This window comes from Archocentrus centrarchus, chromosome 22 (assembly GCF_007364275.1).
Source record: "Archocentrus centrarchus isolate MPI-CPG fArcCen1 chromosome 22, fArcCen1, whole genome shotgun sequence".
Classification (NCBI taxonomy): Eukaryota; Metazoa; Chordata; class Actinopteri; order Cichliformes; family Cichlidae; genus Archocentrus; species Archocentrus centrarchus.
The window spans coordinates 13,012,228-13,083,325 of record NC_044367.1 but is presented as its reverse complement, the minus strand read 5'-3'; the positions used below and the strand labels follow the sequence as shown (position 1 = coordinate 13,083,325).

The 71,098-nt window shown below is 42.0% G+C and overlaps 3 protein-coding genes across 5 annotated transcripts; 2 read left to right on the top strand and 1 right to left on the bottom strand.

Moving 5' to 3' along the window:
* Positions 1 to 25,399: 25,399 nt before the first annotated feature.
* On the bottom strand, positions 25,400 to 28,975 carry cmpk2 (cytidine monophosphate (UMP-CMP) kinase 2, mitochondrial). The gene is made up of 5 exons (XM_030718607.1): positions 28,379 to 28,975; positions 28,022 to 28,136; positions 27,424 to 27,625; positions 26,996 to 27,229; positions 25,400 to 26,099 (listed from the first exon to the last, which is right to left on the bottom strand). Exons 1-5 carry the CDS (start codon positions 28,973 to 28,975, stop codon positions 25,979 to 25,981), a joined length of 1,269 nt encoding a protein of 422 aa, XP_030574467.1. The 3' UTR covers positions 25,400 to 25,978.
* Positions 28,976 to 29,530: 555 nt separating this feature from the next.
* On the top strand, positions 29,531 to 32,055 carry rsad2 (radical S-adenosyl methionine domain containing 2). Its single transcript, XM_030718615.1, has 6 exons — positions 29,531 to 29,932; positions 30,015 to 30,176; positions 30,311 to 30,540; positions 30,630 to 30,779; positions 31,176 to 31,208; positions 31,444 to 32,055. The coding sequence occupies exons 1-6, from the start codon at positions 29,608 to 29,610 to the stop codon at positions 31,606 to 31,608; spliced, it is 1,065 nt and encodes a 354-aa protein (XP_030574475.1). The 5' UTR covers positions 29,531 to 29,607; the 3' UTR covers positions 31,609 to 32,055.
* Positions 32,056 to 32,754: 699 nt separating this feature from the next.
* Positions 32,755 to 63,544, top strand: rnf144aa (ring finger protein 144aa). 3 transcript variants are annotated; one of them, XM_030718620.1, is made up of 8 exons: positions 32,755 to 32,799; positions 50,320 to 50,464; positions 52,201 to 52,305; positions 53,228 to 53,288; positions 55,866 to 56,082; positions 57,414 to 57,561; positions 57,956 to 58,045; positions 60,284 to 63,544. In XM_030718620.1, the coding sequence occupies exons 2-8, from the start codon at positions 50,330 to 50,332 to the stop codon at positions 60,413 to 60,415; spliced, it is 888 nt and encodes a 295-aa protein (XP_030574480.1). In that variant the 5' UTR covers positions 32,755 to 32,799; positions 50,320 to 50,329; the 3' UTR covers positions 60,416 to 63,544. The 3 variants fall into 3 exon arrangements, with proteins under 3 accessions (XP_030574480.1, XP_030574479.1, XP_030574481.1); XM_030718619.1 differs by lacking the exon at positions 32,755 to 32,799 and adding an exon at positions 32,830 to 33,302 and having other exon boundaries at positions 50,314 to 50,464; XM_030718621.1 differs by lacking the exons at positions 32,755 to 32,799; positions 57,956 to 58,045 and adding an exon at positions 32,830 to 33,302 and having other exon boundaries at positions 50,314 to 50,464.
* The last annotated feature ends 7,554 nt before the right edge of the window (positions 63,545 to 71,098 follow it).

Here is a 71,098-nt window from a genome sequence, read left to right as displayed (position 1 = left end):
AGTAAAAGTATGAGGGCTGAAAATTGTGTTTAATCTGTTTTTTTCTGTCCTTTACACTTTTTTTTTTTTTTTGACTCTGTGAGTGTGTGTCTGTGTGTCCATATAAATATATCAGTGTACACTCACTGGCCACTTTTTTTGGGTACCCTTGTTCAGCTGCTCATTAATGCAAATATCTAATCAGCCAATTATGCGGTAGCAACTGGGATTTTCCTACACAAGCATGTCTAGAGTTTACAGGGAATGGTCTGAAAAAGAGAAAATATCCAGTGAGCGGGAGTTGTCAGAGTGAAAATGCCTTGTTGATGTCAGAGGTCAGAGAAGAAAGACCAGTTTACTTTGAGCTGATAGGAGAGCAACAGTAACTCAAATAACCAATTGTTACAACCAGGGTATGTAGGAAAGCATCTCTGAATGCACAGCACATCAAAACTTAAAGAAAACGAGCTACAGCATCAGAAGACCACATGGTGTGCCACTCCTGTCAGCAAAAAACAGAAAACTGAGACTACATTTGCACATACTCACCAAAATTAGCCAATAGAAGATTGATAAAAATGCCGCCTGGTCTGATGCAAACAACATGAAAGCATGGATTCATCCTGCCTCATAGCAGCAGCAAAGATGCTGGTGGTGGTGTAAGGGTGTAGTGCTGACTGTGACCTTTTGTGACCACATAGTACCCAACTTCTGATGGCTACTTCCAGCAAGATGACGTCATTTCACAAAGTTCAAATCATCTCAAACTGTTGTTTTGAACAAGAGAATGAGTTCATTGCACTCACACCATCGCCACAGTCACCAGATCTCCACCCAAGAGAGAGACATTTAGGATTGGGTGCAACAGGAGTTTTGCATCATTAATGTATGACAAATCTGCAAATCTGCAGCGACTGTATGATGCTATGAAAATCTCTGAGGAATGTTTCCAGCAACTTGTTGAATCTATGCCCTGAAAGAATTAAGGCAGTTCTGAAGGCAAAATCAGGTCCAATCTGGTACTTGTAAGAAAAATAGTGAGCATGCATTACAGTGTGTGTGTGTGTGTGTGTGTGTGTGTGTGTGTGTGTGTGTGTGTGTGTCTCTATATAGAGGATACACTTTTTGCCAAAAGGCATTTCCTAATTTACTACCTGGCAATCCTCAGTATGGAGGAAGCATGCCATCCAGGGCTACATAAATCTTTGTAACGTACAGGTTATTGCACTTTTTATGTTGAAATTCTGCTTGCCTTTGAATGTGACAAACAATGTTTCCTTTAACAGCACAATCTGTTCTACACAACTGCCATTTGTTTTATGGACTATATACATGGAGAGTTACACTCACAAGCAACAGACAGACACCAAGAGCTATTGCTGAGCACAATGAACTCTCTCCCTCCCCAATAATCTACAAAGTGACATCAGCACAATATTTAAGAGGAAAAAAAGTGAATCATGTAAAATGTCTGGTAGTATTTACCACCTCATATTGCTATAATAAATCATTAAAGATCATCATTGAAACTGCTGCGAGAAACAGGAATCTTCCATAAATCTGTGTATATAATTGTGTGTGTATATGTGCACATACCAGTGCATTTGCATTATTAGACTGCAGTGTAGTCTCAGAAACCTTCCTTAATGATGCTGATGTGTTTCCTTTTTCTTTTTTTTTTTCTTTTTTTGGGCACAGTCTCCCAATTTGTTCTACACATTATTCTACTCAAATATATATTTTTAATAAGTCATTAACAGTTTTCTGTGACCTTTTGTGTGTGTCCCAAAAGCAACCAACAATATCCTTCTGGACGCTTTGACTGAAGTATCTTCCAGTGGCTTTTCTTTGTTACATAAAGTGCATCCCAGAATGGACTGTAGAAATACTTAGAGTCAATTTAAAAAAAACACAAAAATCAAGAAAAAAACAAATACAAACACAACTTAAATGGACTGGTTCTTATATAGCACTTTTCTACTCAAGCACTCTATACAACATGCCTCATTCACACATTCACACAAGCACTCTTTTCTACATGTAACCCCGGGGTAAACCCCCCCCAGTGTTAAAGTTTTGGTGAAAATGTGAAATTTTGATTGAGATCCTAATAAATTGTGTTAAGATTTTTTCCCTTTTTCATAGTGGGTGTCAATGTATAAAAATAAGTTGTATTATGCATACTGTCTGCAAGTATTTACTTTGTGATGGATTAAGTTAATGTTTGTGAAGTGTTTGGTGTAAAGTTATACCTTGTGAACTCTGATTGGCTGGTGAGCGAAGCAAACGTGAGGGGGGAGGAGATTGAGAGAGCGAAGCAAACGTGAGGGCGAAGCGAGAAGCAGCCTGTGCTCTCCGGCGGACATTAAGTGTCATGTCAAATATCTACTGATAGCGATTAGCTAACAGTTTTGCAGAGAGACTGTTTCCAGTTGAGGACATCACATACAGTAGCCTCTCCTGTCAGTAAGAGGCTGGGGCTGTTGGTTTGTTCGACAAAGAGCTGGACTGTGTTTGTCGCCGACGCAGAGTTGGGATTTACTTTTTGCCGACGCAGAGTTGGATTAAGTTTTTGCCGCTGTGTACAGGACTGGACTTTTGTGGAGTTAAGGTTTTTTTTTACCACGAGGCTCCTACGTGGCCTGTGGGACTGCTAGCAGCAACAAGGGAGTATGGACTGCCGAGAGTGAGTAACCCTATCCGCACGCTCACATCGCGTACACTAGCTAAGACTGTGAACTCACTAACTCTGATCATCCGCCATTATCTGAGGATCAGGCCTGCAACGGGTTATTTTAGGGTATTGCCGGTTTTTTTTTTCTTTAATGTTTTCTTTTGTTTTTCACTTCATGTGGGCCCACACAGGTAAATGTGTTTGAAGTTTCACAAATATTTGCAGTTGTATGGAGTTTCACCCTCAGTTTGTTTAAGTGGGTGGGTTTCCTGTTAATGTGCCGCTGACGTTTGTAAATAAATACTGTACTTTGGGCACTATTTCCTTCGTTCATTTGTGGTATTAATAAGAGGTTTATTTGAGTGTGAGGGATTTACAGCGCGAGAACTTAAAGGTAAAAACACACAACAATTTGCTAAATAATTTTACGTTCAGTTGTCAGATCCAAGAGAGTGAAAATTTCCCTAGTTGTGTGTTATTAAAGGGAACGGACCCAGGGCGCTGTATCTCAGTTCAAGGGGTACATAGGAAGCGCTACATAAATGGAGGCACCGCTGGGATTTTAATGTTGAAAGTGTTTTATGTCATGATATTCTTTGCATGTAAACCCTTTAGTAACTGTGTGAGTTAATGGTTATTGTTTTCATGCCTTGCCATTGTTAAACGCCAACCCCATGTTTGCGGCTATTATTGTAATAACTTGTTAAGTAAGAAAAAACATGTCTCTATTGCAGAACTGGTGTAAAGGGGAAGGGGTAGACCTAAACCATTCCATTGTGGTTAAACGGGTCCCCATAGACACCACAGTAGAGCATATTGAAGAGACTGTCGGAGCTATTAAGGCCCTTGGGAGAGTGAAAGTTAAGGGGCGGATGTTTGACCCAGATTCACACTCGTTAATGGTATTGTGTGAGTGTAGTGAACGAGTGAACACTAAAACCATTCCCCTGGATGTACCTGCTGGGGAGGGAGGTGAGCTTTGGACCCTGCATGGCCCCAGTGAGGGGGAAGAGACCCCTGCCAGCGCTCCAAGGACAACCACTGAACCAGAACCAGAACTCTCAGATCTAGCCGGAGGGAACTCGGCGGAGTCCATTATACGAGCAGTAGGAGACTTGCTAGCCAAAACCATGAGGCCCACTTCCGAGAGTAGTGTTTTTCGACGGCTGAGGATATATTCTGGAATTACTCCCGCCCCTGCTGGGGAAGAGCACCTAGACGCCTGGTTAGAGCAGGCCCGATTGATGGTAGAAGAATGCGACTGCTCTGTTCGTGAAAAACGAAAGAGAATTGTGGAAAGCTTGAGGGGTCCTGCCCTAGACATAGCCCAAGCTGTGAGAGCTAATGACCCTGATGCAATGCCCGAGGAATACATTGAGGCCCTGGAAAGGGCTTTTGGGATCTCAGAGACCCCAGAGGACCTCTACTTTTCTTTCAGAGCATTGAGGCAAGGTCCTGGGGAACGACTGTCGGACTTCCTGAGGAGAGTGGAGCGATTATTAACTAAAGTGGTACACAGAGGAGGACTGTCCCCCAACCAGAGAGACAGTGCTCGTGTGGAACAACTCCTCAGAGGGGCTACCGAATCTGACATACTGCTTCTGCAGTTGAGATTACGAGAGAGAAAAAGCAACCCCCCTCCTTTCTTGACTCTGTTACATGAGATCAGAGAAGAGGAAAATCAACAGTTATTGAGACAGAAAGCTGGCCCCCACCAAGCTAAACCTGCCGTCAGGCAGGTGAGGGTGGAAGAAGAAGATAAACAAATGGAGTGTGATGTTGGAGACTTAAAGTCACACATTAATGAGCTGCGGTCCCAGATGTCTGAGTTCACAGCAGGGCCAAAACCCACGCAAGGGAATAAGCAGCCTAAAGTGTCTCAAAGGGAGAAAGGAGACAAAATGACCATCAGCGGTGAGGTTCAGGCCTTGAAAAAACAGGTAGAGGATCTGCAAAATCAATTCAGTGTAATGTCTGTGGCCTACGCAGACTCTAGGGTGTCCAAGGAGTTTGGGTGGAAGAAAGGCTTCAGAGATAGTAGGGACAGTAATACCAGTCTCACACGTTCAAGTAATCCAGGAAAACCACGATCCCGGGTGGAAGGAGAGGATTTCTTCTGTTACCACTGCGGTGGAGATGGTCACATAGCCACACACTGTACAGCCCCTGAAGACACTGCAACTGTCATACAGAAATTAATTCGCTCACTAAGGAGACAGAAAGGAAGCAAACAGGAGCCCAAAACTCGAGGTACAGAGCCACCCAACACCCATTGTTCTGTCAAGCGGAGCACTGTAGATACGGAAGAAGCCACAACCCTCCCTGAGGGGTTAGTGGGAGAAGCGTCACTGAGTGAGGTGATTATCGAGGGTCAACCAGTAACAGCACTGATGGATAGTGGCTCGAGTGTCACCTTAATATTCGAAAGCTGGTACTCAGCACACCTGTCACACTTGCCCATCCATCCCATTTCTAGCCTAGCCCTTTGGGGCCTGAGTGAGTCTAGTTATCCCTACAAAGGATATGTGGCAATGAATGTCATGTTCCCAGATGATGGGACTCATCATGATCCCAAGACTGTGTTAGCTTTGGTGTGCCCAGACCCAAAAGGGCCAGAGCAGGCCCCAGTGATTATTGGAACAAATGCAAGGAGTTTTCATCATGGACCCAAGCATGGCACCAGCAGAACTCAGAGTTGTGGGCCAGCTCAAGCTTGGCGGGTCTGTGCAGAGTCACCTGCACAAGTCAAAAAACCATTTTCCCCAGGGCCCATAGATGATGGTGTTGGACAAATAAGGTGGACTGGCCCCGGACCACTCCAAATCCCCCCTGGTGGGGCAGTATTTGCATCCTGTAAGGTGACTGCAAAGGAGTCATGGGACCAAGATGTGTTAATAATTGAGGCCCCCGTCAAAACCCCTCTCCCAGCCGGGGTTATGGTGCCCCCGTGTGTTCTCCTGCCTTCAGATATAAACAACAATGATTTTTCAGTGTTGTTTAGGAATGAGTCGCTGAAAGCCAAGTCAATTCCTAAGGGCACTGTCGTAGCCTGTGTCCATAAAGCCGAAATCGTGACTGCACTTAAGAGGAATGAGATCCCCTCTGAAGCTATAGATCCAGGATTATTCAACTTTGGAGATTCTCCAATCCCAAGTGCCTGGAAAGAGAGACTCATAAAAAAATTGTCTGAAAAAGCTGGAGTTTTTTCTCTGGGGGAATGGGATGTAGGGCTGGCAAAAGATGTAGAACACGCAATCCGCCTTAGCGACACACGACCGTTCAGAGAAAGATCCAGACGTCTTGCACCAGGAGATATAGATGATGTGAGGCGCCACCTGCAAAAACTACTGGCGGCTGGAATAATCAAGGAGTCACGCAGTCCATATGCGTCTCCCATTGTCGTGGCGAGAAAAAAGAATGGCACAATCAGGATGTGTATTGATTACCGGACCCTCAATGCCCGGACAATCCCAGATCAGTACACCGTCCCTAGAATAGATGAGGCCTTAGACTCCATGACTGGGAGTCGATGGTTTTCTGTGTTGGACCTGAGAAACGGCTACTATCAGATTGCAATGGCAGAAGAAGACAAGGAGAAAACAGCTTTCCTATGCCCACTTGGATTTTCCCAATTTGAGCGTATGCCTCAGGGCATAACCGGAGCTCCTGCCACCTTCCAGCGACTGATGGAAAAGGCCGTGGGAGACATGAACCTGCTCCAGTGCTTGGTGTATCTCGATGACCTGATAGTGTTCGGTAGGACACTGGAGGAACACGAGGAACGCCTCCTCAAAGTGCTTGACCGCCTGCAGGAATATGGCCTGAAAGTATCCATTGACAAGTGCCAATTTTGCCAGCCTCAGGTCAAGTACATTGGCCACATTGTGTCTGCTGATGGGATAGCTACCGACCCGGAGAAAATACAAGCAGTCACTCACTGGCAGCAGCCTACTGATCTCAAAACCCTACAATCCTTCCTGGGGTTCTGCGGATATTATCGACGCTTCATCGCCAACTACTCAGCTATTGTAAAGCCTCTGACTGATCTGACAAAAGGTTACCAACCAACCAACCGGGGCAAGCAAGCTGTAGCACAAGGGACCACCTATTTTAAGAAGTCGCAGCCTTTTGGAGACCGATGGACACCAACCTGCACCGCTGCTTTTCAGAAAGTAATCCACTGTCTTACACATGCTCCAGTGCTAGCATTCGCTGACCCAATCAAGCCTTACATATTGCATGTGGATGCCAGTTTTGAGGGCTTAGGTGCAGTTCTCTACCAAGCGTACCCGGAGGGTTTGCGCCCGGTGGCCTTTGCCAGCCGAAAGCTGAGGAACTCTGAAAGAAACTATCCAGTCCATCAGCTTGAGTTCTTGGCGCTAAAATGGGCTGTGGTGGATAAATTCCACGACTACCTATATGGCGTTAAGTTCACCGTGAGAACTGACAACAACCCACTCACCTACGTTCTCACTACAGCCAAGCTCAGTGCCACAGGGCATAGATGGCTAGCTGCCCTGTCTACTTATGATTTTGGCATACAGTATAGGCCAGGCCGAGAAAATGTAGATGCGGATCTGTTGTCCAGGAAGGCAAACCCTGAAGATGAGGGGTGGATACCCCCTTCTGGAGTGAAGGCTCTCTGCAAAACTGTGAGGGTCAGTGAGCCTTTTGACATCCCAAGTGGATGTGTTCTTCAACTTGGTGCATCACCCTCAGTCATTCCAGACCTATATGTGTATCCAGTCCAACTGGGTGAACCCCCGATGGAATTGCTGAGTAATCTAGACCTACAACAGGACCAGGATTTGGACGGAGCCATTGGAAAAGTGAAACAGGAAATGAGAGCCAGAAAGTGGCCCTGCACTATTTCGAGCAGCCACCCAGAGATAGCCCTTCTTCAGCGAGAAGGGGAAAAGCTCCAGCTGCGGAATGGGCTCTTGTACAGGAAGACTGTGAAGCCCAATGGTATGGAAATGCTCCAGTTGGTTCTTCCCGAAAAACACCGGCCACTTGTACTGCGGTCTCTGCATGATAATTTTGGACATTTAGGTGTTGAGAAGACCATGGAGCTGGTTCGAGAGAGATTTTATTGGCCCAAAATGGCTGCTCATATTGAGCAGTACATCAAAAGCTGTGGGAGATGTGTGGTTCAGAAGACTTTGCCCCAAAAGGCTTCTCCACTGCATCAGATAACCAGTAGCGGTCCTCTGGACCTGGTGTGTATTGATTTTCTGTCAGTTGAACCAGACTCACGAGGAGTCTGTAACATCCTAGTGGTCACTGACCATTTCACTCGGTACGCCCAAGCTTTTCCCACAGCAAACCAACGGGCCGCAACAGTAGCCAAGGTGCTGCTGGAGAAATTCTTTGTCCATTATGGCCTGCCAGCCCGCATACATTCTGACCAAGGGCGGGATTTTGAGAGTCTGTTGATAAAAGAACTCTTGACCATGTTGGGGATAAGGAAATCCCGAACCACTCCTTACCACCCACAGGGAGACCCCCAGCCAGAGCGTTTCAATCGTACTCTCTTATCCATGCTTGGGACTCTTGACCCAATGCGAAAGCAGAGCTGGAGCCAACATGTAGCTAGTATGGTGCATGCCTATAACTGCACCCGTAACGCAGTGACAGGCTATTCGCCATATTTCTTAATGTTTGGCAGAGAGGCCCGTCTGCCCATTGATGTGTGTTTCGACATATCCAAGGATGGCAGAGAGGTAAAAGACTACCACCAGTATGTGGGCAGGTTAAGAGAGAAGTTACGTCATGCCTACCAACTAGCATCTGAAGCTTCGCAAAAGAATCATCAGAAAAACAAGCGAGGCTATGATATGAGGGTCAGAGTGCACGACCTGCAAGAAGGAGACAGAGTGCTGGTTCGAGCCCTCGGGATTCCAGGAAAACACAAGTTACGAGAAAAGTGGAATCCTCAACCATATATAGTCATGGGGAAACTTCCAAATCTCCCAGTTTACCGAGTAAAGCCTGAAAGGGGGAGAGGGATAGTAAAGACTCTTCACCGAAACCATCTTTTACCCATAGGATTCTGGGTTAGGATGCCAGAAAATCGAGACGAGAAGTATACACCTCAGAGAACATGCACTAGAGCAGCTAATGCGTTGAGTCAAAGGAGGGAGCAACAAAATGCAAAGCAAAGAACTGATGAGAAAGAGCACAGTGATCCAGAGAGCGAGGAGGAGGATCTTCACTGTTCCCTCAGAAGAACTATGAATACTGATTGGTCTGATCTGTCCCCTTTATTATGTCCCTTGAACCGGGCTAGAAGTAAGCCGGAGGTGGTGGACCTGGAAGGAGGTGATGTCCAAGGTGATGTCCAAGGTGCCGTTGGCAGCGATGAAAGGATTGCTGACCCAGTTTTAGTGGCTGGAGGGAGAACTGATAGTTTCATACCACCATCAGAGGACCCTGTGGTGGACACAGGACTGGATATGGGAGACGTCCCAATGCCTAGTGAGCCCAATGATGGAGTGGATGCTGACAGTGGTCCAGTTGCTAAACGGGTTGTAAGGCCAGTCATTCGTCTAAGTTATGATGAACCAGGAGAACCTATGGACAAACCTCTGGTCATAGTCCAGAGAGGGATGAGACTATGCATCGCCAGCGAGACAGAGAACGAAATTGCTAAGGTACCTGTGCCTTTGTACAGTTTCACAGTTTGGTGTCCCACCTGCAGCGGGGACAACCTCGAGAAGGTCACCTGATGACCATTGTTTCTCCCTGAAAGGGAGAACTGACTGGCTGGGACAGCCAGACTTTTAGAAGGGGGAGGATGTAACCCCGGGGTAAACCCCCCCCAGTGTTAAAGTTTTGGTGAAAATGTGAAATTTTGATTGAGATCCTAATAAATTGTGTTAAGATTTTTTCCCTTTTTCATAGTGGGTGTCAATGTATAAAAATAAGTTGTATTATGCATACTGTCTGCAAGTATTTACTTTGTGATGGATTAAGTTAATGTTTGTGAAGTGTTTGGTGTAAAGTTATACCTTGTGAACTCTGATTGGCTGGTGAGCGAAGCAAACGTGAGGGGGGAGGAGATTGAGAGAGCGAAGCAAACGTGAGGGCGAAGCGAGAAGCAGCCTGTGCTCTCCGGCGGACATTAAGTGTCATGTCAAATATCTACTGATAGCGATTAGCTAACAGTTTTGCAGAGAGACTGTTTCCAGTTGAGGACATCACATACAGTAGCCTCTCCTGTCAGTAAGAGGCTGGGGCTGTTGGTTTGTTCGACAAAGAGCTGGACTGTGTTTGTCGCCGACGCAGAGTTGGGATTTACTTTTTGCCGACGCAGAGTTGGATTAAGTTTTTGCCGCTGTGTACAGGACTGGACTTTTGTGGAGTTAAGGTTTTTTTTTACCACGAGGCTCCTACGTGGCCTGTGGGACTGCTAGCAGCAACAAGGGAGTATGGACTGCCGAGAGTGAGTAACCCTATCCGCACGCTCACATCGCGTACACTAGCTAAGACTGTGAACTCACTAACTCTGATCATCCGCCATTATCTGAGGATCAGGCCTGCAACGGGTTATTTTAGGGTATTGCCGGTTTTTTTTTTCTTTAATGTTTTCTTTTGTTTTTCACTTCATGTGGGCCCACACAGGTAAATGTGTTTGAAGTTTCACAAATATTTGCAGTTGTATGGAGTTTCACCCTCAGTTTGTTTAAGTGGGTGGGTTTCCTGTTAATGTGCCGCTGACGTTTGTAAATAAATACTGTACTTTGGGCACTATTTCCTTCGTTCATTTGTGGTATTAATAAGAGGTTTATTTGAGTGTGAGGGATTTACAGCGCGAGAACTTAAAGGTAAAAACACACAACAATTTGCTAAATAATTTTACGTTCAGTTGTCAGATCCAAGAGAGTGAAAATTTCCCTAGTTGTGTGTTATTAAAGGGAACGGACCCAGGGCGCTGTATCTCAGTTCAAGGGGTACATAGGAAGCGCTACATACAACAAAGTGCTTTCTATCTAACAGTCACACTCCAATGGCGAGCAGTTTGGGGTTCAGTATTTCACCCAAGGATACTGCAGACTGGAGCAGCCAGGAATCAAACCACTGGCCTTCCGATTAGTAGATGACCTGCTCTACCTCCTGAGCCGCAGCAACTACACTCAGTGTCTTTCAGTGGAGACTGCAGGCCTTATCCAAACACTTCCTAGCACTTAAGTGAAACATCAGTGTGACGCACCTGTGTCTTTAACACCATTCTCACCTGGACAAAAATATGTAATGAGAACATAGCAAGGTGTAAGTCATAGTAAGTGGTATTCTTTAACACCTTTAGAAATAATGTTGGGGCATTTACAGCAGGATGCTTAAGGCCTCTTTGGTTAGCAGCCACCAGCAGCAGCTTTGCTTCCCTCCAACACTTCAACCTAATAGTTCATGTGTGTGTGCACTCATGTGGCGAGGGAACTGCTGTTGGTCACTGCTGTGTTTTTAGTGTGTGTGTGTGTGTGTGTGTGTGTGTGTGTGTGTGTGCGCGCGTGCACGTGTTGCACTGTAGAAGAGAAAAGAAGGAGAAAGGAGGCAGTAGAACAGAGGAACTAGAAGTGGTGAGCAAGCTGGAGGGAGGGTGAGGGGAAGGGCAGTAATGGGTTCAGCCCCAAAGGTGAGGGCTATAATCCATCAGTAACCTTTCCTCCCACATACACTCCATACTGCCATGTGCCTGTATGCATCTGCGCAAGTACACATGCACTCTATTCCATGACTTGCTCGTGCAACCCCGCCATTAAACTCCAGTCCACTGTTGGTTGTTTGATGAAAACCAGAATGCCCCACAAGATCACACAAATCCCCCTTTAACTTTCCAACAACTTTAGCTTTATAGACCAAACTCTGTCTGTGTTGACAATATTTAATGCCCAGGGATTATCCTTAGGGTTCAACAAAGATTTTTAGACCGCTGCTGTCTCACTGAGGGTTTACACAAGCTTTTGATAGATATCCCTGATTCTATTAAGCAGCTGTGTACTGTAGGTTTAGTTGTACCCTCTGGAACGCTGCATCACTTTTTAGTGTACTGTAGTTTTATGTTAATTGTAGCAGGCTTCATCTGGGTGCCAGCCAGAAAAAGACGGAATATCCCAAGCTGTCATCGGCACCTTGTTCCTAAGCCCTGAAACCCTGAGTGTTCATAATAGTCGTCATCCCTTTTTGAGGTAAAAATGTTTACTTCAGTCACCAAATGATATGTTCAAAAATTACAGCAGTAAGGCAGCTTACTACATTTTATAAACACTGCAAAATAGAAAGGAGGAAGCCAGAGAAAGTGGAAAACCGCATGCTTAATTATAACACACAGCTCAAGCAATCCATTTTCCTTTTACCAGTGAAGTAAGTAGAATAACCCAAGATTGCATGATTCTGTTGGAATAATTCATTTTTTGTGGTTGCCACATTGTTTAAAGGGTGTAGAGGCATTGAAACTTGGCTGGCCTTACAAGTGAGAGAAATGAGAGCTTTCAACCTCCGGCCAGGTTTTGCCTGGAACAAGGCAATCTTCTTCGCTCACAGAGCCTGCATTTTTAATGAGAACATCTGCTCCGGTGGCCCTCTGGTGGAACCGAGGCTTGCTTAATCACACAGTTGAGCCCCTCAAGTCTGTTGCAGTGGGATCTGCTCAGCCCAGTGATCAGACAGAGCTCGCCACTTTGCACTGGAGCAAAGTCCTTGCTGGTAGAGTGAATGGAGAAGGCGTTGGAGGGGGCCAGAGAAGAGGTACTATATTTGATGCAAACTTTATCCTTGGGAAGTGCAGCTGAGACAGTGAAAGATGCAGCCAGAGTAAAAGCCCAGTGCAGTGTGTGAGGTCTGTCTGCTATAAGTGGGCTTCTGACTCAGAGGACATCTATGTCTCCTATTTCTCTCATTTGCCTAATAATAACTTTTGAAAAGGTTGTTGTAATCTCATTGTATAGGCTTGGAAAATTAACATTAACAAATTATGTGTCACTAGTTAGCATTGTCACCTACAGCAAGAAGATCCCAGGTTCAAATCCTTCAGCTGGTTAGGGTCCTTCTATGTGGAGTTTGCATGTTTTTCCTGTGCCTGTGTGGGTGTTCTCTGGGTACTCAAGCTTCTTTCCATATTCCAAAGACCATCCATATCCTTTTCTGGGTCACAGGGGGGCTGGAGCCTATCCCAGCTGTTACAGGGTAAGAAGCGGGGTACACCCTGGACAGGTCGCCAGGTTGCTGCAGACAGACAACCATTCACACCTAGGGCTAATTTAGAATCACCAGTTAACCTAACCCCACTAATGGCTTGGGACTGTGTGAATACCCAGAGAGAATCCACACAAACTCCACACACTGACAGATCCCCAGGGTGGATTCAAACTTGGGACCTTCTTGCTGTGATGCAAAAATGCCAACCACCATGTTGCCCAGATTCCAAAGCCAATGTTATTTTACTTGTTGATTCTAAATAGGATGGGAAGTGGGAACTTGAGCAGGAATGGTTGTCTCTGTCCGTGTTAGTCGTGTGATGGACAGACGATCTGTTCAGGGTGGATCCTGTGTTCTAATTGGTGGTGGTGGAGGCAGAGGAGGGCCTCATTGGAGGTTCAACCAGAGGCTACAGGTCTCATACCATCTCAGCAGCTCACATTTCACTCTATTCAGTGCTCTAAGACGGTCGCACAGACATACACTCACACATTCAAAAAGCATGTTGTGAGTGCGTTTACTTGGCTACTTGGATACTCTGCCCTAAAAAACTTAGAAACATGCCTTAGCCTCCCGTAACAAGGAATCTTGGAGTCATTTGACCAGGATATGTTCTTCAATGGGCATATTGAACAAATATGTGGGACTGCCTTTATTCATTTGGACTCATAATTATTCTCATTCTCCTTGACACTATTTCACATTCCATCCTCCTTCATAGATTAGCTTCTATAGGTTTCACACAAACCCCCCTTTCCTGGTTCCAGTCATATCTCTCTGGTTGCACCCACTTTGTTCAGCTTAAAACCTCCAAATCTTGTCACCCCAGTCTTTTCTGGTGTTCCCCAGGGTTCTGTTCTTAGTCCTCTCCTTTTCGTCATCTACCTCCTACTCCTTGGACGTATTTTTAGGTGTCACACGATGACACCCAGTTCTGAATTTCATCTACACTAAGCCAACTGCAGTCCTCCACCACCCTTCAGTCTCCCGGAAATAAAAACCAGTTTTCTTAAATTAAACAGTGACAAAACAGAAATTCTGCTTGTTAGCAGAAAGTCCACTCTTCTCATACCCGTCAGCACCGTCATCCTTGTTCATGCCCTGGTCACTTCTCACATTGATTACTATACCTCACTTCTTTCCAGTTTACCAATCAAACTCTTCCATAAACTTCAAATGGTCCAGAATTCCACTGCCTGCATCATAATCCAAACCCCCTCCACTCATCACCCCCACCCTTCAGGAACTCCACTGGCTCCCTACAGTATAAACCGTGGAAGAAGCCGTGAAGACTTACTTTCTTCTTCACTCACCTCTTTTCACTGCCCATCTGTTTATACACCACTGCTGTGTTTAATCATTACCAATTAGGATTTAGTATGAGAGGTTCAAATCAAATCAATCACTAATGTCCAAAATATAAACATTAAATATGTTACAATTAAGTCAGAAAACTGTATTTGTTCCCTCATCTGGGATAAAAAATTAATATATTTCTAGTCATAATTAATATAATTGCATAATATGACTCAAAAAGTATCACACATGAGTGCATTACTAAAACCGTTGGGCTTTCGCCCTGAATGTGCCTTCTGAGATTTTTTTCAGCTGCTAATAGCAGTCTATTATCCTGTGTGTAGCCAGCATACAAGAGAATTCAGAAGAGAATTTCAACAGCCAAGTAAGGGTAATTTTAATTTTAACAATTACTTTACAACAATTACAGCAAATTAAATGCAAAACATGGTGAATCAAAACCATAACATTTCATGTTGACCTTTTTTTTCTTTCATTATAAATTTTACTAAACTAAAGAAACGTGATTAAAGAACACAATTAAAAGGGAGTTGTTGCACTAGATCGTTGGCGCACCTGCAGTTGAATGAATATGGGAGTTAAAAATTAAAGCAAATGAACTGTACATCTGTAAAAGCATACTTGTTGGTGTGACTATGATGTTGGGCATATTTGTCCCTGCATAACAATTATATAGAGAGAACACTTTTCTTTATTAATTTCAGTATGTCAAAGTTCAATTCATTTCAATTCAATGTTATTTATATAGCGTCAAATCACAACAATAGTTGCCTCAAGGCATTTTATATCGTAAAGGTAAAGATCGTACAATAATACATTGATAACCCCAACAATCAGGCAACAACTAAGGGAGGGTTCAGGGTCACCTGATCCAGTCCTAACTATAAGCTTTATTCAAAAAAGAAAGTTTTAAACCTAATCTTTAATGTAGAGAGGGTGTTGGTCTCCTGAATCCTAACTGGGTGCTGGTTCCACAACAGAGGGGCCTGATGACTGAAGGCTCTGCCTCCCATTCTACTTTTAAATACCCTAGGAACTACAAGTAAACCTTCTGGGGTGATACGGTACTATGAGGTCTTTAAGATAGGATGGGGCTTGATTATTCAAGACCTTGTATGTGAGGAGAAGGATTTTAAATTTGATTCTGGATTTAACAGGGAGCCAATGAAGGGACGCCAATATGGGAGAAATGTCTCTTTCTAGTCCCTGTCAGTACTCTTGCTGTCATGGTCCTGGCCTGGTGGCCCAGGGTTTGAGTTATTTTGGTGTAGTTCTGTTTTTGTTATCTTTGGTTGTGTTTATTAGTTATTGGTATTCAGTTCCTGATTCCATTGCTCTCGTCTTCCCCGTGTCTTCCCCATTTATCACATGTTTAGGTTCCCTCTGTCAGCCTTTGTCAAGTCTTCTGTGTTGTCTCGTTTATATTTCATGAGGTCACTTCCTGTTTTATTTTGCCAGTCTCCTGTTCTGTGTGTTGTCTTTAGTATTGCTTCCCTTTGTCTTGTTAGTATAAGTCACCTGGTCTACCCGGATGTTTCCACTCTCCTCTTGTTACCTGGTGTGTATATATTGTCTGTGTTTTCTCTTGCCCTTTGTTGCATCGTTGGTCAGTCAGTTAGTTAGTTAGTTAGTTAGTTAGTTTGTTTGTTTGTTTGTTTGTTTGTTTGTTAGTTAGTTAGTTAGTTAGTTAGTCAGTTTCTGTGTTTGTTTTCTGTTTATGCTGCTGGCCTGTTCCAGCTCGGCTTGTCATTTGTTCAAGCAATAAAACTAAAGCAAACCAAGTTCCGTCTGGAGTCCTGTATTTTGGATCCATCCCCCACCAGCTACACAGCAAATCTTGACACTTGCTGCAGCATTTTGGATCAACTGAAGGCTTTTCAGTGAGCCTTTAGGACAAGCTGATGATATCGAATTACAATAGTACAGCCTAGAAGGAATAAATGTGTGAACTAGTTTTTCAGCATCACTCTGAGACAGGATGCTTCTAATTTCAGAAATATTGCGCAAATGCAAGAAAGCAGTCCTATGTATTTGTTCAATACACACATTGAAGGGCATGTCCTGGACAAAATTACTCTAAGATTCCTCACAGTGTTACTGGAGGCTAAGGTGATGCCATCCAGACTAAGTTTCTGGTTAGGCACCATATTTCTAAGTTTTTTAGGGACAAGTACTCACATAGCCAAGTACACACACTCACAACATACTTTATGAATGTGTGACTGTATTTCTGTGTGACTCGGAGCACTGAATAGAGTGAAATACGAGCTGCTGAGATGGTATGAGACTTGTAGCCTCTGGTTGAACCTCCAATGAGGCCCACCTCTGCCTCCACCTCCACCAATTAGGACAGCACACATAATGCAACCTGAAAGATGCACTGAGCCTGGCAGCTTTATAAACATCCTCCCTTGTCTACGGCCAGTGCTCACAGTCCTGTCTTTTCTGCTCAACTTTATGCGTGGGTGTGGGCGTAAGTGTGTGCATCAGGCGTGACTGTGTATGTGAGTGCTGAGAGTGATAGATTCTCCCTCCCAGGGATGCACTCCCATCCTGACAGGGGGTGTTATAGTTATTGCTCCTTCTTTCTCTCTCACCCTCTCTCCCTCTCTCTTGACTACATTATCTTATCTGATTACTCTCTGAGCCAGGATGCGCAGACATACTGGAGACTGCAGTGTAATATAACATGCCTCTATATGACTTGTGGTTGCTACATGAGATATGCCACTGCACACATCATACTACCGGTAACATCAGACTTGTCTTCTTGCCTCTGAGACCTGACAGCTCCATTGTTATTAACCATGCGCAAGAACTGAAGCACAGACAGCCCAGTATGCCCGTGCTGCAACAAACCCGCGTAATTACACCATAAATCAAAGCAATCTCCGGCCACGCACTGGCCAATTTATCTGCAAACCTAGATTTAATGTGTACGGGGGGTTGTCTTGCACCTTGACTTGTGTACAACTCACTGCAGAGTACGGCGTTTGCGATGGTGTTTAATGCACAGCAGTGAATGAGGCCTCTTTCTCATGCATTCTCCATATTTTCAATTGAAAGATAGCTTTCCCAGCTTTAGATAATAAAGTGGCAGTGAAACTGTAGCCTACCATCAGTATACAGCACTATTAAATAATCCACGGTGTTTTTAGTGGCCTGTGGGAACAATGTAGAGGATGGTATAAACATTAGAGTCAGGAACAACCCTCCAGTAAGCCTTTTTACGGCATGCGAACAGGTGTGATCCCTGCCTCTCTGCTTTCACACAATTGTGGGAAGTAATAAGAGACATCAAGCATAGGATTATGCTACAGGGTGCAACAACACATTCTGCTTGAAGTATATCCAAATGATGGTCTTCTCAAAGCTGTATAACAGGCTACAAAAACTGTGTGAATATTAAATAAACCCAAAAACATTGAGTTTTGTTGCAAGCCTGCAGTTGACACACTGGCACACTGCAAGGCCCGGCATGTGATTGCATCAGACATACTATAAAGTAGAGGAGCTAACTTTAAATGGGCCACCATGTTGCACCGATCCATCATTCACAGAGCAGTCTCACTAGTTTGAGGTCAGGGGAAAAGATCAGTCGTTTAGGAGGGCAGAAAATCGAGGTCAGAGTGAAAAAGGAAGGAGGGTGTAAGATATAAGATTTAAAGTGATAGAAAGACTTGTATTTGCACTGACATAGACACAGAGCTAAGGTGGTCTTTGTAGAAGAGGAACACACCTCCTTCTCAGATTTCTCTGGATGCAGACGATCAAATTTTCCCAACTTCAGACCATAAGTGATAATGACGGCATAATGAAATTATGGCATATAAAATATCCCCTCTCTCCAGCTTAAAAAGTTCTTTATTCATTAACTTCTTTAAAAGGCTACAACATAGTGACAACATGCTAAATATTCTTTACTGTAAGATCCTTTTTCATGATTTGCTACTCACCATTTCTCTTTCACTTTCTTTCTCTCTCTTTTAGCACCAAAGTGAGCACTGAATCTTGATCTTTGATCCTTCTATGAAGTTTAACAGAAAGTAACCAGTAACTTCTCAAATTAAAACACTGCACTGTGCATTTTATCTGTGCCAAGATGGAGAAATATTACACATGCATTTCTCTGTTGCTGTTGAATATTCATTAGTTACTTTAGTGTAGGCGTGATTATCTTATATTACAAACACCTATGTCTTAGTTGTTTTAGTAGTTTAGCCTGCTTTGTTTTATACTGTTTTCCATTTCAACCAGTCTAGCTGTCACAAAGATTTCCTCCCATGTTATGAATGTGTGCCTTTGTTGATGTTAGAGTGTCTGTGTGCACCTGTGGAGTTCAGCACATGCATCTGTAAGATAGATTTAACCCTTGTAATAGTATCTCTGTCTTTTGTTGCTAGATTTCCTCCAGGGTAACCCAGAGGTCAGTCTTTGTCAGGTGGTTATGAGATTTAACATTTGCCTCAAGTGGGAAGATGATTTAATTGTTTTTTTGATCTAATGTAGTTCTTATGGAATTATGATACTATAAGCTTGATGAGCTTTAAGCACACTTTGAAGCTGACAACTTTAAAACTCTTACAATTGATGCCATACTCTAGATGTTAAATCCAAATACAGTTTGAAACCAAACAAAACTAAGTTAACAGCTGAACAGCAAAGCCAAGAGTTCAGTAATTACAGAAGAAAAGCCTTGGGGACATCAGAAGAAATCCCAGCTCCCTTGGCCAAATCATTCATTTCTCTAAATGCACCTATATGTGCAAATGGAGTAGAAGATGCAGAAGAAACAATGATGCACAGTACATACAAAGACATAAGATTTTTTCCTTCAGGCTAGACCTACACAATTTTAAATTACCCTGACTCCTCCACAGATCCCCTGGAAACATTTCAGAAAATGATTTTTTACAGACAACAACAAGTCATTAAAATGAAAGATCATTTAATATTCACTGTTTATTCTTTGGCATTGCTGTGCAGTGAGAATGCTTTAAATTAGATGGAGAAGTGAATACCTTTGGGTGCACTGCTGTGTGTGTGTGTGTGTGTGTGTGTGTGTGTGTGTGTGTGTGTGTGTGTGTGTGTGTGTGTGTGTGTGTGTGTGTGTGTGTGTGTGTGTGTGTGTGTGTGTGTGTGTTGCAAGACTGTCTGTCCCTTGCTCAAATGAGTGTCAATGATATCAGTCGAAACTCCTCCTCAGATTAACAGTATAGTGAATTTTAAACAGTGCATAGTGTTGTAACTATACATTATTAATATCATTATTACTATTGACACCAAGGGATAGTAGTTGTCTTTATGAGCAGTACACTTTATCTCTAGCAAGACAACTTCTTGCAAGAGCACAATACCCACCTCAGTCAGATAAAAACTGGCTACTTTAACTCAAACATGATGCTACACCGAATAGGCGGGATTAATCATCTCCCTGCAACAGAGCTGAAGCTGCTCCATCTTGGCCCGCAGGAGACATCAAACGTACTCTCCCTGCCCGCCTGCCTACTGTTTCCCCTGGAGAGACAGAGATGGGTTAGAGAGTAGAGACTGGCCTCTGGTAGTGCAACTCTCTGTGGAGTCTATATTGATTACACCTGCCACCAGCGGCTAGCTGGAGCTGTGTACTCTGACAGCTGGCAGCACAGGGCGAGATGGATAACTGCTCCAGCCGAGTTTTAGCCAGCTACATCATCACTTGGCTCTGTAAAGGTAGTTAGGAAGGCAAAAGTTTCTATTTTTTTTCCCTTTTTTTTTTGTTTTTAAGTTTACTTCTTTATAGTGTGTTTTACCTGAGCGGAGATGTTTCTTGGCTTTTCTGGTATGGCACATATTTAATCTCAGACATGAGGAATTCACTTTATACTGGATCTTTGAATGTCAGCTAATTAAGTAATGTCACAAAGCAGGATCAGGGCATGCCTCTTTCATCACAGCGTCCTTTCTCCATACCTTGTTATGCATGTAGTTGACTTCAGACCTTACCTGTTAAAGTTTTCCTTTCATTGATGGACAGCTTTAAAAGTGAGTAGGTCTGAGATTCATAAAATCACGTCTCCTGTTAAACCATCCCCTGAGGACAGCTCATTAAACTCTGTTTAGAAGTCAGAAGGATTGAGTTGTGGGAAGAGTTGGGAGGTGAATCCAGAGTAAATCCCTTTTTCCTGTTAGCTCACTGTCCCTTCAGCTGGCTGCTAGGTATGTGGTGTTGATTATGGAGATGAGAGCTATAAACTCAATATTTTCCATGCTGAAGTGAGAAGACTGTAAAGTAGGCAAATGCACACTCTCTCACGCAGGAGAACCAGAGAGTGAGCAAGCTAAATGGGTGTAGGGGGGATTCAGACGGCTTAGTCAGGATAGGAACTGGGATCTAATGGTATGTTTCTCTTATTTGTGTCTCTGCCTCTCTCCCTGTTTCTCTCTCTCTCTCTTTTTATCACTATGTGCTTTCTCACCCCAAAGGCCTTATTTACAATCCTTTACTTCTCACGCTGCAGTCTGTGACAACAGCACAGGTTGAAACATAAGCCTCACCAAAATCCCCGGTCATCTCATTTTAGAAAATATACTTTAACTTAAGCAAGCATTTCATACACCGCCTTAACACCATTATCATTTAAAAGCAAATCACTACGTAAAATTGCATAATGTGGCATGCTTTTGCAGAGGTTTCCTATTGACAATTAGCAAACATTTGCTCTGCTTAATGATTCATATTCTTTAGAATTATTCTGACTTTCTTTGTCAGTCTGTGCATTTGTAATTCCTCACTTCTCTGCAAGTGCAGCTTCCCCCAACCACCATGGATCTGTCTGTGGTAGTATTCATCAAAGACCAGTGACTCCCCATATACTGTTACAAGAATCCAGGATCATGTTGGTCTACTTTTATTTATGTGTAGTGCCGGGAGTTTAAATATCTTCTTGCAATGTGAGAGCTTGGTCTGTTTTGACCCAGCCATTATTTTTGTTGTGGGGACCACAAAACAACAAAAAAAAAAAAAAAGAAAGAAAGAAAGAAAGAAAGAAAGAAAAAAAAATAGACCTGCATGCCTCATGAGAGAGTGAATCAAAAAGTAAGACCAGAGATGTGGAGGAAGGGAGAGAGACAGGCAGTCAGTTTAGGTATTTCGAGAGTTAGTCATCCACTTGTCTGTCAAGCAAGCAGCTTCTCTGCTGTCTGTTGATGCCCGACGAAGCGGAAGACATGCCTAAACATTAATGGAACTAAAACAAAAATAAACCATTTTCATGTGTAAAAAGAGATGCACATACAAAGCTGCGTAGAACTTGGCAGTGCTACCTTTCATTTATTCCTCTGGGGAAGAAGGACGGTGTTTGTATGTTCGGGAGGGGGGGGGGGGGGGGGGGGCACGGCACACAAGGAACATTCCAAGTTTGCCACAGGAAATCAATTTATTTGAGAGGGCAACCAGGCTAAAAATAGGGGAGCCCCAAACAATAGTGTTGGAATTAATTGCCCAGATTTTGTGAGAAGGCAAGAAGACTCCAGAGAGCCAAAGTTTGTTCTCTGTCTTGTTTTCAAATGTGTGTTATGGAAATATTAGTCTGGTCTAGTTGTCATGTTATTTTGTTTTGGTATATTTCTGCTTGTCTGCAGCTGTCAAACAGAACTGAGTCTCAATCATTTTCTTCCCCGACTCACCACTCGTCAACACATCTGCCAGCTGCCTTATTTGACAGGATACGATGATTTATCACAAGTTCTCCACAGTAAATAGACAATAACTGTTTTGTCACACTCCACCGAGTTCTAACTGGGTTTTTGGGAGTGTGTGAGGGAGTGCTGTAGGGGCCTTATGGGGGCTGATGTGTCGTTTTTAATGAGATCTCACAGCAGTGTTTAAATATTTAACCGTTCCTGGTGAAGCCTCCCCAACAGCCGCCAGGCAAAACTGGTGAGGTTTCATGCGATCATCACCAACTATACCGAACCTATCCTCTGAAAAGATCAGAAAATAAGCACAACCTGAATATATAACGGCATTATGAATACACAGCCTGCTGTGCCTAATATCTGCACCTATCGACAGACATGCAGTCTTTGCCCCTGCAAATAAGCAACATGACAAAGGGAGAGCATGATGATGAAAAGCTGTTGAATTATACATCTGTTTTTTGATGGGATATTTTCACCCCCCCCCCCCTCCCCCCACCCCCAAACAAAGTAATTCCCCTGTCTCTGCTTTGCTTTCGTCTTTTCTACCTCATTTTGAGTTTTTTCTGTATGTTTTTGAGAAACATTTCACCAGTGATCAGTTCAACTCCTACACCCTTCATGTTTTTACATCCCACCGCCCGTCAGTCACAGAGAATGGTGCTGGGGTGTCTGCCACCACCCGCTGTTTACAGAGAGAAGTTTTGATGGTGTGCATGCATATGGTCTGTTTGTGTGCACAATAATGGAAGTGTGTGAAGGGCACGTTATGTTAGGATGAGTGACCCTAGAGGAGATTGGTCTGGATGGAGAAATAATTTTATTAAGAAATTTGGGGTCAAAGAAACAAGAGAAGGCTGAAGAAAATTGTGTTTGTATTCGACATCATCTAATTTTCGTCTGATAACACAAACTCAGTGATAAAATCTAAATACTTACTCTTAAACGTTTAAATATCTTTCAAATATGAGCTTACTTAAACATGCAATCGCAGTCTGATTTAAATTCCCTCGTAAACATCATTTTGAATTTTGTTTTAGCAGCATTTTGTTTAATTGCTTTTTGATTTGGTGTAATAAAAAACCAAGCCTGCCAGATGATATGGAAAAAGCAAGTGGCTGAATATTCAGCAGAGACGTTAGATGCCATTTGAAGCTGCTTGTGGAATGCTCCGTGCTGTATTTGGAGGTGAGAAAAGTATGAAGCAAGAGGAATCTGGAGGGACTTGAGCCCACAGATGGCAACATACGTGACATCTCCCATCACTCTCACCACTTCCACCCCCTTTTCCACCATCCTCTCCTTTTCCAGTCTTCCCCTAGGCTCCTCTTCCTTCTTTTATCCCTCCCCTCCCCCCCACTGTAGACAACCTATCCCTGCCAAACTTAGCTCTCCCAAAATCCACCATCGTTCCATCCGGTTGCTGCTCTGAGGTCTCACTGATTGAAAGGAGCATTATTACCTCCTGCTCTCCTGCCCATCCACTGTGTAAAATGTTGCTTATTTGACAGTGGATGCATACAAATGTTGCTGTAGAGGGCCTTTAGAGTTTGGCAGATACTTGGTGCCAAATCATATGCATGACTCCTCTTGCCATGCCGCTTCATGTGGTGGCTGCCAAATGAGGTTCACTGGGGTTTTTGTCAAGGGACCTAGACTACTATTCAACACCCCCCACCCCCACCTCCCTAACAAACCACACTCCTAACATCCCCATTCATACACACACACACGCGCGCGCTCACACACAAAATAAAAACCTGTGCTTCCTCAATGCTCGCTTTCCCTCTCCCAACCTGTACCAGCCCTATGTCCTCCCACTCCCCTCCTACCTATGCCTTCAGTCTCCATACCACACTCATTATTAATGATCTAAGGGACAGCTTTCATTTGATCTATTACTTAGGACGGGATGGCGGCTGCTGTGCTGCTGCATCCCTGCTGGATCTTTAATTATTTCATGGAGGGCTTTCCTCCTCTCCGCTGCTCCTTCTCTGTTGTGCAGATGAAATATTGAAGTTGAGGAGTGTAGTGCAAAGTGGCCCCATACAGAGTAAGGTGTGTGTGTGTGTGTGTGTGTGTGTGTGTGTGTGTGTGTGTGTGTGTGTGTGTGTGTGTGTGTGTGTGTGTGTGTGTGTGTCCTCTGCTCAGTGCATTTGTGTGTATGGACACATACTATGTTTAAGGCTGAGTATCTTCTGCCGCTCTCAGATGGATCTTAGTTTTTCATTATATGAGGCTTGGACTTTTATCTTGAAACTTCAGTAGTGAAGTCACAGATTGGAAGCAGATTGCGTTCGTTATTAACTTCTTCCTCAAACCGCAATTCAGCTTTGAAATATTTTTCAGTGGGTGAATATGCAAGTTCCTGTTGTTAAGACCTCAGAGTATATTCTGGCTATCTGACAAAACCAGCTGAAAATGTTTCCAAAAGGGAAAAAAAAAAAAAAAAAAACTGCTGCAACAAATGTGAACAGAATTATTTCATTGCATGTGTAATGCGATGTGATTGTGGGCCATAAATGTTGTATTACGGTTGTGTTGAGGAGCAGTAATGGCATGATATCACCACTCACTTTTTGTTGCCAAAAATATCAGTGCTTAACAACATCTGACAGGGGAAAGTGGCTGACACCGCTAGCGCACACAACTTTGCATTCAGGTATGAAATATGGCACAAAGCCTAATTGGCTTGCTCTCCGAACTTCATACATTTTGGACTCTCTGTGTTAATGGCAATCAAAATTCCACATTGGTCTATGCTACATTCATTTCGTGTCACACAGAACATCCACTGAGGCGCCAGGCAGCTGAGGGCTTATGAATTCAGCAAACTGTACACAGATGCCTCATGTAGGAAACCATACTCCATAAACATAATGACTTAATTTTAGTCTGTGTGCTTACATGCGATGGTAAGATTTGCATCCACAGCACCTCTCCACTCAGTAAAACATTGGATTGCTGTAACTGGTAGTAAGAGTAATTCCATGCACTTATGTGGGGGAGCAATGGAATGACATTGATATACAGCGCTCCATTAATTGCCATATGAATAGGGTCTGCATTGCTTGGCACTCTGCTGATGCATCACAGTAAAAGAGATGGGTCACTCTGTCTTCTCCACCCTGCAGCTTTGCCAAGCTCATAATTACTAAAACCCCCAATTAATCTTCCCATCACATAGGCCAAATATACACTTCCTCCCTATATAAATGAGTTACAGTATATGCTCTTAGTAAATGTGCATGATTATATGTGTGTGTGTGTTTTACACAAGAAAGCATGTGTACATTTATGTGTGCCCACTTGTAAGTACCAGTGCTTATGAAAACATCCAGTACAGATAGCAGCATGTGCACTCTGTAGCATCACTTGTGTCAGTATTGCACAGCTGAACTAAAGAGAATCGGCATCAGCAGCACATGCCAAAAAGCGAATGTTTTTACAAACATAGTAAAACATTATGTTCATGTAGTACATAAGCATGCTGATACATACAGTTAATATACTTGTCTGGCAAAGTTGTAGAAAAGAGAACACATACAGATGTTTAGTGTAATTTTCTTTTAATTTGAAAACTATTTTTTAACAAAGTGAAAATATGTTATCTGACAACAGATTGAGTTCTTTATTCCTTTGTAAGTTAACATTTTGGTGCATCTACAGTACATTTTACAATTTGGATTTTCTTGTTTGTACATTTTGATTAAATCCACAGCAACTCACTCATGCTTATTTAAATGTTCCCATCCACTTCCTCTGTGTCAGTCTGCAAAAAAAGTGCAGCTACAATGTAACTGGAGGCTACGCAGTGTCTAATTTCTGAGAGGTCACAACAGCCATTAGATGTTCACTTCTTCCTGACAATGCTTTAGTGTGTGTGTGTGTGTGTGTGTGTGTGTGTGTTTGTGTGTGTCTACATGAATATGTATTTCTGATTGTAGCATGCAGTTCTGGCCCCTGGCATTCAACCTTTACACGTTGTGAATAGAATCTCTTCTCCTCGCTCCAATCTGCCCACTATTCTGTCTGCCATCACATTTACAATGCCTTACTGGCACCTAGTGGTGAAGGGAAATACTGCATACACGTGATGCTTGACTGCCAGCAGGGGAGATGGAGAATTGTTTACAAGTGGCATTTGCCCCTAATTAAAAGCAGTACTTGTTGGAGCACTTGGTCTGCAGAAGGACTAGCATCCACAGTAACGCAAGCTGGGCCGCTGATCCTCCGATAAGCCTCCTCCACTCTGCATACACACACGCACACATACACAAACATTGGTCAACGACTGAGGAAAGCACGCAAACACAAGACAAATGCAAGTATTGTGATTGCTTACAGCTTTGCTGCACAGTAAGGTATACAGTATAGTACATCTGTGAGAAATAACACAGATGGCTCAGAGTTCTGCTATTCCTTTTAACAGTGAAGATTTGTCCTTTTGATAGTGATTGACCAAGTCCGCAGAATCTCTCACTCTTTCAAAGGCTGACTGTCAACTCCCTCCATTTTCTAATTCTGCTGGCCCAACATCTGGCTGTCCTGTGTGGAAAGGCCATTATGTCAAGACAGAAGACGAATGAAAGTAGCCATCGACCTGTCTGAGTAGCAACTAACTAGGCCGGCAGTGCCTGCCAGTTTTGACCAGCTTAATGGAGCACAGCAGCTCAGCAACTAATCACCTGCTCTTTCTCATCAGCTGCCTCTCCCATGGGACTGTAATTGATTGTTAAGTGTTTGATGGATCAGACGAAGACTGAGCTGACTTGACTGTGAATCTGCAGTACAGTTTGGAACCATCTTTGCTTTCATGCTCAGACTTTTTCCCTTTTCTTTTCTTTTTGTTTTTTATGTATAACACGGCAGACGTTTTCATTTTTGTCATTGCCAACTCTGGGTGCCTAGAATCATCATACTTCAGTCAAATTAAAAGAATGAAAGCAACATGTACAGAGAACTATTTTATAAGGGCTATACCAATGTTATCTCAATTAATTATTTAGGCTTTCAGTCTAAATGGGTTTATAATAAGCTGACATAACTTTCTGCTAGCATTTTCACTTGTTTGATGAGCACTCTAATTCAAGTATAATGCTAGCAGGATGAATAATACATTATGCATAAGCATTCCAACTACCTCACCTGAGTCTGAACAGCTGGTTGTGATCCAGCTCTTGCTCTTCATCAGTCTTTCCTTGGCCTCTGTTTCTCAGTCTCCTCTTCCTTTCCTCGGGGTCAAGGGTGAGTAAGATCACCAGGCTGGGCTGAAACAGGTCGCTGGGCCAACAGTACACCTCTGAACCTTCTCCTGGAAGGTTGCAAACTGGACCACTTACCGCTGTTGCGATGGCATAGGCCGCAGTGCTGTGCCAAAATCTGAAGACAGATAATCAATGGTGAATTGAAAGGTGAATGACGGGTGGAAGCCACATCAGGTGACTTGGTAGCCACTGAATATCGAGTTGTATAGATCTGGATCTCAGTGGGATCCACAACTTCTTACAGAAGCAAAAAAAAGGTCACAGAACAAGCAGAACTCACTCCACCCACAACATCGCTGCTGTCTTTACCTGTCTACAATGACAGGTGTCTTCATGCCCTCTTGGCCTATTTGTTCTGCTGTGATGTAGTTCCCCAGAGCATAGAAGGCCCTGCGGATGAGGGGTGGCTCCTGATCAAAGCGGGCCCTCCAGGGGGACAGGCACTCTGGTGGGGACCGTAGAAGAGTGGCCCCCAGTGTATCCCTTAGAGACTCAGTCAGCGTGGTCTTACCTGTGATGCCGAGAAGGAAAGGGAATAGATTCACCTCACAACCAAAGGAAAGAAAGATGTGAATATTTTCACATGGCAAAAGGAGGTATTTATCCTTTTTCTATATTAAATCTTAAAAAGAATTGTGGTGGCCCTTGAAAAGTTCAATTAAAACTCCCACTTGGCCTACACAGTTGAGCTTTCATGAAGGTTTGAAAATAGTATGAGAGGAGCGAGCTATGCAATGAACCATTTTCAAAGTGATGTAACTTTTCTGAGGTCATGATACACGATATTCCATTAAGTGAAGCTCACTGGCATTTAATGGCTTTAGCGGAGAACAACCAGCCATCGCTTTAGGAAGACATCTATGCATCAGACTGATCACATATTTATTTATGAGTTAATGGCATTAACCTGTGGCATCCAGGCCCTCTATGACAATAACAGGGAAGTCTGGTTTATTTCTGGCGTCTGCTTTGCTGGGCAGCAGCTCCAGCACACCCTTAGCCTCTGGGATGATGTCACCACACTGCAGAACAGACAAATCAGTTAAGCAGGCAAGAGTGAGTCATAGACGGCGCTGTGAATGAGCACACACAGTGGTGTGGGCCACCTGGCCCTGATAGATAGATGTTAGAAGCAAGCGCTTTGGGCCGCTTGGTATAAGCTGCTATCCCTTTATTCTCCACAGGAGTGCGCCCGTTTGCCAAATCTCGTGCAGTACACTAATAAAAATGTAAAACAGCCCTGCGCATATGAGCAAATACGCACCTTTTTCATCACGTCATAGGCTTCATCAAAGCTGTAGTAAACATCAGAATTGATAATGCTGAGAGTAGAAGGGTGACAGTCCGGCGCTTCTGAGGGCACCACATAGTATGCCTTTGGCATATCCATCAGCGTGTTTTCTGACTGTGACCACATGCGCTGAGTCCACTGTTGACCATCTTCGGCTGGACAGTAGGAACAAACTAACACTGGGTCGTGCTGTATCAAATGACTCAAAAGCCGCTCTATCGGGGAGGAAATGTCAGAATTCCCTTTTAAAAAGTAACCCTTGATGAGGGAATCCTTGACGTTTGGTAGAAATGAAGACATGGGAGAAAAGTGACACTCTGGAGGCAAGTCCCTCAACAATTTGTCTTTCAGCTCCCCGTAAAACTTGGCAGTTTTGATTCTGTCCCTGCTGCTGTAGACAAGGACAGAGTAGCACCTGTCATGATTCTCAAGTTCTTTGAACCCCCTCGGCCCGTCTCCTCCTCCCTGGTGCTTTTCTTTGACAGCAAAGTAGGAAGGCGCTCCATTTAGCTCCACTGAAAAAATACGAGAGCACCACCGCGGAAGAAGAGACTGTACGTGTCTTGCCATCTTTTATGCTAGACGCCTCAATCCGCTTCCAAAATACGGTCCCCTTATGTAAACAGCAGGGAAAACGAAAGTAACTGCGACAAACGGAGGAAACGAAACTTAAAGCCAACGCCTCCCAGGAGCAGCCCAGGAATTCTGTCCTTAAGTCCAGGTTACGTTTCTAGAAAATGTTTCTAGGAAAACGAGACACTGGACACGTAGCAGAGCTACAAAAACTACAATCAGACCCGAAACAGAAAATAACTTTCTTAGAAGCAGGTTTACAAATGTCCATTTATTTATCACTTAAAGTTTGAGCATCACAACTAAAGATTTATAAATAGTGTATTATCATATTTAATGACATATCTATGGAAGCTTGTTTCCGCCACTAATGATGTGTGGTGTTCCTGGTGAAACGAATGACAGCACTGAGAAGAAATTTAAAGAATGAGTTATCATTCTTTCAGTGGCTCAGCAGACTGCAGTCAGGCTGGGTTTCGTTTTCGTTGTTTGTAAACAGAAACTTGTGAGCCGCTCAGCTGACTCAGTTTCCGTAACCTCTATATAAGGTGCGCCCTGTGGCTTTTTTAGTTAAGAGGCACCAGCTTGCAAACGCACCAAGTGTGATAACCTACGTGTCGTTTAAAAAAATGCAATTTTCTTCGGCAATCGCGTCTCCGAAGCTGCTTCTGCAGCTCTTCATCAGCACCATCTACTGCATTTTTGAGAGCGCCTTTTCAAAACTTCATTACTGGACAACAGGAGCCTGCAAGGGGACAAAGTCGTTCGTTTCAGCTGCTGGCCATAAACTGAACGAAAATAACGAGGAAACTGCAACGATTCCAACGAGCGTCAACTATCACTTTACGCGCAAATGTAATTATAAATGTGGGTTTTGTTTCCACACTGCGAAAACATCCTTCGTCCTGCCCCTGGAGGAAGCCAAAAGGGGCCTTAAGCTTCTAAAGGAATCGGGTAATTTGACAAAATAATTGCATTGAGTTTTATTTTGTGTTAAAAAATGCCGTGCACGCTATTGAATGTATGTCTTTTTAAGGCATGGAAAAGATCAACTTCTCTGGAGGCGAGCCCTTCCTGCATGAGAGGGGAGAGTTTCTGGGGAAATTGGTGCAATACTGCAAGCAGGACCTCCAACTCCCAAGTGTCAGCATTGTCAGCAATGGAAGCATGATCAAAGAAAAATGGTTCCAGAAATATGGTAAGATAGCTAAGTCAGCTTTTTTTTAGAATCAATTTATTAGTACATTCAGCATGTGAGTTTTTTATAACCATAAACTAGTATAAAAAAATTTAGACATATGTGCTCTTTCATTTTCATTTCCGCTCTTCCAGGTGTCTATCTGGACATTCTAGCTGTCTCTTGTGACAGCTTCGATGAAGCGACCAACCAGCTGATTGGCAGGACTCAAGGCAGGAAGAGCCACCTTGACAATCTCTACAAGATTTGCAACTGGTGCCAGGAGTATAAAGTGGCATTCAAAATCAACTCAGTCATCAACACCTTCAACACTGACGAAGACATGACAGAGCACATCAATCAGCTTAACCCTGTCCGCTGGAAGGTAAAAAAAATAAAAACTGAGAGTGTGCAGGTTTGTGTGCACGTATGGCATAATCATGAATATATTCATCCCCTCGTTCTTGTTTTCAGGTGTTCCAGTGCCTGGTGATTGATGGGGAAAACGCAGGCGAGTCAGCCCTGAGAGAGGCGGAGAGGTTTGTCATCAGTGACCAGCAGTTTCAGGAGTTTCTGGATCGACACAGCAGCGTCTCCTGCCTTGTTCCCGAGTCTAATGAGAAGGTATCATTTTCAAACAGTGCAGTAAATATGGCTGAAATATTTAAATACATTTACCTTCATGTATTCTATGGGAAACGTGTTTTTTCATTCTGTTTTTTTTTAATATTTTGACATAGACTTTTGGTATAGTTTATAATGTTATGATAACTTCTGGACTGAAGCAGTGGTTATCACACTGTGACAGATTTCAGATCTCGAAAACATGATTTGAAGAATATGATTCTACTCTGTTCACCCAGATTAAGTTGAAACGTGAGATCAGTTCATCCTGCCTATAATAATACATTTTCTTTTGGCAGCCTTGTTGTAATGTAAATAATGGTGCAGTGCTGTGAATTAAAAGTCGAGCCTTGGACACAAAAAAACTTATATTTGCGGTCTTTGTTGTCTTACTAGATGAGGAACTCCTACCTGATCCTGGATGAATATGTAAGTACTTTGTGTCATAAACAACTGTTAGTGTTGTTTGTTTTACTACATGTTTGAGTTATATAAATGGGAATTTCTCAAAGGAATTTAAACTGCTTAAATTTGACAGAATTGTTTAAATTAGCAGCTATTTTGGGTGAGGGAAAATCTTAAGTGATTTTTTTTTTAAAGTACAGGTAACTTCCTTCATCTGGTGAGGATCTGACTGATTTTCTCTCCATTTTCTTTTCTTCAGATGCGTTTTCTGGACTGTCGAGAGGGACGGAAGGATCCATCCAAATCAATCCTTGATGTTGGGGTGGAGCAGGCGATTTGTTTCAGTGGCTTCGATGAAAAAATGTTTCTAAAGAGAGGAGGAAAATATGTGTGGAGCAAAGCTGATATGAAGCTGGAGTGGTAAAACCCTGAGCATCTGACATTGTGCAGCTCATTTTTGGTTCTCCTTTGCACTGATGTGCTGTACAGTGTGCACATTTTGTAGTAGCTCTGTAAATATTTGGGAGTATCCAGATTTATCTTGGCCGTTTTTTTTTAAAAATTAGCTTTGCAATGACAATAAGTTAGGGAGGGGCGCGTGTGGGTGTGTGGGTGTGTGTGTGTGTGGGGGAAGGCTGATATAGAAGGTGACTCTGAAGTATTGTTTTGATATAAATATATTATATTGTATAGTATTCATATTGCACTGATTATGACTGTTGGAAAAGTAATACATATTAAAAGTATAATTGTATAAAATAATTTTAGATTGAAGGACAACTTAGCACAGAAGTGTTATGATCATTTATTGTTTTTTTTATGTGGTTGTATTACAGAACACAATAAAGTTATTTTTTCCATGATAACTATTTTACAGTCTGAACTTATGGTCACTGTATATATATATATATATATATATATATATATATATATATATATATATATATATATATATATATATATATATATATATATATATATCACACATTGAGGACAAGCCTCTACTTGCTACCGCTGTTGTGCCAACCCATATCAGACTATAGTTCAAAAACAAAATCAATAGTCTTTTTCTACTTTCGATTTCCTGGTAAGTTGAAGTTTCATGTAGAAGTCTGAATCGTGTGAGTGGTTGCAGTATTTTGGTGACCCTCACCAAAATTCCAAGTAATTATCTCAAAATTAAGACTTAATAGCTGTAAAAAAAATTTTTTTTTTTAATTTAATTTCGAGTTATTTTTTCAGTATTTTGTGTTAGTAAGTCTCAGACCAACCCTAACCCTACTATTGAGTTACTAAGCTGAAATTGTGAGTTAATAACCCGAATTTTTGACTTACGGACGGCAAAAAAGAAATCAGTGGAAACAAAGCTCAAATTTGGGCTATTAATGTATTGGCGAACTAGGCTTCAGGGAAACTTCAGGGAGACAGTGAACAGAATCCAAAAAGGCGATTGCAGTGTTTTGACAGCAGGGGGAGCTGTTGTTTGGCGAGACGGCAGGTGCGGCGCTCTCCTCTAAGGGGCATCGTAGGACAGCAGACGGAAAACCTCTCACAAACAAATGGCGTCCCTCCGGTGCGAAGCAGCTGATTTCCTACCGAGCAACGTAGCAGTAACGGCGGTTAGATAGACACGCCGCCATCGGGTTTCTTTCCACCAAGGTTGTGTATTGCTTTTTGTACGATTGTGTGATATTGTGCACTCTTCTGTAACCGAGAGTAGACCGCTGTTCCGGTGTACAAACAGTCCTCCTGTTAAGCAAAACAGAAAGGAGAGTGTCAGCTGCAGCTTGTGCTTCCCACTGGTTTGCTTATTTATCTACGGCGTTTTTTTTTTTTGTTTTGCGTCGATGTTTTTTTTGGTGTCAGGGCTTCACCAGGGCTCGAACTCAGGCGCTGTCGGCGACAGTAGCGGGTCAAATGTGTCCACCCCGACGTTTCAGGGATACATAATGAATATGGGCATCACCCCTTCAGAGGTATCCTCCTTCTCCTCCTCCTCATCATCCTCCTCCTCCGCTTGACTGGTTGGCCGCCTGTACGTTAATCCAATTCAAGAGATCATCTCTTCAGCCCTTCCTGAGGTTACACTATCAAGACGGCGTTATCCCAGAAAGCCAGGTAAGGTTTTGCGGTTTTTCCTCAGTGTAACGCAGTGGGAGCTGCCTGAGCTCATGATTTGTCAGTGTCAGTTACGGCTACACACGACTGTCGCATATTTCCGACATTCTCTTTTTTTTCTTTTTACTGCAAGGTATGCTGTAGCTACTTGGCTTACAGCCATCTGACCGATAGCGATGCCTGTTGAGACTTCTCGTGTCTAAAGCTTTTTTTCACTCTTTGCTGGCTCATTTTTAAAATAAACAGCTGTACTTAGTTGACAGAGCGGTGGCTGCAAAGTAGCTGTTGCTGGCACTTGCTTAGAGTTGGTGCAATTAGGTTGTTTCCCCACATCCTTCTATCATGTGTCTCCTATACCACAGCTGCAGGGTGTTGCGTCTGAAAACACCAAGTATAACATGCTCGGAGGTGACTGCTTCACTCGGCCCTGAAAGGTCACTCACTGCCTGCTATTTCCATTTTAAGCAGTTGGTCCCTTTCAGGATTACATGCATTGCTGTGAAACCAGGCTAGTAGACAAACAAAGGATTCCTGCAGTGCGCACTGACCAAGGCTCTGAGGTGTGTGCATGTGTTAAATGAATCCTTTTCTAATTTCTTTGCTACTTGTACACCGCTCACATGGTGTTATTTCCCCCTCCGATGACTGTCAAATTAGGGGGAATTTTTTTTTCTTCTTAAACAACCCTTTTCAGTAACAGAAGTCAAAAATATTGCCTGTATTTTGTAAAGACATTTCTGTCCATTAAATCTGACACATCAGTACGAGGACGGATTGTTGTGGTGTCACGTGTGGAAGTACCTGCTTTTGTATTAATGAATTCCAGGTGGGATGCCAACCCTGCCATAAACAGGACTTGCTCTTTTGTAGGGGATGGCTCACTTGGATTTCACAGACATGCAGGCGATGATACGAAGCACTTTCTTCATTCTTCTCACATACTGCTTGCTGCCATCAGGGAATAAATACATCAGGCCGCTGCTGCCTTCTGCTGCAGATTTGTACAAAACAAGCTATACTGTAGATGTACAAAACAGTAACACACTCCTCAGAATGGCCAGCAGCAGTCAACCCGTTCCCGGAGGAAAGTAGTGCTGAGTTGACTTAAGAGCAGGAAGGAATGAGGTCATAATGCCCAGAACTCAGACTGCCATTGAAGTCAACACACTGTCACAAACACACACCCATGAATGCACATGGAAGCACATACATAACAGACATGTATGAGGGGCACTTGGTGCTTTTATATAGACAAGGAGGAGTTACGATTGTTATGTTGTGCTGCATGGGCTTCACATAGCATAAACCCTTTCTTAGTAACAGTTTCATGTTTGTCTAAGCTTTTCAGTGGTCTGTTTGACCTTGGCATTTGCTATGTACTGAAAAATATGCAGTGCTTTGGCAGATGAGCTTTGCAGAATACATCATTGTGGTGCTGCAAATAAGGCCAACTTAGGAAAGCCCTGGGCTGGGCATTTATGCATTCTTAACACAGCACGTCTGTGACAAAGCATGTTGGATCATTTGCAGTATGTTGAAGGCGATCATATACTAAGGGTCATGATTGCAGTATGATTTGTAGGGTGTAACTTCTGGCATAATCACAGAAGTGTGTCTGGGGAATAAACAAGGAGGGTCCTTGGCTTTTTGAAACAGTGCTAGGCAATAATCCACATGCTGGAGAGGCTGTTTGTCAGTGCTCTGCCCACCTCTAGGTCACTATGAAAGCACCTAATGTTAAGAAGATTAATTACCCTGACTTGATCTTGGTCTAGAGGGGTGCCATTCAGTTTAAATACCCCTAACCAGTGATCAAACCTCACTTACTGTCAGTGCTTCATGGTCAGGAAAGTCTTTCTAGATGAATAAAGCAAAATTTAATTTGACACTGAATGTCAAATTACTGTGCTTAACTGGACTTTCTAAAGCCTTAGCTGTCTCACAAATACACTTCATTACTGCAATGTAGTTTTGTTAAATCGCTCCTTTTATTCCGGTAACACTTAAACTTCCAGAGCAAAAGTCATTTTGGAGTAATCTGATTTCAGGGGTCGTATTCTGCCATTGTGCTGTCAGTTCTCCAAAGATTATGCAACAGCTTAAATTCCATTTCAGCAGGGTGTTTTGTGTGTGTGTGTGTGTGTTCAGGGTAGTGGTGCTGATTTCCAGGTGTGTGTGTGTGTGTGTGTGTAGGGCTGGGGACTGAGTGGAGGATAGTGTACACACTAAACAGGCAACGCTGCCATCAGTTGAGCCCTAAATAGCTCCCGAAAATGATGTTCTGTGCTCAGAGAGCACTTTAGCTCTGTGTGTTATGGCTTGTATCCAGCCAGTTAGGATTATGTTTGGATGAGACGGGGATTGTTATGAGAGTATTATTTGCTGCTTGTGTGCCGTGCTTCTTCCAGACAGCCACTTGGCATTTTGAACTGGTCTCACACGCTCCATTTTTCTCAGACAGGTAGGGCTTGGGAATTGAGACGCTGTTATGTAATGCGCCACAGAATCTGCTGACCCTCTGACACTTTCTAAGATGGAGCATTTCAGTCGTCGTCGTCTTCTTTCAGCCGCTCCCTTTAGGGGTCGCCGCGGCGGATCATCTGCTTCCATCTCACAATATCCCTAGCATCCTCCTCCTGTCACACCAAGCCTCTGCACGCCCTGCTTCACTACATCCGTGAATCTTCTCTGTGGTCTGCCTCTTTTCATTTCAGTAATGTGTACGTTTCATTCAGCCCTTGGGGTTAAGAGAGCTCTACACAAACAAACAGGAGGAATAAAGAGAGTTTTAGATGGGGAGGAAGTGAACTCCATCTGCATCTCTTTCTTGAATATTAGTTTTCCAGAGCTCAGATAATTTTGTTGTTGTTTGGTTGTGCATTTTACTGACTTATACAGAAAATGGTTTGAATATTTGTCATCATTATGTTGAGATATTTCCAACACAGCTACATGAACAGGGTTAAAACCGGCTTCGTGGAGCATTTATAAAGAGAAGAATTTGGTGTCTCGCATTCACACAACACGGGCCTCTTAAGTTAATAATATGGAAAAGAGTCAGGAAGAAACATTTTGTAGGAGGAGATGGTAGTTTTTCCACCTACAGTACTCTCAGCAGACTATAGTTCAACAACAAATTACGTTTTATGTTCATTAACGGGCTGCAGCTCACACTTGAGCTACTGGGAATAAGCCAACACTTTGCTCTTACTATGACTGTTTCCATCACTGATGCTCTCCACCTACAGATGAAGGCAGCAAATGGAACATGTTTAGGCTTATACTCAACAGAGAATTATTCTCAGAAATGCTGAAAACCGCTAAGTGAAGTAGATGAGCCAAGTGCTAGGGTGGGATCTCAAGGCTACCGAACCAAAATGTGTTGCAACCTGGCATTTCATAAAGCATAATCGAATGCCGATGGGAATTACAGGAGAAAAATTACAGTGACAATGCGAAAAATCCCCTCGTTAGACGCGATGTGATCGCATTGCAACTTGGCACGTTAGGCATGTGCTAATAAAATCGAAGCTTTTTCCTGCACTGTTCCTGTTTTGGAATGAATAAGGCTTGGCAAGCTGGAATCATTAAAGGTGCAATAACCACTCGATGTGCTTATTGCTCTGCGCTTAAATCCCCTAGGACGCCATCGCTGTTGGTCACAGTGAAAACTTGTTTCGATACAAGACCCTTGAAATTTAGGCCTGTTTAGTGATGCCTGCAGCTACTTCGTCAGGAATCCAGCTAAAGAATCATGAATAATATTGAAAAGATTCTAACTCTAAGTGGTTGTTTTGGAAGCTGTGGTAAGTGCAAGTGTTTTTTTTTTCCCAGTTTGCCTTTTATTGCTTCTTTTCTCTGAGAAAATAATGTGAAAATGGTGGAGATTATCAGTAATTCTGACAACAGTTTCCTCCTTTGATTTCTACTGTCTAATATCTCAGTATTATCACAGTAGTATTTGGATCCATTATAACCCATAGCAGACAGTCATTGCTTGACACATATCCCATCTATTAACAGACTGAACTGAAGCCCAAACTTACTTGATGCATTTCTACACATTAAAATGGTGGATTGACAGAGAATGCATCTAAATATTGGCTGTAGTTGTAAAAAATGCTCATAAGACCCTTTCATAAGACTCAGTGTGCCACCATTGTGTTGTCATTTTTTTCCCCCTCATAGATATTTTGAAGGGCTTTCCTACCTTTTAGTGAGATGGTATCCTTTATGTATCTAGAACAAACCCAACAACAGGATACCAGAGCATTTCCTAACATGGATTTTTGGGCTTCCTCCTTCCCGTTCTACTGGGAGCGGTAGGCTGGGTTTTCTGTGCAGGGTAGCATCCCACTTACAGCAAGGCAGGAAAGGGCTGGAGGGCAGAAAAGAAAGTGAGAGACAAAATATGCTGTTGCGGTGAGTTTTAAATGATACAAGAAAGCACTCTGTAGTGGATGATATGCTGTGATGTCGTGCCACGGCAAGACTAGAGGGAGCAGGGAGGGTCAGACTGGGGCATGAGATCTTGGGGGATCTGACTCTGTACACATTTCTGTTTTGTCTGCTTTGCAGACTCAGCGATTAGCAAAAATTGCTTGTGAATTGTTTAGCCCACTGCTGCTGGTGAGAGTGCCACTGTATCCCACAGATGAGACTCTGAGTGCCTCTCTGTTGGAGTGGTTCTCACTCCTGTTTTGACCATGAAAACACTATTGTCCGGCGGAGTGACGGCAGCGCTCACCATGCAAGAGTCGCGCTTTTTAGCTCTTGTTGTGTATGTTTTCCTCAGTAAAATGATTTCGGTGAAAGAATAAAGTTGTTGACATGACCTGAATCCACTTAAGTATGTCGGTCGGTGCTATTTAGTAAGCTGTGGTGAAAAAGCACATGCAGTTGTTATTTCTTACTTCTCTTCATGTCATGTGTTTTAGCTTTTTTGCAGATCTTGACATAATCTGCTCACTTCCTCTAAACTTTTATGTGTCAAGCAACATTTAGCACAGTGCAATGTTAGAGTGAATTTGTCCCCAGGGTGTTTGCGATAAGGCACATGTAGACTGTACATCAGTGATATGCCAGTCACACACACTGAATGTTCAGCCTGACATGTAAAGGGTATCAGTGTCGTGTGCTAATCCGTGTTAACACGGTATTATTTGACCTTACCCAGTTTAGCTCCTTTGTCACTTCATGATACGAACACAAACCCTGTTACAATTTATTCATCTTAACTCGTCGAAGCGATAAAGCAGGGTGAAGACAGTCGTATCACCTGCAGTGACATTATTTATGTTGATCAAATTACTAAAGTCCAAATAAATTAGGAACTGTTCCTATGTTAAAGATTGCAAATCTATTACAGTTTTTTTCTCAGTTTCTATACAGTCAGTGTGAGGCAAGCAGCCAGGCATCTTCTCGTCTTCTCTTTGTTCAGAAACACAGCCAGAAGTGTGCGGTTCACAGCCATTCTACCAGTGTATAAATACAGGCCTTAATTGTCAGTTGTCAGCTGCTGGTCTCATGCTGTGTTCATAACAGTTAAGATTTTGTCCATTCAGTAAATCTATTTAGCAGCCATTAGTGTACCACGGTATTTTCTAACATTTTGTTTTGTGCTAAAATTCACAACGGATTCTAATGAGTCTGATTTCAAAGATAAAATATAAAAAAAATAAAATCAAGACCAACCTGGCAGGAAAAACCATAAAATGAAAGAGCTTTACGAAATTAAAGCCAAAAACGCTGAGCAACAAAACTTGAGTTTGAAAAGCAGAATTCCTGCCAGCTGATAGTTGTTGGATTGTGTTTTGGACAGAAGTACAAAGTGAGTTTTGGGTGCATTTGCATAACAAACTCAAACTAACTTTCTTTCATAAGACAAAACAGTTCACACAGTTTCGTGCCCAGCTGAGCAGCGTCACGGGATTAGATAAGTGTTCTTTCTCAGCTAAAGATGAGCGTATTTTAACTATTTTCTTCCATAGATACAGATATAAATAATTATATTAAAAATGTCAAAACCTCCAGAATCATGACCTAAGAGTTTTTGTATCAATATCCACTGTAATTTAGTTCTAGTCTGCATGGATCCATAATCACGGAAGTCGCAAAGCAGTGAATGACAAGAGAATGCCGGCAAAGTCGACCCTTTGCCCGGCCTCTCTGCATCTGTCAATAGAAATAGGCTCAGTGTGGCATGCCTGTCATCTTCACTCAGCTTGTGAGACAATAATGTGTGCCAACGTGTTTTTTTGGGGGAGGTGAAAGCAAGCTTACCATCTCTGCTTACAGCCTCATTTTTGTCACATGTCAAATCGGTAAGAAATTAGTGTCTGCTGCCACTGTCTCAGCACCATCCATATCTTGAGTATTCTTTGTGCTGTAGAGAACTGTATGCACTCTTTCCACAGACAATAAGACTCTGTAGGCAAGAACTGCCCCTCGCTTTAGCCCCCGTCTGAATGTTTTGCTCTGTCTGCCGCTCACCAGCATGCCACTGAGTTTTCAGTCTTTCCTTTTTGTGAGATCAGAACAGCATGGTTTGTTAATTGCTGTGTCCTCTCCTCTAGGTACTGAGGGAACATCTGGTTTGAAGGAATTGGTTTATTCAAGTAAAAAGGGAAAAAAAAAAAGATCAAATGGTTTAATGCTAACAAAAAGAAGAGCTTTGGGAACTTAAAAGTTGGTGAGTGCTGCCCAACATCAAGTCTACTGGGGGAATATTTCTTCAATGTAGGCTCTTTAAAACTTAAAGGAAAAAAAACAAAATGCTACAAAATCTCATGAATATTTACACTCAGTCATTAAGTACTGGCAAAGCTTCAGCTTGTTTGCCTAATGGTCTAGTTAGGAGGCATACAGGAAAAGAGTCCTCTTTATTCCAGCTATTTTCTTGCATTTCCTCTGGTCTTTTCTTTTTACTGTCACTCCTTCATTCTGTTTTTACTAATTTCCCTCTTTTTCATGATCACTAATGTTTTCATCTACATCTTCTTTCCTTCCTTTTTCTTTTGTTTTTTCTGCCCCGTCTTGGTACTCTGCTTCATTCTAGTTTACTTCTGTCTTTTCTCTGAAGGCAACTCGACTGGGCGGCATTAACACTGAATGTGTTTCTCGCCAAATGTGGTATTGCTTTGTTGTGTTCCCCAAATTTCCTCTAGCTGTTGACACATTAATGGTAGGTGATGAGGATAATGGCAGCCATTAAGCCATTGTCACCTCTGAATGGGCTGCACTCTTTGCCTTTTTTTGCCATATTTGTTAAGTTTCTTTCCTTCGCATCGAGAAGGACGAGGATTGATTTTCATTAGATCAAAGAAGCAAATTTAACATCACTGAGGAAAACAGACTTACCCACCTGTTCTTCTGCCTGCTTATAATTATTTCCTATGTCAACAATTGAACTGGCAAATAATACCACACCAAATAACAGCATAAACAGACAAATCAATTCTTTCAGTGGCTATGTACACTGCATAGAGCAATTACACACACTTACAGGTACACCTTTCTAGTACAAGTTTGCCCCCCTTTTTTTTGCCTCCAGAACTGAATTAATTCTTTGTGGCATTGATTTAACAAGGTGCTGGAAACGTTCCTCAGAGATTTTAGTCCATATTGGCACATCAGCATCTGTACTTGTTGCAGATTTGTCAGGTGCACATCCGTGACGTGAAAATCTCGTTCCACTAAATCCGAAAGGTGCGCTACTGGATTGAGATCTAATGACTGTGGAGGCCATTTGACAACAGTGAGCTCATTGTCATGTTCAAGAAAGTAGTTTGAGATGACCTGAGCCTTGTGATATGCCGCATTATCCTGCTGGGAGCAGCCATCAGAAGATGGGTGCATTGTGGTCATAAAGGGATGGACACGATCAGCAACAATAGTCAGACAGGCTGTGGCATTTACACAATGCTCAATTGGTACTAAGGGGCACAAAGCATGCCAACAAAGCATCCCCCAAAACATTACACTAGCAGCAGCAGCCTGAACCATTGATACAAGGAAGGATGGATCCACGCTTTCATGTTGTTTACACCAAATTCTGACCCTACCACCTGAATATCACAGCAAAAATTGAGTCACCAGACCAGGCAACATTTTTCCAGTCTTCTGTTGTCCAACTTCAGTGAGCCAGTGCAAATTTTGGTCTCAGTTTCCTTTTCTTAGATGTCAGGAGTGGCACCCAGTGTGGTCTTCTGCTGCTGTAGCCCATCTGCTTCAAGGCTCATTCAGAGATTCATTCAGCCTTCAGAGCTGCCCTTCTACATAGTGTACTTTGATTGTAAAATCATTTCAGTTACTATAGTCTTCTTATCAGCAGCAACAAGGCATTTTCACCCAGACAACTGCCGCTCACTTGATGTGTTCTCTTTTTTTGTACCATCCTCTGTAAACCCCAGAGATGGTTGTGTGGGAAAATCCCAGTAGATCAACTGTGTCTGAAATATTCAGACCAGCCCGTCTGGCACCAACAACCAAGACGCATTCAGAGTCACTTAAATAACCTTTCTTCCCATTCTGATGCTGAGGCTGAGCTTCGGGAGGTCGTCCTGACCATGTCTACATGCCTAAATGCAGTGAGTTGCTGTCAAGTGACTGGCTGATTAGATAGTTAACAAGTAGTTGAACAAGTGTTGGGTGAGAGTATATTTTAGCTTGTAAAGCAGCATAAAAATCGACAGAGACAAAGTAGACATTAAACTACAGACCCCCCCCCCAGCCCCATCATTTCACTGTCAGTGTGTGTCTGGGCCAAACTGCAAGATGGAATTTGACTTTCTAGGCCCAGTGACACACACACACATACATACAGCACTCTCAATGCCAAAATACATTTGGGTGACTGTGTAACTCATCGGGGCATGTAAAAACTAGGCCTATCACAACCCTTGGCTACACTCTTAGCATTCCCCCCCCTCCCCGTGTCAAGGACAGACGGCGACTGTCCCCAACCGCTGTCTGTCAACAAAAGCAAGTCACCTTTCACTTTCAGCAATAGAGCCATCAAAAATAGTCTGTGTGTGTGTGTGTGTGTGTGTGTGTGTGTGTGTGTGTGTGTGTGTGTGTGTGTGTGTGTGTGTGTGTGTGTGTGTGTGTGTGTGTGTGTGTGAGCTCTTTGAGTTATGAAATGTAGGTTAGTTGTTCAAAAGAATAATCTACACTTTCATTATACAGTAGGGCATTGCTGTATTAAATTCAATAATTACATTAGAGCTACTAATCAACTATGCTATTACTTGTTACATAGCTTGTTCAATTGTCTGCATGAGTGTAAAGAAAAACATTTGATCCAGTGTGCCTTTGCATTTGCAAAAGCAATCCCTTGCCGTTCGTAGGTCACTCCTCCAAAATTGGAACAGTGAAATACATGTTTTATTGCAGAAGGGAACTGGAGTGTGATGGTAAAGAGCAAACTGTGTTCAGTCCAGAAGCAAACACAATATCAATATCAAGCACCTGCAGAAGCAACATACTTACTTCTTTTATAGACCTTCTATGATGCCAACACAAAGCTAGCTGCAAGAGGACCCTTGGATGCAGAGCCGTGTTCAAGCAGAGTTTGTGCTGACCCCAACAAAACAATTTGACTTTCAGAAAGTAACAAAAGCAGTGATCAGCAGGCTTGTAGGGTTGCACATTTTGAAAGCATACCTTCTACAAATAGGAATTTTACTGTAATTAAGCAGTGGTTAATGATGGAGCTGTGCTTAAATAAGAGTCAACTGACAGAACCCTCTCCTCTGGGCATCTATGTGGTAATGAGCCAGGTGCTCAGTATTTTGATAGAAGATAGCAAAGAATCAGATATGTAACTGGTTAAGATGTGTCAGCCTGCATCTTTCGGTTATGAATAAAGTAACGTGAAGCACATGCTGTTGGTCTGCGAATCCACATTGTGCATTTATGTTAAATTAAACCTGAGAGGATTTATCGTGAAATCTGACTTCCCCCTTGAAGCATCTGTGTTGCCCTTTTCCCCAGTCTCTGAAATGTTGGTGCATATGGAGCACAGCTCCTTTACAGGATGCTCATCCTCAAGAAGTTTGTTTTGGTATACCTATCTTATTAGTTCAGTTTTGTGCGTAGGCAGTGCTTATAAATAAAGTCCCCCGATGTGCCTGTTTGTTTGGTTGCCTAGGACAGACAGTAAAAGCCATAAGCTTGCACCATGAGGTGACAAGAAGAAATATCGGGCAGTAAAGGTGAGCCAAGTTAGGTTGGAAAAAGGCAAAATTGGCAGATTGCCCGTCTGTCTCTCTCGCTTCTCTGCCTCTTTTTCCTCACAGAGATAATATGGCATAAACTTAAAGGCCTCACTAATTGGCCACAACAAGCAGGGCTGGGCTTTTGACGGAGGAAAGGAAGGAAGGAAGGAAATGGGGGAAGGGAGGAGCAGAGAGCAGAATCACTATGTGGTTATTTCAGATATATGATCTCCCGTAGATCACTGCGCAGACATCTCAGTCTGCAATGTTTTTTATTTTTTAATTATTCTGTAATAAACAAGCAAACTACATCTTGCTAATTGCACTTAAATTTCAGACGATTCAATAACCATTTGTTTGTATGGATCCTGCATTGAAACGAATCACGCTTTGTGAACATTGATGCATTCCGGTGAAATGCAATTAAAGGACTGAGTCCAGTGGGACGACGGGGAAAAGATTGTAGCTGTTTACCAGACAGAAATATTATTCAGCAAACTTGAGAAAGATCTGGTTTCACTGATCGAGCCAGTCCGAACGAAAACTGTTCATGACAGCTGGTGTTATATCATTCCTCTCTTAATATTCATTTCTCTGTGGCAAAGAATCACACAGGCCAACATTTTACTGCATTGTGCCGTTCCCATCATTTAGATGGAACAATATCAGCTGTTTTCTCTAGCTGAACACAGTTTACTGCATGTCCTTCATCACACTGTCTCTGGCTGGTCTGATTGGGTGAGAGCAGACTGAAAGACATTTTTGTGTATGTCCATATGTATGAGATGAAAATATGTGGTCTGTCTAAACTTACAAAACAGTTGATGGCTGCTGTCTTTCTTTAATGTCAGCCATAGCTGAGCTGCATATAGGAGCCTAATGCAACACTGTGATGTGACATGACACTGTGCCCAGTTGAGAATAAAGAGCTGATGTAGTGATTTTTTTTTTTTTTCTTCCTTTTTTCAGTGCTTGCCTATCTGCACAAAAGCAAATGGCACGATAGATATTGTACACGCTGGTGCATTATAACCTCTTAGCTGAGTTTGATTCCTAATGGATGTAAAGGCTGCATTATTATTCAGTGTGAGGCTGCTTTCTGAAGCATGTGAAAATGTGCTCTCACTTCTAAACTCCGTATGAGGGTGTTCAGGTGAGAATTAGAATTTGATTATGTTCTGTACAGCCTAGGAAGCAGCATTTATATGGGTGCAGATGCTGATCAGAAGATGGCACTGGGAGTGCTGTGTTGACATTGGTCTGGCTTTTTTAAGGGTGTCAAAGGGTTTCTTTGCTGTTTTGTTTTTTTATCAATTTTGGAGTAAATGTCACAAATGACTGACACACTCCAGATGCGTTGTTTGGTTTCAGAACTAAAACTAAAGTTTTCAACAAGCAATAATATGTAAATAAAAAAACAAATCAAAGTTTCACAATTCAGCAGGACTTTGACTGGAAAAACACTCTAACTGTTGCTGATTTGTACAAACATTTCCAAGAAAGGAATTTGCAATCCTGCTACTCATCAAAAACATGTTGGCATGTAGTTATTCACCATTTCTCATTACTACTACTATGTAAATTTGCATATATGTTAATTCAAGCTACTAGTACTAGGTTGGACCCCCTTTTTCCTCCCAGAGCTGCCTCAATTCTTCATGGCAGAGACTGAGCAAAGCACTGAAAACATTCCTTAGATTTTGGTCCATGTTAACACAATAGCATCATTTCAGCAGTTCATTTAGGCATTTCTTTATGACTAAATGCTTTAGTTGCTGCCATGTGTTTGGCTGATTAGATATTTGTACAAACCAGTAGTTGAACGGGTGTGCATGTAAGCCAATATACATAAATTCCCTAATAATTAAGAGACGTAATGCTTCTATGCTGATCATGTGTGAGTCTGTGTTTGGTCTTGCATCATGGTCCTTGTAGGTTGCATGAAAACCTTGAAATCATTGAAGTGAGGGCAGCTTGTGATGTGAGGCTTCAGGCAGTATGCTTTGTAGTTTAGAATTAACCTCGGGTGAACTGCTAAAGCCAGGTTCTGCTGTTACTTGCATGCTTTTGTGTGCTTGTTTGACTGTGTTTGGGTTTGTGCACTGTAGTTGACCTTTGCTTAACATAGCATGTCAAAGATTAAAAATCTTTAATGGAGGGCATCATATGCCTTCTACTGCGGCAAGAAATCCCATTTACTTGTTGTTCCCTGGAGAAGTCAGTCACTCCTCCATGACTATTTCCACCCCTGTTATGCAATTGTGTGTGTGTGTGTGTGTGTGTGTGTGTGTGTGTGTGTGTGTGTGTGTGTGTGTGTGTGTGTGTGTGTGTGTGTGTGTGTGTGTGTGTGTGTGTGTTTGTCTCCTGGACATGGAGTCATTATGGCATGTGTGCTGCTTTAGCCAGTTAAGCTATGAGTAAGTGCTTTTTAGACTGATGACTGACACATGATGGCCACTGCTCAGAAAGGATATTTGATTCCTTGGTCTCACTTTATTAATCTTTAACTCTCTGACCTGACCTTTTCCGACTTATCGCACTCGGGAAGGCTATATTTGAAACGATAGCACAAGTAGTCCATTGCTTTGAATATTCTGTGCATCTGTGTGCGCGTGTTTTTCTCAGTGATAATGGACCGTCTAGTTAATAATGCAGCAGAGGGGATCGCACTGCACCACCTTTTCTCATGAAAACTCATTTTTTCTTTGTCATTCTATCTCGCTCTTTGCTCCTCGGGCCATGTCGGGGTTTTACGAAACCACTTCATTTGTCCCCATCGACCCAGTCTGTCAGTATTTGCACAGCTAATATAAAGCCTGGGATTAGAGAAAAAGGTTCAAGTATAAAAGTACCCAGTGTATTAGAAAATCCTGCTCTCTAGAATATAAATTACATCAGTTAGTATCAATGAGTAACTTAGACAAAGAGCCAAAAAAAGAGACTCATTTCAGTCCTAGTCCTAGTGTTAAGCATCTGTCCTGTGAAGTGTCAGTCCAGTCCTGTGAATGGGTTTCAACTCTGCAATCATATCATATATTCATTGATGCAGTTTGTTGGTGTTGCATGAAATAGTGTTGTCCAGGTTTGTGAGGCTGCTTCTGCAGCTGCATCAAATGTTTTTTATGACTCAAGTTTCTGTAACAGTTACTATACGTTTGCCTCTTTAGAGTTGTGTTTAATGTTTTGCACATTGACGATCCAGGCTGCCTTAATGTGTTTACATTCTTTCTGGCTTTCTGTAAGCATTATATGTACTTTCAAAGTATCTGCCTTGTATAATTTTTAAGCCAGTAAAAAGGGCCGTTACACACCATTACACTAAGAACAGCTAAATTGTCTGGCTGCATTTGCAGTTGAGATGTCATTAATTTAGTGCTAAAGTTTCTTTTGATTTTTTTTTTTTTTTTTTTTTTCCCCGTTTTGGCCTCCACGCACTCCCCCAAGGGTCATATTTGTGAGTTGGCACATCCTGATAACAAATTGCCATTTAACACCTACCTACATAAAGGAACTTCCTCACCACTCAGTGCTGGTCAGCATGATGGATGGATGAATGCCAGGCATTTTGAGTGAGTCAGACATGAGTTGCATCTCATTTTTTGTCTCATTTGTCCTCTGTTTTTCTCACTTTGCAATTTCCTCCTGGGTCCTCCTACCTAAAACACGACAAAGAGATACAAAGCAGGAAGAACTGAAGAAATCCAGTTTTGATAAATAAGACATTTGCCCCAGTCAAGCAGCTGATGAATTAACATCATTTTCTAGTAATAGTTGCCCAACTGGAGAGTTTGAGTTGACAAAGCGAGTAATGACACATTTTATATATTATGATGTAAACCTGTTCTTTTTTACAAGCAATTTTCCATGTTAATTTACATTTGCATTTAATTATCATTATCATTGTTGTTATTATTATTATTATTATTATTATTATTATTATTATTATTATTATTATTATAATAGGATGGATGGGGAGGCTGTGTCACTATGTGCTGAAATAGTTTGGAAATATTTTTAGTCTAAAGAGAGAACCATTTTTGCAAACAATCCAAATACACTCACAGACCACTTTATTAGGGACACCTATTCAACTGATCATTAATGCAAATATCTGATCTAGGGCTGCAACGATTCATCGATTAACTCGATTAAATCGATTCTAAAAATTTATCGACACAAATTTACTGTGTCGATGCTTCGTTTAAACTCTGCAGCGCTCAGCTGTCTCGGTGTAAGCGGCGCTCCTCACTAGCATTAGCAGCATTAGTGCTGACGTTTTTTTGTGGGTTTATTGGGGGCTGGCAAACCAACATAGAACTGTATTACCGCCACCTACTGGACTGGAGTGTGAATCACTCACGTATACACAAGCACACATTCTAAAAAGCTCTCCGTCGCTGCGATGGATTTCATTTAACACAGAGTGGATCATCACTAGAGTTGCCACCTGTCTCGTAAAATACAGAACCCCGTATGTTACGGGACTCCGTGGAATACGGCTCCGTAACATGCCGTGTTCCGTACTTTACGGGACGGGTGGCAACTGTCGCTGACATGCATTTCCACGCCTCCACTGCTCTCTGTGTGTCTGTGTGTGTTGTGCTCGCTGAGAATTTCAGCTGCTATTTTTGTCTTTACTTCAGCTGTAGCTACCAGAACTAGTTTGCTAGCGAGCGCGGGCCATTAGCACTAGCGATGGTTCGGTACCGGAAGGCCCGCCCCCCAGGACCGAGGGGCTCCTTCAAAATATTTTTTATACTTTAATCCCTTATCAGTGACTAAATATAGACCTGCAGTAGAAACGTATTTTCGAGAATGCTTGTGAATACAAAGCATTACACCATTACTCACACATGCGCCATGGCTCCCGCAGCCACTAGTTTTTCAAAACACTCATAGCAGGCAGCGGTTTTAACTGCGCAAGCGCAAAGAGGCGAAGCTGTGACGGTGAGCTCAAGTAGTGAAAAAGGAAACGTTTTTCCAGCGTCCAAAACAGCAGCTTTTTCTTTTAGTAACAATCATTAAATCTGTGAAACAGCTGGAGGTCCTTCATCAAGCACCTGATCAGCAAGTGTTAAGGTGAAGAAAAGAGAACTTTGTAGCTGCTCCATTCACCGCTGTTTCTTCACATGGCGAGAAACTGCATTACGGAAGTTAAAATATGCAGATAAACTGTTAATAAAAAAAAGTATTTCTTATCCGATTACTCGATTAATCGCTGGAATAATCGATAGAATACTCGATTACTAAAATAATCGTTTTATGCAGCCCTAATCTGATCACAATGTCAGCAACTTAATGAGAACTTAAGAACAGGAAACTGAGGCTACAGTTCACACACTGTTGCATAAACAACATGAAAGCATGGATCCATCCTGCCTTATATCAAAGGTTCAGGCTGGTGTTGGTGGTGTAATGGTGTGAGGGACGTTTTCTTGGCACATCTTTGGCTGCTTAATATCACCTGAGCATTGTTTAAACACCACAGCTGCCTACCTGAGTGCTGTTGCTGACCATGTCCATCTCTTTATGACCACACTTTCAATGGCTGCTTCCAGCTGTTGAACACGCCGTGTGCAGCCAACAAATCTGCAGCAACTGTGATGCTCTCAATCAGCGTGAACCAAAATCTCTTTGGAATCTTTCCAGCACCTTGTTGAATCTATGCCACAAAGAGTTAAGACACAAAAGTATACATAATAAAGTGGCCAGTGAGTGTATTTTGCTTTAAGACACCAGGCGTAAGTCTACAGAGATATTTACCACATTAACGGATTGTCGCTCGTATCATTTTGTTATCCTAGAATGTGTCATCTGTGGATTGCCTTTACCGCTAAATTTACAGCTTAATGAAGTCAATCTGTGGTGGATGCAACGACCTGCATTTCCCAATCTACTTAGAAGGTGTAATGTGTTGTTAAGAAGGGAGATGTGAAGTGTGCTGTCTCTCCCATCTCTGACTAGCACATTTAGACAGCACAAAAGTCCATGGATATGAACTCTTCAACCCGTCTCCTCCCACTTGCTTCCCTCATCCACAAACAAGCAGCTGCACATTGAAGCAGACTGTGACCAGTGAAAGCAAACTGCGAACTCTCCATGTCTCTTTCCCTCTGCCACACTCCCCCCCCCCTCCTATCAGCGCACCCTCCACCTCCAAAATCCTCCTTTAGCCAGTTGCTAAGCAGCACGGGGAGAGCTTGACAGCGTTGACGTTGTGTATGTGCGGGAGCACTTCCTGTAAACAGCCGAGTGGGTGCTCTCTGCTCTCAGCTATAGAGAGAAGGAGAGAGTGAGACGGCACGGCCTAAAATAACCCTTTCTGACTCTCACAAGAGAGATGGAATGACGTGCAGTGAAGGGAAAAAAAAAAGTGTAACTTCATTCCAAGTGAAAATTTCACAGGGAGCTGAGAAAGCTGTTGAAGATAACTACAGGAGCTTCAGGAGCTTTTGAACTGTGTTTTCTGTTATGCCAGAAAGCATGAGGCCTGAAATAAAAATGAACAGAGCTGACAACGGCCATTTAGGCAGCGAGCTTGTGTCATTCTGCATACAGCAAGTCTGTTTGTGTGTGTGCAGCCTCGCTGGACACAGGTCGTAAAGCATTGTGTCAGAGCAAATCTTGGATAGGGGATTTATTATGTAAATGGACAAAAAAAGCATTCTAAGCTACATAGATTCTCTCTTTGTACCCATTTGTTCCTCACTTTGCTGCACTGTTTCTCAGGATGCATTGAGTTTAACTAATTGTAGCTTTCTGTCCTCTTCCTCCTGTATCTTTTGATGTTTCAGCTCGGTGGCGGTGAAGATGACCACGGCGCGGTACCGTCCCACATGGGAGCTGGCCGTGGACCCTCTGGTGTCATGTAAGCTGTGCCTTGGAGAGTTCCCTCTGGAGCAGATGACCACCATCACACAGTGCCAATGTGTCTTCTGTACACTGGTGAGCTTCTTTTTTTTTTTCTTTTTTTTTTTGATGGCAGTACCATGGCCTTGGGTACTACTTTAAGGAACCCTGGAGTCATTTTTGAACCAGAAAAAAGAGATTATGCTACTCCCATATAAGATACTCTTAACTGACAGCCTGTTAAATTCAGAATTGAATTGAAACCTCTCTTTCTTATACACTAAATCCTTAGTGATAAGGTCCCATCATATCTTAAAGAAGTGAGATCGGCTCTTTCTCCTGTGGAACCAGTTTGAGTTTAGGAGTCAGACATCCTCTCTGTTTATAAGACTAAGTTTAAAACTCTCCTTTTTGATAAAGCTCATAGTTATGGGGGATCATTTGACCCCATCCCTTAGTTATCTTGCTATAGCCGCAGGCTGCTGGGTTCTTACTGTATTGCACTGAGCACTTCTCCTCCACTCGGCTCATTTCAGTCCCTGTGCATTTATATGCCACTATTGCATCACATTAACTTTTGACTACTCACGCTTATAGTTTGTTTTTTTCCTGTTTGTTGTTGCGGGTTTCTCCATGCGCCACTTTCCCCTCACCCCTCCTCACAGCAGAAGGCTGTCCCTCTGAGTCTCATTCTGAAGAAAGTTTCTACCTTTTAAAGGAGAATTCTTCTTTCCCACCAATACCAAGTGTTTGCTCGTAAGGCATGGTGCGATCAATGGGCTTCTCTGTTGTTGTGAACTAGCATTATATAAATCATTTTTTATTGAACTGAAATTGTACTACAAATGGCAAGAAGCTTCCTGATGATATTTAAAACTAGAGCAATGTTTTTTTTTTTTTGTTTTTTTTTTTTTAAATGCACTTCAAACAGCATAAATCTTTGGTATATTACAATCATAGTGTGGAGGATCTGCCTCTGCATTAAAGTAAATGGAACTTCTGCAGTAAACTTCGACCCAGTAAATGTCATACACAAAAATGGCTTCAGTATCTGTTATAAATCTCGCATCCTTCCAGTGTAACAGCTGAGACTGAGAAATGGTACCTCCCCAAACACACACACATACCCCCCCACCTCCCCACCCCCACTGGTTACCAGATGTAAACCAATCTTGTCCAAGGATGAGGAAACAATGCTCGTGAATGACAGCTAAAAATAACTGCCGCTTCCTAGAACTGGATCGCAGCAGCAATTGCCAAAGTTCCATAAGCACACTTTGATCCCCCCACCGTGTGGCTGAACTCGGGAGTAAACATTTTGTATTTAATAGTTATATTTACAATATGTTGCATATTTTTGCTGACATAGAAGAAACTTAACCATAACTGAACATGGAGTAGAAGGCTTTTTCTCTGTCTGTGTGGACTGGCTTCCCATAAATGAATCAGAGAAGATTCATTTATGGGAAGTGGTTTATTTAATAAGTTTTACATAAAAAGAACGATTGATGTTTTTGTTCCTAGCGATAGCAGAACAAGCTGAAAGCAGGAGGTCTATATTAACGTTGTAACATTAATAAATTGTTGTGGCAAACGTATCAGAGTTCATATGGAAAACTTTCACTCTCATTATTGTCTTTAGCTCTGCTAAATGGTCAGTTTATTCACAATATAGTTGCTAAATTTGTCTGCTGTTACTGGCCAGGCAGTTGGTTTGCTTGCTCTCCTGGTGCTGGATCTGTTTATCTTTATTTATATATATATGTTTTTTTTCATCTAGCTGACTGACTGGATATTTTAATGTGTCTGTATGTCTGTCTGTCTCTCCTCAGTGCCTGAAGCAGTATGTGGAACTCCTGATTAAAGATGGCCTTGAAACTGCAATTAGCTGTCCGGACTCTGCCTGTCCTAAAAGAGGACACTTGCAAGAAAATGAGGTGTGGTTGCCATTATTAGAACATCTTCTGCAGCCCATTGTGCTCATGAGCTTTTCTAATAATGTCCAGTACTCTAGTCTTAATTCTGTGTCGGCCTGAAATTGGACCTCTGATTCAAAGGACCAGTTTTCAATGAAGAGCAATTATTTTTTATTTCTACGCAGTGGTGTGCACGTATTTACATAGACCTTGAGCAGTAAGCTGCTGTGCAAATGTAGCTTTTCCCACATGGAAAAGGGCATATTAGTGAAACCTATATTTCTAACACATCAGTGTCAACTTAAAGCTCCAGCGCTCGTTGGGATGTGCATTTCACTGCAGCTTCGTGTGTGTGTGTGTGTGTGTGTGTGTGTGTGTGTGTGTGTGTGTGTGTGTGTGTGTGTGTGTGTGTGTGTGTGAGTGAGATGAGCATTCCTGCATGCCTTTTTTTTTTTTTTTTTTTTTTTTTTTTAAAGCAGAAGTCACATTGAGGGTAAACGCACTCTTTCACTTGGTCTCAAAGGCCCATAGACACAGCACAGTTTAGCACACAGTTGGCATTCAGTTTCTAATTAGTATCCCTGGCCCTTAATAGAACCATAGCTACGTCAGCCAGTCAGGCAGAGCATGCCTCATCCCTTCCTAATCTTGTAATTGTCAAAGCCTGAGTGTTTTTCATTCCCCGTTGAATGAGTAACCATGAGTGGGCCCATGTCTGCACTTTGGTTACATTTTGGCAATCAGTTTCTCTTCTACTGCAAGAGTGAGACTTAAGGTCCAAAGAATCGGTGGGTTCCGATCTTGTCTAATTTTGATTATGACATTGTTCTGGAAATGAAATTCACATGGTGAATTTTCAATTGCTTCTTGCAGCTTCTGTCTCTAAATGTGCACACTGACCTGCTTATTTCACTCCCACTTCTCATTTCCTCACTTCCTGCAGATTGAGTGCATGGTGGCCACAGAGATGATGCAGAGATACAAGAAACTTCAGTTTGAAAGGGGTGAGTAGGTGCAAGGCAGCTTTAGTACATCGGTGATCACTTCAGAGTTCTTCAGTAGGTGCTGTACGGGTGATGACTATCAAACTCAGTCACATGGACCCTTCTGTCCTGCAGAGATACATTTTACTGTGACACACAAAAAGATGACAATCTCATTTTGCGCGTGGAGCTCAGCTGTTGCTTGGTCTATCTAGACTTAGTCATTTTACCCCTGTGGACATTTTTCCTATTGAATTACACCAGGGGGAGTCAATGGGAAAACTACTAGAATAGATTTGACAAATTCTTCTTAGCCCCATATTTTTCACTCTTTAGCACTAACAGGTGTTTTCAAATTTACTTTGCATACATTTTTTTTTGTTGTCCAAAATAAACAGCAGTTGGCTATAATTGTGGATTCAAATACATTTAATGGTTTCACTGCAAATAGTCATTCAGTTAAGTAGCATTCCTCTACTTTGTTTTAAAAATATTCTAGTTGGATTAGTTTGGCTCTACCCTCAACTGCTACACTTTACATAGACTGTATGCAATAGATGGATGTAGCCACAGTAGCATCATGCATTGGCTTTTGCATTTTGAAGCCTCAGCTTTTGTTTTACATCACCATCCTTGTTTTGGAGCAGATATTACCATAGTTACAGTACTGTGCAGAAGTCTTGAACCACACTTAATTTATCTGTATTTTGCAAGGAAAATCTGAATGAGCCGCAGCAATTTCAAACATACATGGAAATACAGTATAGAAAATACTTTACAATTCTAAAAGTCAATATTCGGTATGACCATCTTTGTGCTTCAACACAGCCTGAACTCTCTTAGGCAGCTTTCTTGTCATTTCTTTAAGTAATCTTCAGGAGTAGTTTTCCAGGCTTTTTGATGGAAATTCAAAGCTCTTCTTTGGATGTTGGCTGTCTTCTGTTCCATTGTCTCTCAAGATGATCCACCACTGCACACAGAGTTCCACTGTGTGTTTTTTCTATCCAGGTATATTTTTAGTGCATTGGCAGTGTGTTTGGGATCATTGTCATGCTGAAAAATGAAATCATGCCAATCAGACTCTTTCCAAATATATTGCATGGTGAATATAAATCAGATGATACTTTCCAGCATTCATAATTCCATCAATTTTGACATCCCCAATACCACTGGCTGGGGATGTCAAAATGACAGAGCCTCCCCCGTGTTTTACAAATGGCTGTAGACACTCACTGTGCAGACCTTCAGAAAGCCTGGAGAACTATTTCTCAAGACCATTTAAAAAAATTTCAATAAAGTTTGGCTCCTTGGAAGAAAATATAAAGAAATTGGACTTAAGATTTTTTTTCACAGTACTGTACCGTACATGAGAGGGTGGCGTACTAAGCTATTAGCTAAGGCTAGCTAGCTTGGTTAGCAAAGTGTATAAAAACTATATGGTTACATGACACAGATACCTGCTAATAAATGCCGAGCAATACACATACACACAAGCATATAAATATATATAAGTGTGATAAGCATAAGTGGTATAAAGGGATTGATCCACTTTTGCAGCGGGCTTCATCTGGCCGCTGCAGGAACTGCAGTTTTTTTGGCTGCTTCAGCCTTAGAGGTTGCCACCACCTGATTCCGTTATATTTTTGTTAAATTCCCATTATCTCTTTTCCCAGTGAACTTGTACATTTTCAGTGTCAGCACTTCAGTTTCAAATAAATGGCTAGGATCTCAGCGCTGAAAAGAAGAAGGCAGGTCTGTGTCGCTTTGCTTCATGCTGTCAGTGTAGACATGCTAATCAGCAATATTGTAGTTCCATCGCTACAAGAAACAGCAGTGACCACGCTGTGCTATCACTCTTTGATGGTACTCACTCTGCAGGTTCTCCACCTACACAGAAGCACAAACTATACACAGAGAATGCAGATCACACTTGCAGGAATAAATGCATACCCATAACGGCAAACACACGTTCATTAACACAGAAGGGGCCCTGTAAATTAATAAAAATCCTCAGAAAGAGCTGTTGATTCTGGGTAAAAAGCAGTGAGCCATCTCATCAATGTCCCAGTCTAGTCAGGCAGAACAGTTGCTGTAACCGTTCCATATTTCTCAGGCTGAGCCAAGAGTGCAAGTGGGATGTGTGCTCATAGTTCTTGGCAGAGAGGCAAGGGGATGTAAGGACAGGATACAAGGGCAAGTGCATCACGCTATGTACTTAGAATTGGCAGAACCTGTTTTTTACCACCTTAAAAATATTCAAAAGGGTTTTTGGAAGCCATGGAAACAAGTTAGCAGATAATAGATGCTGCAAGACAAGAAATAAAATTTTTGACAAAAGAAACATTTCAGCATATGCAGATACAAATATTGCATTGTTATTTCATCTGTAATATGAAATCCAGGTGGATAAAAATCAGCAGACAGTCAGAGAATGAAGAGAAGGGAAAAGGACAGTTCTGGTTTACTGTGCTATGGTTTTTCGAAATCCACCCCTGAAACCTGCAGCATTAAAAATTTAGGGAAGAAAATGTAATTTGGCTCAACTGACCCCATAAGAGAGTAGGTGCTCATGACCTGGCGCTTCTTCTATGCTGCCAGAGGTATTGCTGGACCCGTGCCGAACATGGTGCCCTTCCTCAACCTGCCAGGCAGTGTGCCAACTGAAGGAAGCAGATTCTCCAGCTCTGCCCCAGCTGGTCCAATGTGCTGTCTGTGCCCTCGAGTTCTGCTCGGCCTGCAAGGCCAACTGGCACCCCGGGCAGGCCTGCCAGGAGAACAACCTGCCCATTACCTCCTTCCTACCAGGAGAAAACAGGTGCGGCTTTTTATTTGCATCAGTTCACTAACTTTCACACTTTTAGCATTTCATGGACCATAATCCAGAAAATATTTAATGACTACTAGACATGAATTCTGAAACCTGAAAGCAGTGTCCTTAATTAATCCCATAATTAATAAGCCTTTAATTCCAAGGCATTTTTACCTTTTAATTCAAATATTATTCAGATTCTTAATAACTTATCAGTTAAACATGAGCACTTCTCAGTAAAGTAATAATCTGCTTTGGCATGTTGTGATAGTGTCAGCAGGTATAAGGCCAGATTCAGTCTCTGGAAATACTTGTTTTCTCAGTACTCCATGATCAGCTCATCTGAGTGAAGGTGAGGGAAAACCTGGCAGGATTCATGCAGTGTGTGTTTTCACTGCCACTTTTTGCTTGAGCATCAGCCAAAGCTCCAGCACATATTTAGTAGGTAGAGATAAACCAAACTGCTTAAATTAAACTGCAGTAAAACAGGCTGAAATAGATTAATCATTCATTTTAAGGATACAGCATCTGTCTGTGACAGTAGAAGAGACTTGCTCAGAGACGTGCACAGCTGACCCATTTCTTTGTGATATCCTCTTATCCTGGAAATGCCATTACTGTACCTCTGCAGAACCTTCCCGCTACCTGCACATAAGCTCAGAGGCCACACTGGAGAGAGGATTCTCAGTTGTAAAGAGCCTTGGTGTTTGAATTCCACTTTTCACCATAAGGATCTCTGAAAGCTTGATTTTTGGCTATGCTTATGTTAAACGTTAAACTCTCTCTGCCTGTCACAAAGGTTTTTTTTTTCTCTCAAAGTGTTTCTTAACACTGTAGAATTTGCTAAGTTGCCACAGACAGAAACAAGCAATGGTCTAAACACAGTTTAAAAATCCTATAGAAAAGCTAGTTTTGTAGTTTCAGCTAAAGTGCTGGAGGTGAATGATTGTATTTCACTCAAACGCACAGTATGACAGATTCATGCAGAACTGTCCCGAAAAATCAATGGACCCGTTTGCTGTCTTAGGATGAATCACAAAATGACAGAGAGCTGTTCATCCTCAGATTTTAGGAGTCGGCAGTTTACAGAAATGGGTGAAATAGATACAGACAGCCTGACACCACCAGGACAGAAGAGTATTAGTCTGAGGTTGGGTTCAAGGCCATTTAGCGACTGGTGATACATAACAGTATATATGTTTGTTTTTTTAGATCAATCACTCCTAATTTAAAACTACTTACATTTCTGCTATGCCCCAAATCTGAATTTTGAATGATATTCTAGATTATATATCACACATTGACTCAAAATGCACTTAAGTCTATCTTCTCCTCAGCTCCTTCTACAAGAACGAAGAGGATGATGCACCAATCAAGCGCTGTCCTAAATGTAAAGTTTACATTGAGAGGGACGAGGGCTGTGCACAGATGATGTGCAAGAACTGCAAACATGCCTTCTGCTGGTACTGTCTGGAATCCTTGGATGTGAGTGGCGCCTTTTATTCCAGTTTATTCCAGCGCCTTTTACTCCCCTTCCTATAACATTTTCACACTGATAATCTTGGAAATTGTTTGACTCCCTGTGACAACAATGTCTTTCATTATGAGGAAATTGTAGCTTTACACTGAGAGTTGATGAGGACAGAATAGGATGCATTTGTAATTTTCTTTTTTTTTTTTTGACTGTGACAACTTCAGCTGAACTTGGATAATTTGGGTGATAAATGAGCTGTGGTGCTCTTATATAATCTTAATTGTGTGAGAGCACACACGACCACACTAAGCAGGTTGTTTAAAAAGCTATTTTCCCTGAACGCCCACCCGTATCATTCAGATAGCCGATGGTCAGTCTTTTATCTGTATGTGTGTCATGTGCTAGGATGACTTTCTCCTGATCCACTATGACAAAGGGCCCTGTCGAAACAAACTGGGGCACTCCAGGGCGTCTGTTATCTGGCACAGAACACAGGTGAGAACACCCATCTCCCCATCCGCAAGTCACACTCAGCAACCCTCCCACCCTCTTACCCATGCTGCAGCATGTGGCCTCACACGTGCTCCCTGGCTCTGCTTCTGTCTCCCCTTCAGCGCACACACTCACATACAGTGATGGGCTCGTATTATCTTGACAGCACAATAGGAAAAGAACAACTTTCTCCACATGCAGCGACAACTGTCTGGTGGTCGGTGTCCTGCTGTTTCCAGCTAAGCCTTTTATGTGAATCTTGCTCTTAAGAAAGAAAGGAGGGAAAAAAAAAAAGGTTTACATAACCAAGGCCTCTTTTTACCTGTAGGTAATGCAATAAAATTGCACGTTTCATATAAAGGACTGGATTTGACATGTAATTCTCCACATGTTAAGACATATTGCAGTGCTTAATTCATAGAGTTCCCAAATGCTCGCTCAGTAATACTTCTTAGCCAAATAATCTATTCATAGCTTAGCACATCCCTTTGTCCAGCATACTTGCTATTTTGTCAGCATTAGCATACACATTGGCATCTGTTGCCTAGTAGGGCAGGCTGAGTCATATGATTACAGTTCAGCTGGTGGAGGCCAGCTATAGCTTCACCGCTCTGTGTGTCTCTTGTCTCTCTCTTGCTCTCCTCATTTCACACCCCTTTGCTCTTTCGATATAAAAACGCTCGCTCCCACCCCCCCTTCATAAATCTGAGATGCATCAGAGCAAAAAAACGTCTTCTGTTGTCGCCGTATGCCAAGACGCATAGCATCATTTTGAAGGAATGTAATGGTGTTCGGGTGCCATCACGATCTGTTAATGAGAATTTACTGTTTGGTTTTTTTCTTTGATTTTTCCCACATCGTGGCCGGTTTAATTGGTGCAAAAATAAATTCATCGTGCAGCAAATGCAGTTATTGTTTTTTTGTTTTGTTTTTTTTGTTTTTTTAATACAAGCAGAAACCTGAATGCAAGAGATTCCCCCCAAGTATATGTGTGTGCTGAATTAAACAGGAGAAAAAACATTGTGCTATTATAAGTGACTGTTGCATGTGACAGCTGATTATGTATTCCAGCATGCTGTGTGTGAATTTGCTAGAGTCTGACTCCCCCATGTGGTGGATCAATTAAGTTGCCTTGCTAATAGGAATACACAGAAATGTTGGGAAAACCAGCTTTGTTTTGATTTGGCGATACAACGGTGCATTTTTTTTTTTGTCACTTGCCGAGAGGCAGGGACACACTTACGGATCACTTTCCCATCATCCATCTGTCTGTCTGTCCATCATGCTTTCAATAACTCAGTAACTGTGCAACATATTGACTTTAAACTTTGAGGATGGATACATATTGAAGAGTACAACTGCAGAGCACCAGAACCAGAACCCTGCGTCCTCTTATACTGGAGTTAAGAGGGCCAGCCTTTGAGCAGGTGACACCTGTGTTCTTTGGAACACTCCTGTTATAAATATATAACTAGGATGTGTTGATAATTGGTAAAAGCCATCTCAAAAGTAGAACAGTTGTATAACTTCCCCACAAAATGGTGCTGCTGGAAAATAATCATCCTTTGTGCCACTTCATTTGAGAAGTACATGATTATGTAACTAAATGTGTGACTTTGCTATGAACAGTCTCACTGTGTGACAAAAGCATAGTAGCGCTAGATGAGCTGGTTTTTTTTGGGGGGGGGGGGGGGGGGTTGTAAGAATAGCCAATATTGCTATTGGTCAAGTGAAAGGGTTTTTTTTTTATATTACACTATTGAACTTTATTAATGATGCATGGCAGCTCCATTGTCCAATCCTTCCCATATTTTTTGGCATGCTTTTTTTTTCTTCTTTAAATCAGCGTGATAAAGAGGTAAAGTAATTTCCCAGTTATCATAATACAAATTTTAATGGCTGATTTATAATTCTGTAGGAAAACCAAGCTTTCTGAACAGGTTGGGGGGGGGACTGTTGTTTTAAGGCAGTTGGTGACATCTGCTGGTGAACATGTGTTGTTGCATTTTCTTGAATTCGTGGTCAGACCTTGGGATGCTGTACAAATTTGAACAGTACATGTTTAGTTATTTAAAAAAAAAGAAAAAAGGTTGTCAACTTGCATGACCCATATAAGAAATTAGTAACAGCCCTATAGGATGATGCTGTGCCACTTGAAATGCAGCATCAATAGATGAAATGCATGACTGCTGGATTTAATTAAATCAGTGTTTTTTATGTTTTGCTGCTGTCTCCCTGCAGGTTGTGGGAATCTTTGCTGGCTTTGGCCTGCTCCTGCTGGTTGCTTCTCCCTTCCTCCTTTTGGCTACTCCCATCGTCCTCTGCTGCAAGTGCAAGTGCAGCAAAGGCGATGATGACCCACTGCCAACCTAAAAACACCATCGGAGTTGGCACTGGGAGCCGCTTCAAGGATGGGCCATCAATTTTTATTTTTTTTGTCCTTTTCACCCCTTTTTGCTTTTTTTTTTTTTTCCCCCTCTCTCTCCATCCCACCAGCTTAGAGAGCTTAATTTTTTGGGGCTGAGCCTGCACCAGCCCTAGCCGCTTTGGGATCCATTGCTCTGCATGAGGGAGGCATGGTAGAAAAGCGCTCCTACACGTTGGTCTGAAGAGAGGTGCAGGGGTCAAAGATCAGTGGAGATTAGACTTGTTGAGGGACCATTGTGTCCAAGTGTATAAGAAGTTGCTGGATTGGGGATGCGGAGGATGACTGCACCTCTTCAGCTGGCCCCCCGAGCTGTGGGTTACTGTGGTGTTGTACCTTGGCGGGTCATTACAAATGAAGGAAACATCGACGCTAAGAAATGACTTTCTCTTGTATGGACAGTGTCATGCAGGAGCCACCTTAGAAAGAACTCTTACTTTATCGCCGCTCTGTTTTGTCGGTTTGTTATGCGCAACAACAGCTTTCCCCCCCTCAGCACCACACTCGATGTAGCTCTACAGATTCAGTCAGTAGCATAATAGAGTTACACCACAGATCTTTGGTGTTCACTCAATTTGCACACAGAACATGATTTCTTTTGTCATGTTTGCGACTGAGGTAGAGATGGGAGGCTACCGTCACTCTCAGCTCAGTGTATAGCACGTCCTCTTGATGATGTCAGTGTTTTATAATCCTGCGCTTTTAATAGAACTGTGCTCAAAGTAGTGTCTATGTGTTGTACTTTACAGTGTTTTCCAACTGTTAGGCAAACGTATTAAAGGGGACTGCCACTCAAATCAAAAAAGTACAGTTTTTCTGTGGTAAAATGATAATCGTGTCTTGTTTGGTTAACTATCAGCTTACATTTTAAACCCATCCTGGTATCACTGTCTTTGTGTTCTACATTCAGTTCTTTTTTTTTTTTGGATATTTACAAACAGATGTCACAAATTGAGTGGTACTCCCCTTTAGCATTAAGTGGACCTCTATCAAAGGACCTCGTATCCACCTGCTGTGGAGCCATTTGAATTTAATTCCCTAAAAGAGATGTCACTCCTGTATTTCTCAGTCCCAAGTGGTGATCTAGCCAAATAGAAATGAATAGCCTTAATTTATGAGTAGTCAAAATCAGGCATGCCCCCCATGCACTAAAAGAACAAGTCAGATCCAGATGATCCCAGGGAAAGCATGTTTAAAGGCATTTTTTAAAGGACTGCAGTCAGTGAAGCCCTTTATATCCAGATGATTCTATGATGTCATTCATATGCCACAATGTTAATAGCCATGCTGTTTAAAAAAAAGAGTGGAAAATAAGAAAATAATTGTTCTAAAACGGTGTTCTTTGTGACCTAGGCCTTGTATTTTCTAAGCCTCTTTAAGCTGGAGAGCTGATCAGCATCAATCTAACTATGGTTGAGAATGATCTCAAGATCTACTTGGATCAAATCTCCCACTTTTTGAGTCTAACAAATACCTGCTGGCCCAAACTGCAAACTTGCATACGTTAGTGGTCCGAGTGTCTGTTTTGTTTTGTTGGTAGTTAGACCTCCAACAAAAAGCAGCTATTCCTTGCAGGAATGTCAGAAAAGCCTATAGAGTAAATTAAAAAAAAAAAAAAGCATGTTAAATCTTTGGGCACATCAATATCGAGCTGCTCTAAACTATATCACTTTATCTATGCAAGTTTGTGCATTACCATACTGAAAAGGTTATCGATTGGCCATAATTAACTGTAAGGAAGCATTATGTAATGAGAGCTGCAGAATGTCAGCATATTGTTGCTTTAATTTAATCAGGGAATCATTTGGAAAATATCCATTTTATGTTCATTATATGCAGTACGTTGCTCTGATTTGTCCTTGAGGTATTTTTATGGTTTCCTGAAGAGAAATTTGTTCCTGGCGATTTCTTTACTGTCCTGAGAAATCTGCAATTCGCTTTTTTACGGTTTGAACAATTTTACAAAAAAACTGTCCCACCTGGTTGCAATCATGGTAAAAATAAAGTACATCTGCTGTCAATTCCAGGTGACTTTTATTATGTCCTGAAATGTAAAACCTTAGCATTGACAGAGGTTGTACTTTCTTTTTACGGTGACTGTAAGTCAGTCGAGGAAAAAAAGTGAAACCATTTAGTTTGAAGTAGGTAAACATTGAGAAATAATTTATGTGAGAACTGTCAGATTGTTTTGTCAGAATATTGAGTTTAACAGATTTAAGTTTTGCTACCGTGCATAGCACACGCATGTCTTTGGAGTGTGGGCGGAAGCCAGAGCGCCTGGAGAAAAACCCACACAGGCACAGGAAGGACATGCAAACTCCACACAGGAAGGCCCGAGCTGAACATCAGGCCACATCTTGGAGGCGACAACATGCACTGTGCCAACCCGTCATAGCCATTCCCAGTGTTTTTAATAAGCCATTCACTTTATCGCTTCCCTTCTGGTGCAATTCATCAGTGTTCATGTAGCATTTCATTAAAATTCTGGCTACAGTTACCAAAAAAAGGGGTTAACAAGAGTAGCTAATATAAGCTAAACAGTAGCTAATCACCTGCACCTCCCACCTGTTTTCACAAATCGAACTCTTATATTCAATATAAAAAAATAAATAAATAAATAAATCATTATTTAGGTTTGAGTGCATTACCTGTAGCTTAGGTTGCTTTCATTGACCTTGACATTGATCTGTATGAGCATGATCATTTGACATTGAAGCCAGTTCAAATTTTCTACCTTGGAAACGTCGGTTCGTTCCCTACGAATCTTCAAACTCCTGAAACTTTCATTGTTTTTATGACAATCGTGCCAAGCAGTTTTTCCCAGAAAGGCATAAGGAAGCTGAGCTGTATGTGCATTTTGATCATGTATTTGTAAAGTATTAACAGTTTTTACAGGGTGGAAAATCTTGCTTCTTTATGTAAGCGCTGCACTGTATAATATGGATTTTATCGTTTTACTTATTGATATGATCTGTGACGTGCGTGGTATGGTGCCCGCTGTGTTTTAATGGAGGAGTTTAGCAGCTGATGATGATGATGATCTCAACTATATTTTTTAGGGGTTTTAACAATTTGAGGCTTTTGGGGGGGGGGGGGGGGGGGGATACCACCAGAATAATATTAATTTAAATACAAAACTAAATTCTTCAAAGGCACAAACTGGCCGTGGACACTTTTTTCCTTTTTATTTTATTTTAAACACAACGTTCTTCTGTACCGATGTCTGCTGGCACTAATGAACAGGTAGATACTGTATTATGCAACAAACATAAGGGCAGCATAATTCCTTGTTTTTCAGGGCTCGACATAAAGGCCTACAGAGTATAACCACTTCACACAGATGAATCATCAGCACAGGTGCTGGAGAGTCAGATGACCTGAGTAAGGGGCTAGGGCCCCTGAATTTAAAGAGAGGTTATTTTACAAAGGCTCAAAAATCTACTTTGTAACTATCAGATCAAGTTTGGTTCTGAGCAGCGGTCTATATTTTATAACTTGTCAAGAGATGAAGCTGCATGAGTTTTCTTTGACATCTACATGGTTAATATAATATTGTAGCCTCTAAAGAGCTTTCATATGGTGGCACTGACAAAGTCGTCATCCAAGTTGTCTTTTTTTTTTTTTCTTCATTTTGTTTAGATAATGCACTTTGATGTTCAGCCATAAACTATATGTTGGTCAGCCTTCCTATATTCAGTAGGTGGCCTTCATGTGTCTGTTACTTTTCTTTGTTGACATATTTTATGGTTTTTTTTTTTTGTTTTTTTTTTACACTTGTTACATCAGTTTGTGTATTTGTATTATCTGTTTTAAATAGGGGGAGTTCTTCAGCCCTTTATTGGTCATGTATATTAATTACAGTTAACAACAATTAACAGTCACTGTTGTAGGTGGGTTATTATTGGAGAAATTGCTTTCCAGACACAGGACTATGAGAAACATTGTCTCAAGTTCAGTGAGTAATTAAAAGTGAACTGGCCTGGGTGATAACAAAGTTATGACCATTGTAAAATTGCATTAAATCCATTCTGTACAACTTTAGAATTGGCATCTTAATATATCTACAGTTCCACTAACACTGTGACACCAGGTATTAAAGGTTGTTGTTTTCGTGATTCTGTTCTCTTCTTTCACTGATGCCGGCGTGCAGCCGCTGCAGGTGGGACGTATATGACCAGGTGAAAAATAACCATGAAGGTGAAAACCATTTTGAATTAATCTTTTTCTTTTTCTTTTTTTTTCCAGTGGAAAATAACCTGTTAGATTAGGATGTAACACAGAGACTTCTTTTGTAGTTATGATTAATTTTAGGCAGTGGTGCATGAACCTTTTTTTTTTTTTTTTTTTTTTTTAAGTGCATGCCAGAAAAAATTTTGAGCATCACTGACTTACACCAAACCTTTTACAATTTTGACTCTTACATACTGTAAGGCAAAGTGGCCCATTAAGTTGTTAAATGGCGCCCTCTGGTGTTCCAATTGTATACTGCTCTTAAAAAAAACTAGATAAAGTGACATAAAATAGTTTTAAAAAATTAATCAAAGTCTCCGAAAAAATCAGGATGTAAAAGATTAGTTTAAAACAATTTTGCTACCAAAGTGACTTAAAAAGTGTTCTCTTGTAAGTGTTCTTTTTTTATAAATAATAAACAGTCCTCATAAGGATCACAACAGGAATTAAATTAGTCACCAATCACAAAGCCTTTTTTTATTCTCACCATCTTATCTGAGCAGTTTTAATAACTTCATAAAAATGACTTTGAATGCTATAGACAATCCTTTTCCAGTTAGTTTTTATTTAGCTTGCATCAAGCGTCTTTCCTTCTTATTAACTGCAGCTCTTTCTGTTCCACTGCATCTCTTTGTGTTCATCGGAGATGTCGGCCTTTTGTTAAGGTCTGCCAAAGAACAGGTTGTTCTCTCCTTCTCTCTTCCTTTGTTTCTATTTCCTGCCAGATGCTGGATCAGGAGCATTAACAAGACAACCCTGAAAAAGAAAGTGCAAACGCTCGGTGATATATCATCCCTCACCAGCTGTTCTCTGTTTGGAAGTCTCTCCACCAATCACTAGGCAAGACCACAGGAAGTTACCATCTGTGGGCACCATGGTGACAGGGTTTGTGGATGGGCGCTGAAGCTGATGTGTTATCTGGAGCAAATGAACTATGATGCAGGGAGAGAGTGCCAGGAGGTGTGGGGATGGAAATGGCGAAATGGACAGAGAAGAGTGTATCACCTGCAAGACAAAAGAGCTGAACCTCAGAGAAAGTGGAAACGCGAGAGCCAAGCCTCGGCACTGAAAGAGGGATGGATGGGAAGAGAAGAGATGAGGCCTTTGCACCTGCTCTGTATAGAACACAAGATTCTGCTATCACACGTGTGCTGGCTGCCGGCCCATCAGGCTGGTCTGTTCTGGCTTTACCTTCCAACACCCTGCTGCCAAGTCGTCATCCTGCTCCCCATCAACACCCCCCTCATCTGCTGCTCTGTACTTACAATATCAACACATATCAACAATACTCTTAACCCTTAAGCTGTTTTGTTTTTTCTTTTTATCTATAACTTTACTGCAGGTGAGTATTGAAAATCTTAAAACAGCCAGAAGTTTGTTTTTGTTTGTTTGTTTGTTAAGTGAATTTAACTTCTCACTTGACTCTGGTGTTTTTAATGTGTGAAATTCAAATGAGATGCTCATAATAGTGATATGCATAAGACGTCTGCCCAGTCTTTCAGTAGTTTAATATTCAGTGCAAGTCACTGAAAAAACAGTCTTTGAACTAATAACAGATTTTTCCTTGGAAATACACACACACACACACACACACACACACACACACACACACACACACACACACACACACACACACACAAATCTAAATAAATATTTAAAGCTACAATTAGTTGAATATACATGTGTGTGTGTGTGTGTGTGTGTGTGTGTGTGTGTGTGTGTGTGTGTGTGTGTGTGTGTGTGTGTGTGTGTGTGTGTGTGTGTGTGTGTGTGTGTGTGTGTGTGTGTGTGTGTGTGTTGATTGACCAGAAATCTGTAAAGACATCCATGACGGCCATCCACTCCATAAGGTGTGCCAGTGGGACATAGTTAATAGTGCTGAAAGCAATATTGCAATTCACTTGATATTAACCATAAATCCATTTGCCAGAAGAGGGAACTAGAGTGCTATGAAAAACATCCTATTGTGTTTGTTAGCAGTGGCACACAGTGATTTTAAATAAATCAAGTATTAAGTGGCATGTTTAGTGCAGAATGATTAAGGTGTTTTTCTTTTTCTACCCATTTCTCAATCCTGCCGCACATTTTCAAATCAGCTGGGGAAAAACAAATCACACGTTTTCTTCTTTTCGGTTATTTGTTTGCGCATGTTTCACTTCGGAAACACTGAGTCTGAGTTTTCTTTTGTTCACTTGGACGTGTCACACTGATGAACAGTGTTCACTTCAGCAAAGGAAAGAATGGAGTAAATACACGTTGACATTCTGAGCTAAGAGCTCCCTGCAGCTCTCAGTGGGGGTGAAGGTTTAATATTAGGCATGTGTATTTGCTCATACTTGCACACAGGACTAATTGTGACCAGGAGCCATTGTACATCAGCTGGTGATTGACATACAGTGACAGGGCTCCACCTCTGATCTATTTTATCCCAGCGTGTAGTTGTACTGCTCATTGTCCCTTAAGCCTATGACACCTATTAGCTCTCATTAGCTTCCTGTGGTTCAGCAAGATGGGCTCTCGTCCTGAGAAAAGCGACAAAAAAAGAACGGATTTTCTGAAAAACATTTATTTAGGTTGTGACTAGAAAAAGATTTTTAGCAAGTAGGTGTGCCATGGACATGTAGGATGGATCAAAATATCACATTAAAGGAAAAATTGGAGCTTTAGAGGAAAAAAAACATCTGAGTTGAATAAGAAGACTGATACGGCTCTCATGTCTGTTTGGTGTTACAGCCAGGAGATGGTCAACTGACAGTAACAGCTAACCAACCCACGTTATATAAAAATTATTTAATCTGCATAAAAACTACGAGGTCTTGATGGAGAAGAAACTTCAGGATGTCAGCACATTGCTCAAAAACTAGTTTGTGCCCTCTTTAAAAACACGTTCTTAGGGTTCACAGGGTTTGGTGTGCATGAACTTTTTTTTTCTTCCTTTGGACAGATCCAGGGACAGCTGTTTTCCCTAGCTTCCATTCTTTATGCTAAGCTAAGCTTCTGACTGCAGTTTTGAGTGATTTTTTTTTTTTAAACTAGTTGAACACTCTAAACAAATCCCCATCTAAACAGGACAGAAAGCGAATAAAAGTACTTTCTGGAAAGTTGAATTCATTCAAAAACAGTACAGTGTGGTAAAGCAAAATCACATTGATGTGAAATTAAAATGTAAAAAAATGATACCTCAGTATTCTGGATTCTTGTTGATTTACTTAAGAGTATCCTGCAAAATGTGATGGTGTGGATCGCAGACCTCTATCTGTCTGTCTTCTACCACTCTTCCCTTTGCATCGAGTTTTGTTTGACTTTACCCTCCTACCTTTGTGCTTCATTGCCTAAACCCATCTCTTTCTCTAAACTATTCTTGTTTTTCCAGCTTCACTGGACTCCTCTCTCATTCCCCAGCATCCCTCCTTTCTCTCGATTTTTATCTGGGAGAAGTTTGCCTTGGGGCATTCACCTGAGCCTCCTCACCTGGCCTCTGAAAAGCCTGCTGGGACGGCAGGCCGGCCTGTTGAGGATAACGGTTGCCGATTGCCGCGAGAAAACTTAAACTCTCTTTTCTGTCAAGATGACATACTAGTGAGGATCTTACAATGTTGCTTTTCAACTAATGCATAGTCAAATACAAGCACACTCGAGTTGATGAGGATATTGCCAGGTGTAAAACAAACTGTAGGGAAATCAATCACAGATATAAACTCTGCAGTTCCAGTAGAGTTTATATTTGGTTTAGACAGAAAATTATCTGCAGCTCACAAATAGATTTTTATAAATACCTGGGGCTACAGTAGGGAGAAAACTATTTTCCTCTGTGAATTTAACAGGAAGTTTGTAAAATGGAGCTGGATCGATTTCCATCCTGCTCCTCTTTATGTAACGCCAGTCATGTGTCTTTTAGTCACTGGCAGTTGATGTGCGTTTGATTAGTGGAACTGAAATCATCAGCTATCAGGAATGACGTACTGTATTGAGCCCCTACTGCTCCTACCACCACCACAGCTTCCAGCCATGCACCTGTTCCCTCAGCCTGCTCCATCTCTCACTCACTCAAATACACACTTCTGCGCCTGTGGTTCCAACTTGGCTTTTTCTCATTAAAGACTCGGTGAAATGACAGGTTTTGACAGTGAAGGTTTCCACATAGAGCCTGCCATAGTGACAGATATCCGACAGCTTGATGATAACTGGTACTTTATTGCAGAAACACAGGTGTCCCTCATGTCTGATGACAAAAGGCAGCTCTGAGTGATGGGCAGGTTTGATGAAAAGTTACAAAGCTGGAACAAGAGGAAGGTGTGCATGCTGGGGGAGGGGGAGAAAAATCCCACGATAGAGATGGTGAACTTTTGTGGTCACTTTTAAACCGACTAAGCAGCGATAATCGTATTAAATGGTTTGATGTTGACTAGATGTAATCAGATGGAAATTTCCAGTACAAATATTCGTGATGCGAGTATATCAATGAGAAGAAGAAGAAGAAGAAGAAACAGCCTTTATTGTCCCACAGAGGGGAAATTTGGGTGTACCCAACCTCAACGATTTCTCTTTGTGCCCCATCCTACTTTAGCACCTACCTCTTCGCTGCCACCGCCTCCACCTCAGCCTGTAAATCAGCTCTTTAGCGCTGCTTTTAATACTGCTTGAGTGTGCAATCTTTTTAACATGCCCCGGTGTTCACTCCTCTCACGTGCCCTCTGTCAACAGTAAACTTTCTGAAAAGCGAGCTTAACAGGCCGTGAAAGGGCGGCACAGATGGCTACATCCTAGGTGGTAATTATCAACCACTTCCTCCCCCACCCCAAAAAAAAAAAAAAAAAAAAAAACGGAGAAGAAACAAGCGAAGGTGTTGCAGACAGGTCAACTGATGCCGCTGACACATTTGTAGGCTCTCTGGCAGAGAGCTCAAAGCGATATACAGGAAAAGGCCTTCTGGAGCCCAGACAGCACGTTGACAGTGTCAGAGGTCAAGCATAGCCATAAGAGGATGATTTTTGGCTTCAGTGCACATCAGCCTGAAGGAGATCTATATTAAAACACAACTCCAGTTGGCCAGAAAATCACAATTTTTCTCAATAATATTCTGCATGCACTGATTTTTCTTTTTCTTTTTTTTTTTTTTGACTGAAGTTTTACAAGTTTAATTGCTTTCTAATAGGTTAGCAATGTACAGGAGACGGGCAATAAGAGCCAATTAGTCTGAAAGTGTTTCAGTCTTCACCAACTGTAGATAATGGCAGCATTTATATGCGCACTAAATAAACAAGAGACTGTGTTTTTTTTTTTTGTTTTGTTTTTTTTAAAGAGATTAACCATTTATTTTGTTGTAGATCTATTAAAATTGAAGGTGACAGCTAATTTAAAATCCTCTTTAATTTGGGGGAAATTTAATACAGTACAAGGCGATAGGCGAGGCTCCCCCTACCTCCGTACAAGCCGCACGCCACATGCAAAAATATGTAAATGCTGCTCGTATTAGAATCTTTGTCTGGTTGTCATTCTCACATGGGGCACATCAAAGCCATATGACCTGATTTTGCACCTGCTGTTTAATTAAATTTACAAGACAGACACAGTCTCCACTCCCGGTGATATACAAATCTGGCTTTATTACCCCGGCACTGTAATTTACAAGGCAATTTACTGCTGGGCGGTAATGGTGCCTGCCAAAGTGTTCCCTCTGAAAAGATACACAAACATGCACAACAACAACAAGTTATCCGACTTCCTTGCCTGAAGATGGGACCAAGAATGCCAAGACTGCTCTATAAAATGTAACCACAGGATGAGCAAGTGTGTTGTTAAGGCCCGCGAGGCATCTAGTGCGCTACACAATTCAACGATCCACTCCCTGAGAGGTCCAATACTGAATTACTAAACAGGATTTTTCGATTTGTTTGTGATGGCTAAGAAAAAGATCTGAATGAGTCTCAGTAAGACAAAAGGGGTGAGTGATCTACAAATATGTTAAAAAGCTGCACTGAATCAATTCTAAACAAAAAAAAAAAAAGTGTGATTGTTTCTTTGGTGTCAAGACTTGCCAATGGGCCACCTGAAAATACAAAGATCAGGATTTGAGTAGGAGGGTAATGAACTTGGACCGCATTACAAGGCCAACCTGTTTCTAGCAGCTTCAAATGACTACAGTCACAGATGGGGTGAGCAGTGTCCCATCACAGACAGGGGACAATTGCACCATTTTCAGAGAGTCTCTTCCTGAAGGCATTTGAACACAAAACCCTGGACAATTACAGCAAATGTGAATGTGAATATAGGATTTTTTTTTTTTTTTATTCCAGCATCTGAAAGGAATGGGTGGAGGGGGATTCATATCTGACACAAATGTCCGATGAATCCTGCAGGTTGGTAGGTTAGGCCTGAGGTCAGTTCAGTGCTTATGAAAT

What these genes read in the sequence shown, in the direction of transcription:
- rsad2 (XM_030718615.1), top strand. Translation starts at nt 29,608, where the DNA reads ATGCAATTTTCTTCGGCAATCGCGTCTCCGAAGCTGCTTCTGCAGCTC. An exon ending in TTAACCCTGTCCGCTGGAAG is followed by an intron (nt 30,541 to 30,629) that starts GTAAAAAAAATA and finishes TCTTGTTTTCAG; the next exon opens with GTGTTCCAGTGCCTGGTGAT. An exon ending in ACCTGATCCTGGATGAATAT is followed by an intron (nt 31,209 to 31,443) that starts GTAAGTACTTTG and finishes TCTTTTCTTCAG; the next exon opens with ATGCGTTTTCTGGACTGTCG.
- rnf144aa (XM_030718620.1), top strand. Translation starts at nt 50,330, where the DNA reads ATGACCACGGCGCGGTACCGTCCCACATGGGAGCTGGCCGTGGACCCT. An exon ending in ACTGTCTGGAATCCTTGGAT is followed by an intron (nt 57,562 to 57,955) that starts GTGAGTGGCGCC and finishes GTCATGTGCTAG; the next exon opens with GATGACTTTCTCCTGATCCA. An exon ending in TTATCTGGCACAGAACACAG is followed by an intron (nt 58,046 to 60,283) that starts GTGAGAACACCC and finishes GTCTCCCTGCAG; the next exon opens with GTTGTGGGAATCTTTGCTGG.
- cmpk2 (XM_030718607.1), bottom strand. Translation starts at nt 28,975, where the DNA reads ATGGCAAGACACGTACAGTCTCTTCTTCCGCGGTGGTGCTCTCGTATT. An exon ending in AGAGGGCCTGGATGCCACAG is followed by an intron (nt 27,626 to 28,021) that starts GTTAATGCCATT and finishes TCGGCATCACAG; the next exon opens with GTAAGACCACGCTGACTGAG. An exon ending in ACACCTGTCATTGTAGACAG is followed by an intron (nt 27,230 to 27,423) that starts GTAAAGACAGCA and finishes ATCTGTCTTCAG; the next exon opens with ATTTTGGCACAGCACTGCGG.